The 71,609-nt window shown below is 41.7% G+C and overlaps 2 protein-coding genes and 1 non-coding gene across 5 annotated transcripts in view; 1 reads left to right on the top strand and 2 right to left on the bottom strand.

The window, feature by feature from the left end:
- The window catches only part of DUSP19 (dual specificity phosphatase 19), a 23,246-nt gene extending 22,682 nt beyond the window's left edge, over nucleotides 1-564 (bottom strand). Inside the window, exon 1 of one of the 2 annotated variants that reach the window (XM_060183901.1) lies at nucleotides 137-564. In XM_060183901.1, the coding sequence (XP_060039884.1) occupies nucleotides 137-359 (223 nt within the window). In that variant the 5' untranslated portion in view covers nucleotides 360-564. The remainder of the gene's footprint in view (nucleotides 1-136) is intronic. The other variant, XM_007532540.3, reaches the window with a different exon arrangement.
- Nucleotides 565-3,377: 2,813 nt separating this feature from the next.
- On the bottom strand, nucleotides 3,378-3,511 carry LOC132536279 (small nucleolar RNA SNORA44). The gene has a single exon (XR_009547925.1). It is a non-coding gene; the product is annotated as a small nucleolar RNA SNORA44 (small nucleolar RNA).
- A 28,047-nt stretch (nucleotides 3,512-31,558) lies between these two features.
- Nucleotides 31,559-71,078, top strand: LOC107523690 (nck-associated protein 1-like). 2 transcript variants are annotated; one of them, XM_060183903.1, is made up of 10 exons: nucleotides 31,559-31,884; nucleotides 42,750-42,767; nucleotides 43,837-43,947; nucleotides 63,235-63,327; nucleotides 63,499-63,555; nucleotides 65,480-65,622; nucleotides 66,017-66,107; nucleotides 68,142-68,279; nucleotides 69,339-69,387; nucleotides 70,864-71,078. In XM_060183903.1, the coding sequence occupies exons 1-10, from the start codon at nucleotides 31,777-31,779 to the stop codon at nucleotides 71,061-71,063; spliced, it is 1,008 nt and encodes a 335-aa protein (XP_060039886.1). In that variant the 5' UTR covers nucleotides 31,559-31,776; the 3' UTR covers nucleotides 71,064-71,078. The 2 variants fall into 2 exon arrangements, with proteins under 2 accessions (XP_060039886.1, XP_060039887.1); XM_060183904.1 differs by lacking the exon at nucleotides 42,750-42,767 and having other exon boundaries at nucleotides 31,577-31,884.
- The last annotated feature ends 531 nt before the right edge of the window (nucleotides 71,079-71,609 follow it).

The following is a 71,609-nucleotide window of genomic DNA, read 5'->3' as shown; positions in this document are numbered from 1 at the left end:
CACACCTAGCTGGCCAGTGGAAGTTCCATATCAAGGGGGTGGGGGTGGAAAATACACAGACTATCAAGCCCGAGCGGAAGGAGGAGTGGCCAAGAGAGAAGAGAATAGAATGAAAAGGACTCAGGGTCCTACTCACCCAGGAGCAGCCATGGCCTAACGACGCCAACCTGCAGATCCAAGCTAAGGTCCTGCACATAGCCACAGCCGCCCACACTGCTCGGCTCGACTTCTTCCACGTGAACTCGGGCATCCTTCCAGGTTTCTATGATCTTCTTTCCAGTTAGCGTTGTCACCCTGGTGCATTGCTTCCTGAGATTATTCCGAGAGAATGCTTTAATTTCCTGGTTAAGGGAGTGCATCGCATGAGCAGGAGTTCGGAACAAGCACAGGCAGATCAGCAGGCAGGGAGAACAGAAAAAACGGCTCGTCCTTTATAATAGCTCAGGTGACAAACTCAAGGCTGCCCACCTCTCCCGGGTGACGGCAGTAGCACAGCTACAATGTGAGCAATCTAGATGTTCAACTTGCTTTTTCTGGCTTTTTTCCCCCAGCTCTGCAATGTAAGGTAAAGTTTGATTGGCCATTGAGAAGCGGGCGCTGATTGGATGATGCTGTTTTCTCCTCCAGTCACCGCAAAGTCTGTTATTTTTACAGATTCAAAGGCTCGGCTGGTGACTTTTCATCCTGTTGCAGTCTTGGCCTTGTCATGTTATTCACGCAGAATGGTAAAATACAACAGTTAGTGGTAAAGACGACTGATAGTTCATTGCTCTTGAAAAGCAGTGTTTTTCTGGGTAGATTGAATTAGTGTCAGTTGTGACAGTGACCCAAATCACGTGGACTGATATGGGTATCGCTCTTACTCCCACTGTGTAAGTCTTCCTGCTTCAAACTGGTTTCCTTTTTTTAAAAATTATATATTTATTTATTATTAAATAGAAACAGAAATTGAGAGGGGAGGAGGAGGTAGAGAGGGGAAGAGACAGAAAAACTCCTGCAGCCCTACTGCACCACTCGTGAAGCTTTCCCCCTGCAGGTGGGGACCAGGGGCTTGAACCTGGATCCTTGCTCACTGCAGTGTGTGCTCTTAACCAAGTGCGCCGCCGCCTGGCTCCCAAACTATTTTTCTACCTGCCTGCTTTTTGGATAATCAAGAAGAGCTGTAGCACGTGTTAAGCGTTATTTCTTTCTTACTGTGCCTTTTATCTTTCTATTACTGCTAAGAAGGACATTTACTAGTTAAAAACTGTCTTGTATATTTGTGAGGTCAAATTTAAAATAAAACATGCAGATATATTTTCGTTTTTCTTTTGAATTATGTATCTAGGATGTTAATCTACAGGAGTTTAGAACATTTATTAAACCTACCTTCTACATTTTTTAAAGATTTTATTTATTTATTAATGAGAAAGATAGGAGGAGAGAGAGAAAGAATCAGACATCACTCTGGCACATCAGGACCTCATGCTTGAGAGTCCAATGCTTTATCCACTACGCCACCTCCCTGGCCACTACCTTCTACATTTTTACCACCAACAAAGATACTGTAGAAGCCTTTATACAGCAAATACTCTTATTTGGAGAATTTCAGAAAATGTGTAAGCACTCCCAATTTACAAAGTGACTTGATTATAGAACAATGATTCTAAGGCTGGGAAGATAGCATAATGTCTATGCAAAAGACTTTCATGCCTGAGGCTCTGAGGTTCAGTCCTCAGCAGAGATGAGCAGTGCTTGAGAGTCTAATACTTAATCCACTGAATTCTGTCTCTCACCCTCAATAAGAAAGAAAGAAAGAAAGAAAGAAAGAAAGAAAGAAAGAAAGAAAGAAAAGGAAAGGAGGAAGACCGGGGTGGTGGTGCACCTGGTTGAGCGCACATGTTACAATGCACAGTGTTCGAGCCCTCAGCCCCCACCTGCAAGGGAAAAGCTTTCCAAGTGGTGAAGCAGTGCTATATCTGTCACTCTCCTTCTCTATCTCTCCTTTCCCTCTTTATTTCTGACTGTCTCAATCCAATAAACAAAGATAGTAAAAAAAATGTTTATAAAAAATGGAGGGAGGGAGAAAGGGACAGAAGAAAGAAAGGAGAGAGATCTAGCAGATCCCTCTCCCCACTGTCACTGGCCGTCTCCATCAGGAACAGCATAGTGGACCCTCTGGTGGGCATCTACAGCACCTTGCCCTCAATGTGGGTCACCATTGGTAGGGACTGTCCCATTCTCCAAAGGTAGGTTGGGTCAACATACTCTGCCACTGGAGGAAGACGGGTCCTGCAATGAGGTTAACCTAGTATGTTCCTAGCTATGACCATGGAATGCAAGCTCAAACCTGTAGTGATGTGAAGGTTGCACAGGTGGCTGTGCTGAATATGGGCCCCAGATCAAATCAGTGGGGGTTTACAGTTAACAATATCTGTCTACTTTTCTCATATTTGGGAGCTACAATATCTGTATACTTTTCCCATATTTGGGAGCTACTACTCTTCCCTGATCCAGATTTCTAGTCCTATTTCCAACTCTGACACCATCTCCCCAGACAACGCTTTTGGCCCACCTGCATGTTAGCTGTCACACTCAGACAAAAATTACTAAAGTCACAGGCCCTTTGGAATATACCTAACATAAACCTACTAGCTTTTTCCAAAATGGAGACCCCAAATCTCATTGGATATAGTCTTACCTGATAATTAATTGATTTGTTCTGCTTTATATATTTTTTTAACTTTTTTAAAAGATCTTTTACTTTTTATTTGTTATTATTTTATTTTTTTATATTTATTGATTTTCCCTTTTTTGTTGCCCTTGTTGTTTTTCATTGTTGTTGTAGTTATTTGTTGTTGATGTTGTCATTGTTAGATAGGACAGAGAGAAATGAGGGGAAGACAAAGACAGACACCTGCAGACCTGCTTCACCGCCTGTGAAGTGACTTCCCTGCAGGTGGGGAGCCGGGGGGCTCGAACTGGGATCCTTACTCTGGTCCTTGCGGTTTGCACCACGTGCGCTTAACCCGCTGCACTACCGCCCGACTCCCAAAAATCTTTCATTTTTATCAACACCAGAGAAAGATGGGATGCTTGAGATCAACCTTCAAACCTCAAGACTATGGTCATTGTAGCCCCTGCCACTTTTTCTTGTCTCAGCTTGGTTCCTTCTGATTCTCCTTCTCTGTATTGCAGAGTACATCCTAGGAGCAGATGAAGATAATTTTACTGGTAACAGATCTTACTAAAAAGCAAAACTCCAGCAACTGATCTCTGTCACAATCTTCAGTATTGACACTGCCAGGAAATCTACTGAATAAGTTAAAATTTCTTACACTCATTCTAACCGAAACTGGTGAAAATTCAAGAAAAGGGCATCAAAGCCCATGTTCCTGAAATATAGGAAAGTTGAGTGGCAGCTACAGGAATTATGTTGACCTGTGCTGTCAAAGTCTCTCCAGGTTATTCTTGCATGCAGTTGGAGACCCCATATGCTTTATATATTAACTCTTTTTCGGCCACCAAGTTGCAGATGCTACCATGACACCACCTTGACTTCACTGGATGGATGACCTCACCGATGTGTCCTGGAACCCCAACTCCTCAGATCCCTGCCCCACTAGGGAGAGAGACAGGCTGGGAGTATGGATCCATCTGCCAACGCCCATGTCTAGCAGAGAAGCAATTACAGAAGCCAGATCTTCCACCTTCTGCACCCCATAATGACCCTGGGTCCATGCTCCCAGAGGGATAAAGAATAGGAAAGGTTCCTACGAGCGCCCGGCTCCCCACCTGCAAGGGGGTCCCTTCACAGGCAGTGAAGCAGGTCTGCAGGTGTCTTTCTCTCCCCCTCTCTGTCTTCCCCTCCTCTCTCTATTTCTCTCTGTCCTATCCAACAATGATGACATCAGTAACAACAATAATAACTACTACAACAATAAAAAACAACAAGAGCAACAAAAGGGAAAATAAATAAATATAAAAAAATTTTAAAAAAGAATAGGAAAGCTTCCAATGGAGGGGATGGGATATGGAGTTCTGGTGGTGAGAATTGTGTGGATTTGTACCACTCTTATTCTACGGTCTTGTTGACTATTATTAAATCAACTAAAAGAATAAAAAAGAAAGGAAAGAGAGAGAGAGAGAGAGAGAGGGAGAGTAAGACTCTGCTAGGAGCAATGGAATCATGCAGGCCCAAAGCCCCATCAGTTACCCTACAGCAACACTGTTTCAGGGAGGACTGTGTGATACTGACAGGGTGGATAAGGGGGAGAATGCACACTAGCTCGGAATTTAAAGCTCTATTAAATGGGAACAGATGCTTTGTCTCAGCAATTTACAAATATGTGATTCAATCTCCATGACAACTCAATGAAATAGATAATTTCTACGGATTGTTTTTTTTGAACCTCCCTCCCCCCCAACCCCAGACTCTTTCACTTTGGCGCAGTACACCAACTTCAGTCCAAGTTCTAGTTAGTATTTTCTTGTTTTTCAACTTGTGTTTTTTCTTGTTTTTCAACCTTGTTTTTCAACTTCTGTCTCTGAGTGAGATCATCCTACATTCATCCTTTTGTGGGAAACTGTCTTTATGGTAAGATGCAACCAGCTGCGCTAAACTGTAAGCTCCTTGAAGTCAGTGCTCTGCTGTTCCTTGGGTCTTCTCCATTTGCACTGCTAAGATCAGCTTTCTGATCAGACATGTTAGAATCAGAGAACTACAGAGTGGAGAGGAAGCTCAGGGTCCTCTAACCCACTAGTTCTCAAACTACCTGGGCGTCCTATTGAAGAGCAGATTCAGAATCTATAGATCTGGGGTGGAGTCTTGAAGGTCTGAGTTTCTGATATTAATGTGTTGGCACAAGTACTACACTTAAAGGCACAAAGGACCAGTCCATGGGTCAGTTTTCTTCAGTAAAATGTCTGAAAGCAAATCTGTTAGGCTTTATGAGCTCTGTAATTTTTTTCCAACTACCATTGTTCAAACTACCAATGTCACATGAAAGTGACCATAAACAATACATAAACACAAATGGCTACATGTCAATAAATTTTATTTGCAAAACCAGGCTGCAGCTGGATGACTTGCGAGCATACTTTGTTGAACACTGCTGTACTATTCCATCCATTGGGAAATGAACTGAGGACTTTTTTTTTTTTTAAGATTTTATTTATTAATGAGAAAGATAGGAGGAGAGAGAAAGAACCAGACATCACTCTGGCACATGTGCTGCCAGGGATGGAACTCAGGACCTCATGCTTGAGAGTCCAAAGCTTTATCACTGCGCCACCTCCTGGACCATGGCACAAACTGAGGACTTTAATGCATGTGTGATGCACCAAATGTCCGCCTCAGTGTAGGTTTTTGTTTGTCGGTTGGTTTTGCTTTGTTTTTGTCATCACTGAGGGACTGACAAAATAGCTCACTCAGTGCATCTAATTTTCCATGCATATGACCCCAGTTTGAGCCTGGCCCCCACAACATCAGAAGAAGCTTCAGTGCTGTGGTTTCTCTTCTACCCACCCCATCTCCCTATCTGAAAAAACTCATCCTGAAGTGGTGAAGCCTCAGTGAGTTAATTCTGCATGATACTGAGAACACGATCTAAAATAAATATAGAAAAACAGTCCAGGAGGTGGTTCAGTGAATGAAGTAGGAGATCCCAAATACAATCTCCTGCCATGCATGGTTATCTTTCTTTCTCTCCTCCTATCTTTCTCATTAATAAATAAAATATTTAAAAATAAAATAAGTGGGGAGGAGCCATCCTTGCATATATATTTCTTCAATGATCAGAGACCCGGTGCTTATAGATTGAATTTTGGGTGGAGGAGAGATAGCATAATGATTACACAGAGACTCTCATGCCTGAGTCTCTGAAGTCCCAGGTTCAATCCTCCGCCCCACCATAAGACAGAGCTGAGCAGTGCTCTGGTTAAAAAATAAAAAATAAATTTAGAGTGGGGGGGGTAGATAGCATAATGGTTATACCAAGAGACTCTCATGCCTGAGGCTCCAAAGTCCCAGGTTCAATCCCCTGCATCACCATAAACCAGAACTGAGCAGTGCTCTGGTCAAAAGAAAATGTGAAAAAAAAAAAATACAATTATAAGGATCCTACTATTTTTAAAGCACATACTACAAAAACCCTACTTGATATATTTCCAGAACATATGCTAAGTATTATTTCTTCAGGATCGGAAAAGACCTCATCTGTTTCGGTCAATGTGTGATCTTTAAAAGCTCCTCATTTTTGATAAAATAATAAAATTCCATCCAGTGTTGGTGGTGGAGGATCTGCAAGCTCAAGACATTAAAAATAAGATTTATTGACTTATTTATTTTGCCTCCAGGGTTATTGCTGCGGCTCTGTGCCTACACCATGAATCCACTGCTCCTGGAGGCTTTTTGTTTCCCTTTTGTTGTCCTTGTTGTTTTATCATTGTTGTGGTTATTATTGTTATGATTGATGCCATTGTTGGATAGGACAGAGAAATTGAGAGAGGAGGGGAAGACAAAGAGGGAGAGAAAGACAAACACCTACAGATCTGTCTCACCACCTATGAAGCCAAAGGTTCGAACTGGGGTCCTTGCGCTGGTCCTTGGACTCTGTGCCATGAGCACTTAACCCGCTGCACTACCGCCGGACCCCCAAGATTGATTTCTTCATATATATATTTGCTTTTGTTGCCCTTGTTGTTTTATTGTTGTAATTGTTGTTGATGTCGTCGTTGTTGGATAGAACAGAGAGAAATGGAGAGAGGAGGGGAAGACAGAGAGGGGGAGAGAAAGACAGACACCTGCAGACCTGCTTCACCGCCTGTGAAACAACTCCCCTCAGGTGGGGAGGCCGCTCGAACCAAAATCGTTAAGCCCCTCCTTGCGCTTTGAGCCACCTTCGCTTAACCCGCTGTGCCACCACCCAACTCCCTCCCAAGATTTATTTCTTTATGACAGAAACAGAGACACACACAGAGAGAGAAATACTAGGACCTCACTGTGACACCAAGGATTGAACTTGGGACGTGTGTGTGTGTGTGCACGCGCGCGCTGTGTGTATACATGTATAAAGAACTTTAAAAAAAATATATTTATTAATTCACTTTTATTGCCCTTGTTGTTTTATTGTTGTTATTGATGTCGTTGTTGTTGGATAGGACTGCGAGAAATAGAGACGAGGGGAAGATAGAGAGGGGGAGAGGCAGGCTTGCTTCACCGCCTGTGAAGGGACTCCCTTAGGGAGTCGAGGGCTCGAACCGGGATCCTTACTCCAGTCCTTGCACTTTGCGCCACCTGCACTTAACCCGCTGCGCTACCGCCCATCTCCCCCAGTCTTCATGTATAAATGGTTATTTACATCTTAGAGCAAAGATGACTCTGACTTGCAAGCTGTAGACTCATACAATATGTGCTCATCTCTATAGTAACCATTTCTAAGATAAATTTACTTTTGAACAATGGTCCCAAAATAGTCTATTACCCAATTTTGTAGATTTCCATTGTAATAAGGGCAACAAAAGGGATAATAAATAAATAAACAAATATATATATATACATATGATTCAAAAAAAGGTAATAGCCGTATAAAATATAGGATCAATTGTATTCTTATAGAGTGGAAATCTATCACCTGCTATAAAATTCAGGAGAGGGGTTAGTTTACTAGCAAGTTTACTATTGGCATTACTCTAGTATACTTCTACTTTCTTACTTTGGTGCCATACTCCAAACTCAGTCAATTTCTGCTTTGCGTTTCTACTTCTTTTTTTTTTTTACATGCATAACATTCCCCAGATTCCCATTTAGCAATACAACCCCCACTATTTCATTCATCATTTTTCATGGACCTGTATTCTCCCCACCCACCCACCCACCCACCCCAGAGTCTTTTACTTTGGTGTAATACTCCAATTCCATTTCAGGTTCGACTTGTGTTTTCTTTTCTGATCTTGTTTTTCAACTTCGGCCTGAGAGTGAGATCATCCTATATTCATCCTTCTGTTTCTGACTTATTTCACTCAACATGATTTTTTCAAGGTCCATCCAAGATCGGCTGAAAACGGTGAAGTCACCATTTTTTACAGCTGAGTAGTATTCCATTGTGTATATATACCACAACTTGGTAAGCCACTCATCTATTGTTGGACACCTGGGTTGCTTCCAGGTTTTGGCTATTACAAATTGTGCTGCCAAGAACATATGTGTACACAGATCTTTTTGGATGGATGTGTTGGGTTCCTTAGGATATATCCCCAGGAGGGGAATTGCAGGGTCATAGGGTAGGTCCATTTCTAGCCTTCTGAGAGTTCTCCAGACTGTTCTCCACAGAGGTTGGACCCATTGACATTCCCACCAGCAGTGCAGGAGGGTTCCTTTGACCCCACACCCTCTCCAGCATTTGCTGCTGTTACCTTTTCTGATGTGTGACATTCTCACAGGAGTGAAGTGATATCTCATTGTTGTCTTGATTTGCATTTCTCTGACAATCAGAGACTTGGAGCATTTTTTCATGTGTTTCTCGGCCTTTTGGATCTCTTCTGTGGTGAATATTCTGTCCAATTCCTCCCCCCATTTTTGGATGGGGTTATTTGTTGTCTTGTTGTTGAGTCTGGTAAGCTCTTTATATATGTTGGTTATTAAACTCTTATCTGATGTATGGCATGTAAAGATCTTCTCCCATTCTGTGAGGGGTCTCTTGATTTGGGTAGTGGTTTCTTTTGCTGTGAAGAAGCTTTTTAATTTGATGTAGTCCCATAGGTTTATACTTGCCTTAGTCTTCCTTGTAATTGGATTCGTTTCATTGAAAATGTCTTTAAAATTTATGCGGAAAAAAGTTCTGCCAATATTTTCCTCTAAGTATCTGATAGTTTCTGGTCTAACATCCAAGTCCTTGATCCACTTGGAATTTACTTTTGTATTTGGTGAAATACAGTGATTCAGCTTCATTCTTCTGCATGTTTCAACCCATTATTTCCAACACCATTTGTTGAAGAGACTCTGCTTTCCCCATGTAATAGTCTGGGCCCCTTTGTCAAAGATTAGATGTCCATACGTGTGGGGCCTCATTTCTGGGCTCTCAATTCTATTCCACTGGTCAGTGTGTCTGTTCATGTTCCAGTACCAAGCAGTTTTGATGACAATGGCCCTGTAATATAGTTTGAGATCTGGCAGTGTGATGCCTCCGGTTCTGTTCTTTTTTCTCAAGATTGTTTTGGCAATTCTAGGTCTTTTCTGGTTCCAGATAAACATTTGTAGCATTTGTTCTATTCTCCTAAAAAAATGTGCTTGGGATCTTGATGGGGATAGCATTAAATTTGTAGATGGCTCTGGGTAATATATTCATTTTGATGATGTTAATTCTTCCAACCCATGAGCATGGAATATCTTTCCACTTCTTTGTGTCTTTTTCAATTTCTTTGAGTAGTGACTCATAATTTTCAGTATACAAGTCTTTCACTTCTTTGGTTAGGTTTATTCCTAGATATTTTATTGTTTTTGTTGCTATAGAAAAAGGAACTGATTTCTGGATTTCAATTTCTTCTAACTTAGTGTTTGCATAGAGGAATGCCACTGACTTTTGAATGTTAATTTTATAGCCTGACACATTACTGTATTGCCTGATGATTTCCAAAAGCTTCTTGCTAGATTCCTTAGGTTTTTCCATGTATACTATCATGTCATCTACAAATAAGGAGAGTTTGACTTCTTCTCTTCCAATCTGTATTCCTTTAATTCCTTGCTCCTGCCTGATTGCTATGGCAAGAACTTCCAGCACTATGTTGAATAGTAATGGTGATAGTGGGCAGCCCTGTCTAGTACCTGATCTGAGGGGAAATGCTTCCAGTTTTTCACCATTGAGTATGATGTTGGCTGTAGGTTTGCTATATATAGACTCCACTATCTTCAGGAATTTTCCATCTATTCCTATTTTTTGTAGTGTTTTGATCATAAAGGGATGTTGTATTTTGTCAAAGGCTTTCTCTGCATCTATTGATATGACCATGTGGTTTTTGGTCTTGCTTTTGTTGATGTGGTGGATCACATTGATTGATTTACGTATATTAAACCAACCTTGCATGCCTGGGATAAACCCCACTTGGTCATGATGAACAATTTTTTTGATATACTGCTGTATCCGGTTGGCTAGAATTTTGTTCAATATTTTCGCATCTATGTTCATCAGAGATATTGGTCTGTAGTTTTCTTTTTTGGTTATGTCCCTGTCTGCTTTTGGTATCAGGGTGATGTTGGCTTCATAGAAGCTGGAAGGGAGTATTCCAGTGTCTTCAATCTTCTGGAAGACTTTTAAAAGTAGAGGTATTAGTTCTTCTTTGAAAGTTTTGTAGAATTCATTTGTAAAACCATCTGGTCCAGGACTTTTATTTTTGGGAAGATTTTTGATAACTGTTTCAATTTCATTAGCTGTGATGGGCCTGTTCATGTTATCCACTTCCTCTTTACTTAGTTTTGGAAGTTGGTAGGTATCTAGGAAATCATTCATTTCTTCCAGGTTCTCTAACTTGGTGGCATATAGTTGTTCATAGAAGCCTCGCATGATATGTTGAATTTCTGCGGTGTCTGTTGTGATATCTCCTCTTTCATTTACTATCCGATTTATTTGGGTCTTCTCCCTTTTTTGTTTTGTGAGTCTGGCTAAAGTTTTGTCGATTTTGTTTACTCTTTCGAAGAACCAACATTTGCTTTCATTGATCTTTTGTATGGTTTTCCTATTCTCAATGTTATTTATTTCTACCCTAACTTTAGTAATTTCTGTCCTTCTGGTTGCTTTAGGATTCCTTTGTTGTTCTTCTTCTAGGTCTTTAAGATGTGCAATCAGGCTGTTTATTTGTGCCTTTTCTTGTTTCCTAATGTGTGCTTGTATAGCTATGAACTTCCCTCTTAGGACTGCTTTAGCTGTGTCCCAAATATTTTGATAGCTTGTGTCTTCATTTTCATTGAACTCTCGAAACATTTTGATTTCTTCCTTGATTTCCTCTTTGACCCAGAAGTTGTTAAGAAGTGTACTGTTGAGCTTCCACATTTTGGCACTGTTACTAATCTTTTGTTGATTGTTAAGTGTTAGTTTAATTCCACTGTGGTCTGAGAAGATGCTTGGGATGATTTCAGTGCTCTTGAATAGGCTGATGCTGTCTTTGTGGCCTAACATATGGTCTATCCTTGAGAATGATCCATGTGGATTTGAGTAAAATGTGTATTCCAGTTTCTTGGGATGAATGACTCTGAAAATGTCCAATAGTTCTAGTTTATCTATCTCTTCATTTAGCTCCCTTATGTCTTTACTGATTTTCTTCCTGGATGATCTGTCAAGTTGAGAGAGTGGGGTGTTGAAGTCCCCTACTATGATTGTGTTACTGTTAATATATTGCTGTAGCTCTTTCAGTAGAAGTTTGATGTATTTAGATGGATTCTCATTGGGTGCATAGATATTAATAATTGTTAAGTCCTCTTGATTGACTGATCCTCTGAGCATTAAGTAGTGTCCATTCCTATCTTTTTTAATCTTATCTATTTTAAAGTCTATCATGTCAGATATGAGAATAGCTGTTCCTGACCTTTTTTGTGGGCCATTGGCTTGAATGATAGTTTTCCATCCTTTCACTTTAAGTCTGTGTTTGTCTTGTTGTGTTAGGTGAGTTTCCTGTAGACAACATATTGTTGGGTTGTGTTTTCTGATCCATCTTCCTACTCTGTGTCTTTTAATAGGTGAATTCAGGCCATTGACATTTATTGATATCAAAGATTGAAGATATTTTAACGCCATTCTTGTAGAGTTTTAGAGTGTTTTGATATATGTTCTATTTGTGGTGGTCTGGTTGTTTATAGGAAACCTTTCAGAACTTCTTTCAAGGCAGGCTTGGTGATGGTTGCTTCCTTCAACTGTTGCTTGTCTGAGAAGGTTTTGATGCTTCCATCTAGTCTGAATGACAATCTAGCAGGATATAGTATTCTTGGCTGAAAGCCTTTCTCATTGAGCACTCGATAGATATCTTGCCATTCTCTTCTGGCCTGTAGTGTTTGTATGGAGAAGTCTGCTGCTAATCTTATGGGTTTTCCTTTGTAGGTGACTCTTTGTTTTTCTCTTGCAGCCTTGAGAATCCTTTCTTTATCCTTATTCCTTTCCAATCTAAGTATGACATGTCTTGGTGTCTTTAGATCTGGGTTAATTCTGTTTGGGACCCTCTGGGCTTCTTGAATCTTTATGTCTTTGGTGTTGTCTAGACTAGAGAAATTTTCAGCTATTATGGCCTGGAGAACGCTTTCTTCCTCCCCTTCTCTTTCTTCCTCTGGTAAGCCAATAATGCGTATATTGTTTCTTTTGAAGTCATCCCATAGGACTCTGTTGTTGTTTTCAGCATCTCTTAATCTCTTTTTGAGATCTCTTACTTCTTTTTTAGTTGTCTCTAATTCATCTTCAATCTTGCTAATTCTGTCTTCAGCCTCATTGATTCTATTCTCTCTGCCCTCTACTGCTTTCTGGAGTTCATCTCTTTTGTTGCCCTGCTCTGATACTGTTTTAGCTTGTTCAGCTAGTTGCCTTCTTAGCTCAGCAATTTCAGCTTTCAGCTCTCTAATAACCATGAGATTATTAGAATTTTCTTCCATATTCTCATTTGTTGTTCCTGCATTTCTGATTACAATTTTTTCAAATTCTTTACTCACTCCTGTTATTATTTCCTTAGCTAATGTTTGGATGTTGAACTCGTTGTTTTGTGCTTCGCCCTCTGGAGGACTTTTAGCTGGACTCTTGTCCTGGTTCGAGTCTCCATTATTTTTTCTTGTTGTTTTAACCATTTTATATAAGTTAACAGTTTTTTCAATCCCTGAGTTGGAGTTCAGTGGTGTAAAAGCCTTTTTTTTTTTTTTCCCCTGTAGGCTATGGTAGCCTGAGGGCTTTTAAACTATCAATAGGCTTCTTGGCTTAATCAATGACTCCTGACCAAGAGATAAAGCAGGGTGTGGCAGAGATAATCCAGTGGTTATGCAAAGAGACTTTCACAGCCCTTCAGCTATGCCACCGAGGTATAGGTCTTCTCCTGAGTTTCCCGGTTAGATCTCTGTGCCCTGGTGTCCCTCCCTGTTGCTGCTCCAGATTCTGAGGGTAGTAGCAATGGAGACTCAGAGTTGTACTTGGTGAGTCTCTGGGGAGTCCCTTCCTCCCTTCAGCTGTCCCCTTGTTGGTGGAGCAGACTGGAGGTGGTGTCTCCACTGACAAACTGTTGAACTGTTAGCAGTCACTTAATCTCTACTTAGGCCCCTCTCTCCTCTCTGTCACCAGCCACGCGTGTTTGTACTCACGGGTGATTTACTGGGTTTCTGTGGTCATTCTAGTCCTGTCTTGTTTCGGTCCGGGTGGTCTCCTTTGGTATTCCTAGTTGATCCAGGAGAGGAGAGGAGAGGAGAGGATAGAAAGCGATCTGCTGCTCGTACTATTGGCATTACTCTAGGGCTGTAAAACCCTGACCATCACGGGGTTTTCTGAGAATTCACAGCCTCTTCCATCTTTTGGTGATCATTTCATGTGTCCCGCTCTTCTTCCTTCCTCAAATTCAGTCTTACTTCTTATGAATAGAGTGTGACTACAGAGTACCCGAAACAGATCTCCAACTGTGCTGTTTTATACAGAATGGCGCTGAGGAGCTGAAAAACTGGCTGAGTCCCCGGTAGACTTCTGAGACTAAATCTGCAATTTTTCTGCAATCAATCAGACACAGACTGACTGCAGCTTATGTGATGTGCAGACACCACAGGCTCTGTCTAAAGCATTGTGTATTTCATTCAGGAGGCAGGCAGGTCTATATCACATAGAGCAGTAAGAGAAGGGAGTGTATAGGCACACAATTCAAACACTAGTGCTGAACAGCAGTTTCCATAATTTCCCTCAGCACTAGACTATTTTGTCAAGGTTTTCCACTGTAAGTAATACAATGCAAAGTCAGTTTCCTGCTTTCTCATCTCCCTCCCACCCTCTGTTGGATATGTTAAAAGTCTGGCACCCAAAGAGTATCAGATAAGGAGAGAAGCTGAGTAAATGTGGGCTTTTGAGTTCTTGTAAAATAGTGACTACAAAGCCCAGTCTACCACTTTTTTGGAAATGTCACTATTGTTACTTATAATGCATTGAATAAAAAGAGAGATTTTTAAAAAGATTTTATTTATTTATTCATGAATATAGAAGGAGAGAGAGAGAAAGAACCAGACATCACTCGGATACATGTGCTGTCGGGGATTGAACTCTGGACCTCATGCTTGAGAATCCAATGCTTTATCCACTGTGCCACTTCCCGGACCACTGAGAGAGATTTTTTTAAAGAGATGTATATTTCAGTATGATGACCTAAAAAGTTTGTTATCTTTTTTTAGTATTTTATTTATTTATTTGATAGAGACAGAAAGAAATCCAAAGGGAAAGGGTAGGTAGAGAGGGAGAGAGAAAGAGAGACACCTGCAGCCCTCTCTGCTCCACTACTCATGAAGCTTTCCCCCTGCAGGTGGGGACAAGGGACTTGAACCTGGGTCTTTGCACATGGAGACATGTGTGCTCAAAAAAGCCTGCTACTGTCCCATCCCCTAGAAAGTTTATTTTTTTTAAATACTTTATTTATTCATTTATTAGATAGAGACAGATAAACTATGATGGAAGGGGGAGATAGAGAGGGTAAGAGCAATACAGACACCTGCAGCACTGCTTCACCACTTGTGAAGCTTCCTCCTGCAGGTGGGGGCCAGGGCCTTGAACCCAGGTCCTTGTGTATGGTAATGTGTGTATTCTCAGTTGAGTGTGGCACCACCCAGCTGCCTCAAAAACTTTATTTTTAAAATGTGTTTATCATGTTAGACCTGCCCACTCAGAGTGCAATTACTTGGGTAGGTGATCCTGTTATGACTTAGTTGGGTGAATGCAATACAGTTCTCAATGTTTATGAAGCTAGTGTCTACAGAACTCTATATAAGCCGTGTGTGGTGCGTGTGGTGTGTGGTGTGTGTGTGTGTGTATGTGTGTGTGGTGTGTGAGTGTGTGTGTGTGTGTGTGTGTGTGTGTGTGTGTGTGTGTGGTGTGTGTGTGGTGTGTGTGGTGTGTGTGTGTGTGGTGTGTGTGTGTGTGTGGTGTGTGTGTGTGTGTGTGGTGTGTGTGGTGTGTGTGTGTGTGTGTGTGTGTGGTGTGTGTGTGTGTGTGGTGTGTGTGTGTGGTGTGTGTGTGTGTGTGGTGTGTGTGGTGTGTGTGTGTGGTGTGTGTGTGGTGTGTGTGTGTGGTGTGGTGTGTGTGTGTGTGTGTGGTGTGTGTGTGGTGTGGTGTGTGTGTGTGTGTGTGTGTGGTGTGTGTGTGGTGTGTGTGTGTGGTGTGTGTGTGGTGTGTGTGGTGTGTGTGTGTGTGTGTGTGGTGTGTGTGTGTGTGGTGTGTGTGTGTGTGTGTGTGTGTGTGTGTGTGTGTGTGCCCATGGACTTTTGAGACTTGAACTGAAAATGTGTTGGTTTTTTGGGGAGAGAGGAGTCAGAGTTTCCTTAGATTAAAGGACGTCCATGACTGAGAAAGCTAATTAGAAACCTTAACTAGAACTCAACTTAATTTGGCTTATATGTCCCTGGGGAGATATGAGTAAAGATAAATTGTTTGTTTCATTCCTTTCTTCTGATTCAGTCCATGGGCTTTTAAGTTTATCTCATCTTCTCTTAAAGCAAGAAAATGAGATAGACTAACTGCTATTTCCAGAATCAGTTCCACAGCCAAGGTTCTCTCCTAAGGTTTAGCAGTCTATTTTATATCTTAGCAGTAGCATATTTTTTTAGCAAATATATTAAATAACAGAAGCTCTAGCTTTTAAAACTACTATATTAAATTTAACATAACTGATTTCTGTTTAAACTGACTTTTATAGTGCTTCCTATTCAATCCTAACTATTCTAGGATTTTTTATTTTTATTTTATTTTATTTTTTGCCTCCAGGGTTATTGCTGGGGCTCAGTGCCTACACCATGAATCCACTGCTCCTGGAGGCCATTCCCCCCCCCCTTTGTTGCCCTTGTTGTTGTGGCCTTGTTGTAGTTATTATTGTTGTTGTTGATGTCATTCGTTGTTGGATAGGACAGAGAGAAATGGAGAGAGGAGGGGAAGGCAGAGAGGGGGAGAGAAAGATAGACACTTGCAGACCTGCTTCACCACCTGTGAAGCGACTCCCCTGCAAGTCGGGAGCCAGGGGCTGGAACCAGAATCCTCACGCCTGTCCTTGTGCTTTGCACCACGTGCGCTTAACCCGCTGTGCTACCTCCTGACCCCTGGATTTTTTTTTTTAAATCTAATAAAGAGAGAGAGTCAGACACTAGAGTTTCATTCTGACAGATGCAGGAGTGATCAGGCTGTAAACTAGAAGACTCATGCATGCAAGCATTAAGTCTTCAGGCAAGACCATCTCCGGGGGTGTTGAAGTCAAAGTGTTCTTTAATTATTATTTGACACCAGGGGCTAGATGATGGCACACCTCGTTTAGCACACATGATACTATGCACAAGCCCCTGTACACACCTGCAGGGGAGGAGCTTCATGAGTAGGGAAGCAGGGCTGCTGGTGTCTCTTTGTCTCTCTCACTCTCTCTTTCCCCCTCCCCTCTTGATTTCTCTATGTCTTTATCCAACAAATAATACGTAAGGCATTTGAAAGACATGACACAAGAAAAAAAAACAAGTATTTATACATACATATGTCTTGGCTAAGAGTTGTCTCTAATATGCTCCTAATATTGTATTCTGTTACATGGAAGTCAGTGAATAATAACCTGATACTAGTTAGGAAATGTAGCTTTCTTCTATTTACAAAATGAAGGTCAGTCGTTCATTATGTAATTTCAAATATAGCACAAGTAAAGATCATTGGGAATGGGTGAAACATCAAAATGATTGTAGAAAATCTGAATGAATCCTGATCCTAAAGGTTTGTTGTGGAAAGAATTATCATTTGAATTAGAAATGATGAAACATACACAAGTAGAACCTGAACTGGAATTGGCGTATCGCACCAAAGTAAAAGACTCTGGGGTGGGTGGGTGGGGAGAATACAGGTCCATGAAGGATGACAGAGGACCTAGTGGGGGTTGTATTGTTATATGGGAAACTGGGGAATGTTATGCATGTACAAACTATTGTATTTACCGTTGAATGTAAAGCATTAATTCCCCAATAAAGAAGTAAAAAAAAAAAAAAAGAAATGATGAAACAAATAGCAAACTCTAACATAAAGCTAGCTATCTAGAGCAGCATATGTTTAAAATTGTAATCCAGAAAAGGGTTTGACGGTATCACTTTAGTTTGCAGAATTGGTTAAGTCCCACTAGCTTTTAATTTAAGTAGGGGCATGAAATTGAGCTTAAGAATCAGTAAACATTTAACTTATTGTAAACATTAGACTTCACTGAGGTTTTAATGGGAGGAAATCACTTTATAATGAGTATATAAAATATTTTTATATTTATGTTTTATAAGAAGAAAAAAACTAATGTCCTTAAGATTTGCATATAATCATCACTCAGATTTTTAATGGCTGTGGTGTGTTTCTTTTTATTTATTTATTTTCCCTTTTGTTGCCCTTGTTTTTTTATTGTTGTTGTAGTTACTATTGTTGTTGTTCTTGATGTCATCATTGCTGGATAGGACAGAGAGCAATGGAGAGAGGAGGGGAAGACAAAGAAGGGGAGAGAAAATACAGACACCTACAGACTTGCTTCACCGCCTGTGAATCGACTCCCCCACAGGTAGGGAGTGGGTGGCCGGAACCAGGAACCCTATGCTGATGAAAAAACTTTTTTATCTTCCTCAAACCAATGTGGCTGACGTTCATCAGTGTACATATCAGGTGACTGATAGTGTAAAGCAGGCTTCCTACCAGTTGTGATTTTTGCCAGGACTTCCTTGTCTGTTTAATAGGATTGATACAATGTACCTACTTCAGACATTTCTTAGAGGGTTGGGAGATTGCACAGAAGTAGGACAGATACAAGAGCTGCTAGTTTTGAACTCTAGCACCACCAGCTGCCCCAGCTGAGGTGTGCTCAAGTCAAAACAAAACAAAACAGGCAGGCGGTAGCGCAGCGGGTTAAGTGCACAAGGTGCAAAGTGCAAAGACCAGCGTAAAGATGCAGGGGAGTCGCTTTACAGGAGGTGAAGCAGGTCTGCAGGTGTCTGTCTATCTTTCACTGCCCGTCTCTGTCTTCCCCATCCTCTTTCCATTTCTCTCTGTCCTATCCAACAATGACGACATCAGTAACAACAACAATGAAACAACAAGGGCATCAAAAGAGAAAATAAATAAATAAAAATGTTTTGATGACGAAACAAGTGAACACACTTGATGCAGGGCATGGCACATTGTAAACAATCAGTAGATGTTTGTTGGTACCACTGTCTTGTCTGTTCCCCACAGCCCGGCTCAAAGGCTGAGCTGCTTCCCCTTCATCTTTTTCTTTTCTTTCTTTTTTTTTTTTTTTCCTGTCTAGACCTTTGCTTCTTATTTTGTGTGTTTTCTTATTTTTCAACTTCTTTTTAAAATTTTATTAGTGATTTAATAATGACACGGCAAGATTGTAGGACAAGAGGGGTACAATTCATACAATTCCCGCCACCAGAGTGTCATATCCCACCCCCTCCATTGGAAGCTTCCCTATTCTTTATCCCTCAAGAACCTTAGTTCCTTTGATTATCCTATCTCTGTACTAAACTCTACATCTTTTTTTTTCCTTACAGAATAAGCTATATAATTCCCATTAAAATAGAGAAACAGGGAGCCCTACTCCCTGGTCCCTCATATAATTTTGTTCAGTCTGGTTTTCTGATTTTTTTCATTTGGTTCCTAAAAGTTTGAGTTCTTCAACTTTGACTAGGCCCTATTTTCATTTTTCACATACTTTCTCTGCAAGTGACCTCCTCATTTTTCCTCATGATTCTAAATAACAGTCATATTCCAAAAATTCCAAATTTGTATCTCCATTTTAGGCTTCCTTTTGGAGGTCTAGTTCAGTGTACTTAATATCTTTGCTTTTTTTTTTTTTTTTAACTTCCAGGGTTATTGCTGGGGCTCAGTGCCTGCACTACCAATCCACTGCTCCTGGAGGCCATTCCCCCCCCCCCCCGCTTTGTTGCCCTTGCTGTCATCATTATTGTTGTTAACATTGCTGTTGTTGTTGTTGGATAGGACAGAGAGAAATTGAGAGAGGAGGGGAAGACAGAGAGGGGGAGAGAAAGAGAGACACCTGCAGACCTGCTTCAACGCCTGTGAAGCCACCCTCCTGCAGGTGGGGAGCCGGGGGCTCGAACCGGGATCCTCCTCTGAGTCCTTGAACTTTGCGCCATGTGCGCTTAACCCGCTGCGCTACCGCCCAACCCCCATCTTTGCATTTTTGTACAGATTGTTCACCACTGAAATGGATGAAATGTTAAAATGTAAAAGGGACTATTGTGTTCTTCTGGGAGCTGAGTATTGCCATAGATTTATCTTGTATTCTGAATGAGGTCTGTTGCTACCATTGATTTTTCCCAAATTTTCAAGTAGTGCTCTTTAAAAAAAAAAAAAAAAAAAAGGAGCGAGGTTTGGTGGTTGTGTACCTGGTAGCAAGCAAATGGCATCATGTGTAAGGACCCGGGTTCAAGCCTGTCATTCCCATCTGCAGAAGGAAAACTTCACAGATAGCAGAGGTACAGGTGTCTTTCTCCCTGTTTCTCTTTGTCGCTATCATAAGAGCAAAAAGAAAGAAAGAAACTAAGAAAGGAAGGGAGGGAGGGAGGGAGGAAGGAAGGAAGGAAATATTATTATATTTTTATAATAATAAAAAAAAAAGGGAAAAAAAACCAGCCTCCAGGAGCAGTGGATTTATAATGCAGGCACTGAGCCTCAGTGGTAACCCTGGAGGCAAAAAAAAGAAAAAGAAAAAAGAAACAATGGAAGAAAGGAAGGAAGGAAGAGGGGAAAAGGTTATCAGGAATGGTAGTTATCATGCAAGCACTGAGCTTCAACTCCAACTTTGAGGGGGAAAAAAAAGACTTAAGATTGGGGACAGTTGGTGACACACCCTGTTAAGCACACATGGTACTATGCACAAGGATATGTGTGCAAGGACCAGGATTTGAGCCCCTGCTCCCCACCTGAAGTGGGGACACTTCATGAGCTGTGAAGCAGCTCTGCAGGTGTCTCTCTCTCCCTCTCTATCTCCCCCACTCCCTCTCAATTAATTTCTCTCTGCCCTTTCAAGTGGAAAAAAAAAAAGGAAAAAGGCCACCAGAAGCAGTGGAACACTGAGCCCCAGTGACTGGAGGTAAAAAAGGAAAGAAAAAAAAAAAAGAAAAGAAAGATTTAAAATTAATCTAAAGGGTCGACCAACACCCATAAAAATTGATCTGTATGTATTTCATCATCGACTATGTAAGTAACAGTCAAAACACAGGCTGGCAAGGTGGCTCATCTGCGCGGTGCACTTGTTCTGCACAAACCACCACAGTGTGTGTTGAGGTTTCAGTAGTGTAGTGCTTATCACATTTGCTTCATACACATGTTTTTACAGCAACAACAACAGCAAGTTCTTTGTACTGTGAAAAGAACTGCTCTCCCAAAAAGAAAGTTCATCATTATAGAAGCACATTAAAGTTTTTCCACAGAGAAAAGTAAAATTGAGTCACTTACTTTTATTTTTAACCAGGGAGAGTGTGAACTCAGCCTCCATTACCACAAGTTATGCGGTTGAGTTGCCCACTTTTGTTATTATTATTATTGTTATTTTTTAAATTTTTAAATTTTTTCCTCCTCCAGGGTTATTGCTGGGCTCGGTGCCTGCACCATGAATCCACCGCTCCTGGAGGCCATTTTTTCCCCCTTTTGTTGCCCTTGTTGTAGCTTCGTTGTGGTTATTATTATTGCCCTTGTTGACACAATTCGTTGTTAGATAGGACAGAGAGAAATGGAGAGAGGAGGGGAAGACAGAGAAGGGGAGAGAAAGATAGACACCTGCAGACCTGCTTCACCGCCTGTGAAGTGACTCTCCTGAAGGTGGGGAGCCAGGGACTCGAATCGGGATCCTTATGCCGGTCCCTGCGCTTTGCGCCAAATGCGCTTAACCCACAGCGCCACCGCCCGACCCCTGAGTTGCCCACTTTTGAGGGAATTGCGGGGGTCATCTGCAGTGCAATGGATAAACCTTGACCTGGGAAAACGGCCTTGGTGATCATGGACTCTCCCCTGCCAGAAATATATGGGATTTAGCTTTTGAAAGATTCATTTGTTAATTTGTGTTGCCACCACTGGGATTTCACTACTCTGAGACAACATTTTCATATATATGAAGGGAGTGGGGAGGGAGGGAGAGTCAAAGAGACACACCCATGCAAAGAGAGAGAGAGAGATTATAACACTGACGCTTACCTCATGCAGAGGCACACACCCTTTTGGTGTGCTTGGATTTAAATTTGGGTCATAGAGAATGACACAGCAGATGCCTTCCCAGATGAGTTAACTCAGTGGCCTTCTATGAACGTTCATGAGAGAGACAGAAAGGCAGCAAAAACCTGTTCTGGTCTATGTGGTGCTGGGCATTAGACCTAGTAAGTCATGCACGTAAAATCAGAATTCTACCTCCAGAGGCAACTCCCCAGCCACCTCTCTGAGTGACTTTAAAAGAAAAGCTGATTTTCAATTTGCACAGCAGAAACAAATAAACTTGTGAAGTTCATTATCAAAGGTCTGGCAATCCAATTGGATGTGAATGGTCAAGATCGATGTATAATTATTTTGTCATTGATTTATTTTTGAAGTCATTACATCAGTTCTATTTCTGGACTGCCTTCTGATGACTAATAGAAACATCTTATGATTCACTTAAGTCTGGCTTGGCTTCTCCTTTGCAGTAATAATTTACAATTGACGACTAAGTCTGAATTTATTATTTCCTAATTACAATTTTTTTTCACTTAGAATTGTAGAGAGAGGGATGGATACAGCAGTAAAAAAATAAATAAATAAAATAAGTTTCTTCTGGTGCCATAGCACCTTCCATGTGGTCTTGGGGTTTAAATCTGGGCCATATGCATAGCAAGGCATAGGCTCTAACCAGTGGGCTGTCTCTCTGCTTCCTTAGTCTCTTTCTTGTTAAAAAAAATTATCGGGAGTCGGGCGGTAGAGCAGCGGGTTAAGCCCACGTGGCGCAAAGCACAAGGACCGGCGTGAGGATCCCCACCTGCAGGGGCATCCCTTCACAAGTGATGAAGCAGGTCTGCAGGTGTCTGTCTTTCTCTCCCCATCTCTGTCTTCCCCTCTTCTCTCCATTTCTCTCTGTCCTATCTAACAACGACGGCGTCAATAACAACAACAATAATGACTACAACAACAATAAAAAGACAAGGGCAACAAAAGGGAAATAAATAAATTAAGTTAAAAAAAATTATTATGGGGAGTTGGGCGGTAGCACAGCGGGTTAAGTGCACATGGTGCAAAGCACAAGGACCAGCTGAAGGATCCCGGTTCCAGCCCCAGCTCCCCACCTGCCTGGGAGTCGCTTCACAGGCGGTGAAGCAGGTCTGTAGGTGTCTTTCTCTCCCCCTCTCTGTCTTGCCCTCCTCTCTCCATTTCTCTCTGTCCTATCCAACAACAAAGACATCAATGATAGCTACAACAATAAAACAACAAGGGCAACAAAAGGGAATATAAATATTTTTCAAAAATTAGATTATCTTTATTTATTGGCTAGAGATAGTCAGAAATTGGAAGGGAAGGGGAAGATATAGAGGAAGACTAAGAGACGCGTGTGGCGTTACTTTCCCACTCAAAAATACCCCACCGGGGGAGAACTGGGGGCTTGAACTGTGGGCTCTGTGTAGTCTTAAATTTTTTTTCTGTGTAAAGCTGAGGAATGGATTTACTGTGCATGGGTGAGTGAGTGTTGAGTGTCTTCTGGGCTCAAGTTTTTCATTCTCTACCCATCTGAAGGGAGTTAGAAAGAGGTAAGACGGGAGTCTGGCGGTAGCACAGCAGGTTTAAGCACACGTGGCGCGAAACTCAACAGTTGTTAAGGGCTCCCCACCTGCAGGTCACTTCACAGGCGCTGAAGCAGGTCTGCAGAAGTCTTTCTCTCCCCCTCTCTGTCTTCCCCTCTCTCCATTTCTCTCTGTCTTACCTAACAACGATAGCATCAATAACAACAATAATAACTACAACAACAATAAAAAACAACAAGGGCAACAAAAGGGAAAATAAATAAATATTTATATAAAAAAAGAAAGAGGTAAGAGAGAGCAACAGAGCAGACAGATAATGTGGTACTGTTCCAACACCCACAGAAGCCCCCTGGTTGCCCACTGCACACTGTGTGAGGCCGGACCTCTGAGGCTTTATTTATGGTGTGGCACTCTCACGATGCTGGATGAACTACTTGGTGCGTCTTCTTATTCACGTATGCCTTGTCTTTCCCATAATAAAACTCACTTTTTTTTTCTTTAACCAGAGTACTGTTCAGCTCTGGCTTATGGTGGTGCAGGGCATTGAACCTGAGACTTTGAAGCCAGCCTCAGGCATGAAAGTCTCTTTGCATAACCACTATGCTGTCTACCCCTGCCTCCCTTTTTTTTTTTTTTCTTACACTCAGTTTTGTCACAATGTGGCAGTTTATTTAAAAAAAAAAAAAAAAAAGGTTTGGTGGTGGTGGAAGAGAAACAAAATTTACTAGAACTTGTAAATAAGGTTCACTCTTCTATCTTTTGATCTCACCTAATAGGACATCAAATTATTGTCACCACTTGCCAATTTTTGGAAGAAATACTGTATGCAATTGGCCAAGAGATATTCTGGATTTATCAAATAAAAGATCATTGTTGTCTCAAAGATGACCTTTATTATAACTGTTAAAGTAAATGCAAAAAACTTGAGGATAAATTAGAACCCATTAACAACCTAGGCCTTGTTCCTTCTTCCCTTTCTTCCTTCCTTCCTTCTTTCCTTGCTCTCTTTCTTTCTTTCTTTCTTTCACTCTTTTTATCGCCATATCTGGGTTATCCTGGGGCTCAGAGCCAGTACTACCAGCAGCCTTTTTGTTTGTTTCTATTTTATTTGGCCAGGCAGAGAGAAATTGAGAGGGGAGAGGAGATAGAGGGCAAGAGAGACACCTGCAGACCTGCTTCACTGCAAGTGTTCCCCGTGGAGGCGGGACTGAGCAGGGTCCTAGTGCGTGGTGATAGGTGAACTTAACTGGGTGCGCCACCTCTTGACCCATGTCTATTTTCTTTCTAACTCAAGGCTGGACTCCATACTGGGAGAAAGTTTAAGCTCATCAGACAAAGAAGGGAGTATAAAAACTGGAAAGGGGCAAGAGACTGATTCACTTAAAGATGGCTATTTGGCCAATGCCAGGCCACATCATCACCTGGGGTCCTAGTCAGGGGATCCTTGAATTCCCCCATAGATAATGTGGGTCTAGACATTTTTGTTTTTTGCCTCCAGGGTTATCGCTGGGGCTCAGTGCCTACACTGTGAATCCACTGCTCCTGGAAGCCATTTTCCCCATTTTTGTTGTCCTTGTTGTTATTGTTATTATTGTTATTGCTGTTGGATAGGACAGAGAGAAATTGAGAGAGGAGAGGAAGACAGAAAGAGGGAGAGAAAGACAGACACCTGCAGATCTGCTTCATCTGCTTGTGCCCCCTCCCCCCTTGCAGGTGGGGAGCCAGGGGCTTGAAGCAGGATTGTTATACTTGTCCTTGCACTTTGTACCATGTGCACTTAACCCTCTGTGCTACTTCCCAGCCCCTGGCCTAGACCCTTAAGGGACCCCTATCTTTGCCATCACTGGTCACTTCCATCGGGATTGTTCTCATTAGCCCTTTTGTGGGCTTCTCTAGGATCTTGCCCTCACTACAAATTAGCAATGGTAAAGACTGCCCTACTCTCCAGAGGAAAGCTGGGTCAATCTACTCTGCCTCTTGAGAAGAACTGATCCTATGTGTGCAGCCTAGAATGTTCCCAGCTATGACCTTGGACTGTGACTTCAGACTGACAGGATTCAGAGTTTATGCTGACTTGAATGCTGATTATTAATATACATGAGTCCCAGGTCAAATTGATGTGGTACAGTTAATGTATACATATATATATTTCAGGTTTGGGAGCCACTCTCTGTCCCAGCCCAGCTCTCAAGTTCCACTCTCATCTCTAACACCATTCTCCCAGACAGTATTTCTTGTCCACTTTAATTTTAGCACTTAAGCTCATGCCGAGATTACTGAAGTCCTGGGCTTCTAGGAATATACCTCAAATAGGCATCCTAGTGTCTTCCCAGCCTAGGGTCCTTATTTTCATCGGCTCTAATCCTACTCTGATCCCTGTTTATTAACCATTTTGTCCTGCTTTATGTCTTACTGCTTTTCAGACACCAAGTTCCCGATGCTACTGCAATCTCATCTTGACCTCCCATGGCAGATGACATCACCAACATGTCCCTGAACCTCACCTCTCCAGAGAGCCTTACTGTCCTAGGGAAAGACAGAAACAGGCTGGAGGTATGGATTGACTGGTCAATGTCCATGTCCAGTGGAGAAGCGATTGCAGAAGTCAGACCTCCTTTTGCACCCCGAGAAGAACTTTGGTCCAGATTCCCAGATGGGGAAATGTTAGGGGAAGATGACCAGATGGGCTCGGAACCCCAGATTCACTGGGACCTGTGACTAGGAACATTTGTGTTTGGCCCATGACTGAGAGAGAAGAGAATTTCTAGAGCACCCGAGGGAGTGTTTCATACCCTGTTTCCCTGACATGAGAGGGAAGAGTAAGAGGAAGGAGAACAAATTACATCCTTGCTTAGGTGGAGAAAGTACTTAGCTGTGAAGTGGCACAGAGAAAGTAGCAGCAGTTTCTTCAGATTCTTGAAAGGCTACATACTATTGGCCAGAATATTAGCCTAGGCAGCAAAGGAGGCTGGGAGACGTAGTCTTTATTTACAAAGAAACAAAGACACCAGGTATTGAAGAGCAATAATAACCATCGCAGTCAGTAACTATTTCAAATTAGCTTTACTATCCTCAAATATCAAAACAGCACTTGTTTGTTTTTTTTAAAAAAATGTGGAGGCCGGCCAGTAGCGCAGCAGGTTAAGCACACCTAGCACGAAACGCCAGGACCGGCTTAAGGATCCTGGTTCAAGCCCCCAAGTTCACTTCACAAGTGGTGAAGCAGGTCTTCAGGTGTCTATCTTTCTCCCTCTGTCTGTCTTCCCCTCTTCTCTCGATTTCTCTCTATCAAACAACAACAATAACAACAACAAATGCAATAAAATGGGAAAAATGGCCTCCAGGAGCAGTGGATTTGTAGTGCAGGCACTGAGCCCCAGCAATAACTCTGGAGGCAAATACATATATATGTATATATATATCTATATATATATATATACATATATATCAGATTTATTTAATTGTAATTTATATAGTAAAATCCACACATATTTTGGCATACTGGTTTATACCAGTTAACTTTACTTGTACTTTTCCAAGACTACTGTAGTTATGAATCTGTCATCTACTTTCTACATTTCTTTGAAGGTTTATAATAATTTTACTGTGTTCTCAATATGTTTGGGGGACAAACAACAAAAATAGTTTATTTGGATGTGAGGGAGATCTGACTGCGACATCTGTCACCCCATTGATCGCCAGGGTTGATTCGGCTCATCTGGCAGGTGTCCCCTTCCTCCCTCACCGCTCCAGGTGCGTCTCTCCCAAAGCTGTGCGCTGGGTCAAAGAGGGCGGCCTTCCCTGAATAGAGACGGACCAGTCTTCGGTAGAGGGTATACAGCTGCGCTCCCCTGCTAGAACCTCCAAACAAGCTCTCAAAAATAGTTTATTTAATCTTTTAGTACCAGAGGAACTGTGGAGGACATACGTTATATCAAGGTAATAAAATCTTCAATCATATAAGAGCAAGAGACCTGCTCATTTAACAGTGGCCTTTTTGGTCAACACCAATACACTCCAAAATCTGGAGCCCTAGTCAGGGAATCCTTAGATTCCCACATCAACAATATGGGTCTAGACCTCTGATAGACCCCTCTCTCCACCATCACTGGTCACTGCCATCAGGAACATCACCATAAGCCCTTTTGAGGGCCTCTCTAGGACCTTGTTCTCACTACAACGTAGCAATGGTAGGGACTGTCCCAGTTTCCCAATGGAGGGTGGTTTATTTTGTCCTGCCACCGGAGGAAGACGGGTCCTGAAATGAGTGCAGCCTAGACTGTTCCCAGTTGCGACCAGGGACTGCAAGCTCAGACTGACAGGGACTAGGAGGTCACGCAGGCTCCTGTGCTAAATAGAAATAGATACAGGCCCCAGTTCTGATCAATGGGGCAAACAGTTTATTGTATTTATATACTTTCTTCAAGTTTTGTAGATATTCTCTGCCCTAATTCAGCTTTCTTTTTTAAAATTAATTTATTTATTATTGGACAGAGACAGAGAAAATTGGAAGGGGAAGGGGAGGGAGAGAGGGAGAGAGACAGAGAGACACCTGCAGACCTGCTTCACTGACTGTGAAGCTTTCCCCCCAGAGGTGGGGACCAGGGGCTTGAACCTGGGTCCTTGTACACTGTAACGTGTGCCACCACCTGCTCCCCCATTCCAGCTTTCTAGCCCTATTTTCAACACTGACACCATCTCCCCAGACAATATTTTTAGTCCACCTGCATGTTAGTTATCAAGCTCAGGCCAAAATTACTAAAGTCATGCTTCCCTTGGAGCATTCTTAAAATAGACATCCTAGCTTCTTTCCACACTAATAGACCTAATTTCCTCTGGTCTGCTCCTACTTTCTGATTTTTGTTTATTAAACATTTTGTCTTGCTCTATATCTTTCTGCCTTTCATCCACCAAGTTGCTGATGATACTATGATTCCATCCTAATCTCCTTGTATAGATAACCTCACCAAATGTGTCTCAGAGCCTCATCTCTCCAGAGTCCAAGGGAAAGAGAAACTGGCTGGGGGTATGGATTGACCTGCCAACACCTATGTCCAGCAGAGAAGCAATTACAGAAGCCATAGCTCCCACCTTCTGCACCCCGAAAAGAATTTTGGCCAGTGCTTTCAGAGGGGGGGAAATGTCAGGAGAAAGTGATCAGAGGGCTCTGAACCCCAACTCCATCGGGACTTGGAGAGAGGAGGTAAAAAGGAAGAACATTTGCAAGTAGTAATAGCTGTAGATGTGACTTAGAAAGGAAGAGAAGGCAGGAGGACCATAGAAAAAAAAGGGCAGGGTGGTGGTGCCCCTGGTTGAGCGCATATGTTACAGTGCGCAAGGACCCAGGTTTGAGCCCCCAGTCCCCACCTGCAGGGAGAAAGCTTCACAAGTGGTGAAGCAGGGCTGCAGGTGTCTCTCTGTCTCTCAACCTCTCTATCCCTCCCTTTCCTCTCGATTTCTGACTGTCTCTATCTAATAAATAAATAAAGATAATAGAAAAAAAGAAAAAAAAAGGCAAATATATAAAAATACAGACAATTATAGAAATAATAGTCAACTCCTATCTGTGACTACTGCAATTTCTAATGGAGGGAATGGGGACACAGAACTCTGGTGGTGGGAACAGTGTAGAATTATACCCCTGTTATCTCATAATTTTGTAAATCAACTATTAAATCATTAATAAAAACTTTAATTATGATTTTTTATTTTTTAAAGTTTTTAAAAATATTTATTCCCTCTCATTGCCCTTGTTGTTTTAATGTTGTTGTCATTATTGCTGTTGCTGGATAGGACAGAGAGAAATGGAGAGAGGAGGGGAAGACAGAGAGGTGGAGAGAAAGATAGATACCTGCAGACTTGCTTCACCGCCTGTGAAGTGACTCCCCTGTAGGTGGGGAGCCGGGACAGTCCTTGTGCTTTGTGCCACATGCGCTTAACCCACTGCGCTACTGCCTGACTCCCTTTTTTTTTGTTTAAACCAGAGCACTACTCAGCTCTGGCTTATGGTGGTGTACGGGATTGAACCTGGGACTTTGGAATCTCAGGCATGAAAGTCTCTTTGCAGAACCATTATGCTATTTACCCCTGCCCAAGTTTTATTTTTTACTTTTTATTATGAGGTAGCTAAAGGACCAGCTGTCACTGTGGCACATTTCGTACTAGGCATTAGACTCGGGGCCTCATCCATGCAAGTTCAGTACTTTCGCTGCTGTTCATTCTGAGCTGTTCCAGTCATGCATTTTAAAACTCAGTTTGCTGATCATTTAACAATTTTGTTTCTCTAGAAAACTATAGCATGAAAAACTCCAAGTAGGATTGATTTCTCGTAATAATTTGTAGAATGTTTCATATGATATGCTATATTTTTTATTGGTGATTTAATCATCATGGCTTACAAGATTCTAAGACTGCAGGGTTATAGTTCCACACTGTGCATAGGGGGAAGGGGGAGGCAGAGATCGCGGTGGAGGGTCCCTTGTAACTATTTCTGTTAAACTATAACTATATGGTATGTCACTATAACTATATGGTATGTCACTTAGTTTCTGGCAAACATCCTTCCTACGGGAATTAGAAACTTATCTCGAGGGCTTCTGTTGTTTCAAGGCTTAGCTTCTATCAAGCAGAGAAATGGCTTCTGGCAGGATAGCATACAGATTTCTGGTGGCGGGGATTGGGTGGAGTCATGCCCCTCTTATCCTATGGCTATTGTCAGTGTTTCCTTTTTTATAAATTTAAAAAAAAAGATAATATTTTGGGGGCATATTCCATGATACCTCCACCGTCAAAATTCTGTGACCCCAATCTTAGCAATAACTGTCATAATTCTTACAAAACTAGGTCAATCCCTATGACTTGTGTTAGGGCAGTCTGTGTTCTTCAATACTCGATTGTTTACATGAGAGAAGCTACCCAGTATTAGTCTATCACCTTCTTAATCACTTCACTGAGCACAATCACCATCAGCTTCATTGGTTCTAAAGGACCCAGTATCACCTTTCCAAAATGTAGGGTAGTTCTCCCTTGAGTCCCCTAATTTCTTCATCAAGTCTTTTGTAGTTGGGTATGGGAAACAGTGCAAAACACACTCTGTCTATGCCTTAAAATAAGGGCTGATACATGGAGAGTCATTAGCAAATCAAAAGTTTGACATATATATATTCATATAAGCCAGCAATCAAACAAAGACAGTCTTCAGAGATTTTATATATGTTACTGGACATGGGATCAACCTGTCCTCTTCCCCTTTGGCGATAAAGAATTGGGTCACAATCTAACCATGTTCAAGAAAAGGGGATGGGATCAGATATTAGGAGGGAAAAAAAAAGAAAAAAAAAAGGAAAAAAAACACATTTTAAAAAAAATTTTGTACCGGAGCACTGCTCAGCTCTAGCTTATGATGGTGTGAGGGATTGAACTTGTGACTCTGGAGCCTCAGGCATGAGAGTCTCTTTGCATAACATTTATTTATTTACTTATTTATGTATTTATTTTTTGCCCCTCAACAGACTACTAGTGTCTTCTGTTAGTGTCTTCTCCGGATGGGTGCTCGTCCTTGACAAATTGCGGATGCTGACTATCTCAGGAACTGGAGTCTCACTGGCTCCCGGAGGAAGGGAAGCCAGGCGGGGCGGAGGGGGGGGAGGCTGGGGGCCATCCGCTGAGCACAGCATCTGCTATGTTCAGAGGGGAGCGTCTGTCAACTTGTGGGAGGAAAAGAAAAAAAAAGAAAGAGAAAAAAACAAAAGCGCTTGGAGCCACCAGCCCACTCTCCGGAGAAACTCTCCTGAACACTCCCCTGCACTCTCCTCCCTTCTCCTCCCCTCTTTTCCCCTCCTCCACTGGTCCCTGTCCCAGGGGTTTCAGCTGGTTTCTTTTTTTTTTTTTTCTGTCCATTAAAAAAAAAAATTGGGAGTCGGGCTATAGCGCAGCGGGTTAAGCGCAGGTGGCGCAAAGCACAAGGACCAGCGTAAGGATCCCGGTTCGAGCCCCAGCTCCCCACCTGCAGGGGAGTCGCTTCACAGGCGGTGAAGCAGGTCTGCAGGTGTCTATCTTTCTCTCCTCCTCTCTGTCTTCCCCTCCTCTCTCCATTTCTCTCTGTCCTATCCAACAACGACGACAACAACAATAATAACTACAACAATAAAACAACAAGGGCAACAAAAGGGAATAAATAAATAAAATAAATATTAAAAAATTTGCTGGATAAGATCAGCCAGAAAAAGAGAGGGAAAGGGGGGTGACAGACAGACATCTGCAACACTGCTTCACCACCTGCAAGGCTTTGCCCCCTGCAGGTGGGGACGCGGTGAAGGGGGGGGGCTCGAACCCGGGTCCTTGCGCATTTGTAACAGGTGCGGCCAACCAGGTGCGCCACCCCCCCCCATCCCCAGCTGGTTCCTTCAGGGAGGAACACGGACAGGCAACTTCGGGGAGCTCCAAGGAGCGGGGTGTGGGATGGGCCGAGACGGAGCTTCCCCCCGCGTGGGGGTGTAGGGTCGCCGGCGCAGTTCCGCAGCCGGCCTCCGGGGGGCGCCCGCGCGGCCGGTCAGGTGACCGTGTGCGGAGAGCCGCCGCCACACCTCGCGGAGGAGCCCGGGGCGGAGCGCGCCGGCGGCGGGGGGCGGAAGGGCGGCGGGCGGCGGGCGCAGGCCGCGGAGGGGCAGCAGCGAGGCTCGTCCTGTCGCCCGCGCGGGCTGGGGGCCATGGGCGCGCTCGCCTGAGGCGGAGGTCGCGGCCGGCCGGGCGGGCGGGGAGGCGGCGCGGGCGGGGAGGCGGCGCGGCGGCCGCGGGCCCAGGGCGCCACCATGTCGCGCTCGGTGCTGCAGCCCAGCCAGCAGAAGCTGGCGGAGAAGCTCACGATCCTCAACGACCGCGGCGTCGGCATGCTCACGCGGCTCTACAACATCAAGAAGGTGCGCACGGGCCTGCGGGCGAGGCCGCGGCGGGGGCGGCGGGGGCGGCGGGGGCGGCGGGGGCGGCGGGCGGGGGCGGCGGAGGCCCGGGCGGCGCCCCGACCTGGAAGCCCCGCGCTCGTGCGTCTCGCTCGGCTCCGGGCGACCGGGCTGCGCGGCCTAACGCGGCCGGGCCGGGGGCGCAGGAGCCGGCGAGCTGCGGGGCCTCGGGGCGGCGGAGGGACGAGAGGCGGGTGTCGCTCGCGGCCGCCCAGCCCAGGGCCGACATGGAGGTGCAGGAAGGCGGTGGTGGTTCTGGTGGTTCTGGTGGTGGTTGTTTTTCCCTTCCCACCTTTTGAATTTTCCTTTTCTTATTTTCTTTCTTCTTCTTCTTCTTTTTTCGGCGTGCGAGTGTGCGCACGTAGAAGGGACATGGCGAATCCGGGGGAACCTCGCACCCTCCTCTTTCTCCCCCCTTCCCTCTTCGACTCGAACACTTTCCTTTGGAAATAGCCCAGCTTTTTTTTTTTTTTTTTTTAATAGAATAAAAGGAAGAAAGGAAGAAAAGGACAGGGGAGGGAGGACGTGTTGGAAGGATTGCATTTGTGAAGGGGGAAGTGAAGGTGGAACCCGATTTTCTTCTGAAAGACTTCTGGGCTGTTGAGTCACTGGAACAGGAATAACAACCTCCTCTCCCTCCCTCCCTCCCTCCCTCTCCTGTCTCTCCCTCTCTCCTGTCTCTCCCTCTCTCTCTCTCTCCTGTCTCTCCCTCTATCTTGTCTCTCCCTCTCTCCTGTCTCTCCCTCTCTCCTGTCTCTCTCTCTCTCCTGTCTCTCCCTTTCTCTCCTGTGTCTCCCTTTCTCTCTCTCTCTCCTGTCTCTCCCTCTCTCCTGTCTCTCTCTCTCTCCTGTCTCTCTCTCTCTCTCCTGTCTCTCCCTTTCTCTCCTGTGTCTCCCTTTCTCTCTCTCTCTCCTGTCTCTCCCTCTCTCTCTCCTGTCTCTCCCTCCCTCTCTCCTGTCTCTCCCTCTCTCCTGTCTCTCCCTCTCTCTCTCTCCTGTCTCCCTCTCTCCTGTCTCTCCCTCTCTCTCTCTCTCTCTCCTGTCTCTCCCTCTATCTTGTCTCTCCCTCTCTCCTGTCTCTCCCTCTCTCCTGTCTCTCTCTCCTGTCTCTCCCTCTCTCTCTCTCTCCTGTCTCTCCCTCTATCTTGTCTCTCCCTCTCTCCTGTCTCTCCCTCTCTCCTGTCTCTCTCTCTCTCCTGTCTCTCCCTCTCTCTCTCTCTCCTGTCTCTCCCTCTATCTTGTCTCTCCCTCTCTCCTGTCTCTCCCTCTCTCCTGTCTCTCTCTCTCTCCTGTCTCTCCCTTTCTCTCCTGTGTCTCCCTTTCTCTCTCTCTCTCCTGTCTCTCCCTCTCTCCTGTCTCTCCCTCCCTCTCGCCTCTCCCTCTCTCCTGTCTCTCCCTCTCTCCTGTCTCTCTCTCTCTCCTGTCTCTCTCTCTCTCTCCTGTCTCTCCCTTTCTCTCCTGTGTCTCCCTTTCTCTCTCTCTCTCCTGTCTCTCCCTCTCTCTCTCCTGTCTCTCCCTCCCTCTCTCCTGTCTCTCCCTCTCTCCTGTCTCTCCCTCCCTCTCTCTCCCCAGTCCCTCCCTCCCTCCCTCCCTCTCCTGTGTCTCTCTCCTGTCTCTCTCTCTCTCTCTCTCCTGTCTCCTGTCTGTCTCTCCCTCTTCTCCTCCTCTTCTTCCCCCTATTCCCCCTCCTCCTCCCTCCCCCTATTTCCCTCAAGGTGTCTGCTTAGTAGCACTCAGACACCGATTCTTAAAAGCTCGGCGTAAGCACAAAATAAATAAAACGGGGACTGGGTGGGTGGGGCTGGTGGCGCACCTGGCTGAGCGCTCACATTGCAGTGCTGCGCCAGGACTCCGGTTCGAGTCGCCACCTGCAGGGGGAAAGCTTCACGAGCGGTGAAGCAGGGCTGCAGGTGACTCTCTGTCTCTCTTCCTCTCTATCTCCCCATCTCTCTCAGTTTCTGGCTGTCTCTCCAACAAATAAAGCTCATTTAAAATTAAATAGATAAAGGAAACGAAATAAAATAGCGCAGAGACATTGCTGTGGCCGCAGATTCCGGCGGTGAGAACCGCCCCAGGCTGCAGCAGCTGGAGGAGTTAAGACTTAAAAAGCAGATGTAAAAACGAGACGTTTCTCTTACGCTCTAAGACAACCGATACTCTTTTTAACGCAAAGAAAAGTTTTTTTTTTTAAAGTGTTTTTGTTGATCTAATAGTGATTTACAGTGGGTACGACTTGAGAAGGATAGTTTCACACTTATTATATGCGTGTGTATTTGTACATAACACGCTGCACCCATCACTGAATTTTATTTATTTTTTCTTTCTTTCTTTCTTTTTTTTTTTTTTAACTAGAGCACTGCTCAGCTCTGGTTTATGAGCACCGCTCAGCTCTGGTGGTGCGGTGGATTGAACCTGGGACTTGTGGGCATGAGAGTCGCTTTGCATAACAATTACTGAGTTTTCAATAATTTCAAACAGAGAAAATGAACGAGATTTTATATAATTTAGAACCTTCAGAATTGCCAGTGTGTGTCTGATGTCATATTTCTTCATGATCGCATTTGTTGGCTTTTTAATATATCTTGAATTTCCCCCTTTAATCATAGTAATATCACTATTATAGTTGTAAATTAGTCCTGCTGAAATTTTTTTTTTTTAAATTCATAGCATGGGGCTTACTTGTAAAATTAACTTACTTCTACAGTTTTATGTAAACACTGTAACTCTAAAGGAGATTCTTCTGTGACAGTAGTGAGGAATTTTAGATTAGGACAGCTATGATCCAGTTGCTCACCTGAATGCAAGAACTGATTGGTTCTAAAGCCAGGGTAACCTGGAGAATAATTGCAACATGCCTATTGGATTTGTTACATTTTATGTGGCCGGAAGCTCAGTGCCATTACAAAGAAGCCTTTTATAGTTATCAAAGAGCTTTGGCTATATATTTATGGAGTTTGCTAATAGTTCACGTTTAGTTAGTATTACTTACAGTTTGCGTTGACCTAAACTATTTATGTCAGTTTGTTCTCCTTAACAAACCTGGGAATTGGTTTGTATATGAACTTCGTTAAAATAAAAAAGCCTAGGAAGTCAGACTTTTTAGTAAAAGTTACTAGACTTGTGGTATTGCGGTTAAAGGAAATGGTTACGATGGTTTGCAGAAGAGGAAGTGAGAGTAAAATCAAAAGTGATTTGGGTATTTCAGCAAAGAGCCTTTTTTTAAAAAAAAAAAATTCAGTATATATTCGTGTGATGCAGATAGCATCAGACTGCACATTCAACTTTCACAAGTTAAATAATACTAAATTTTAAGAATTTATACTGCAATTCTAGTTCACTGTCATTCCTCAAAATCGTATTTTCCCCCCTGCTTCCTGTTTTTAGAGACTTCAGGCTCTCGGATTGCCGAGTGATGCAATTTAAAATAAGCAGAACGTGACAATGATTTCCAAGTGTTAAAATTGAAATGCTGTATTTCTGTACCTAGCGGTTTGTAGTCTGCTGATGTTTTGTCTATCTTGTATGATTGTGAATTCCTCTGGCAGGATTGTCACTGACTTTAAAATTATATCTGGTACTTAGGGTCTTGAATGGTTCTTGGTACCTTCAGTTAAGCCTTAATGAAATAATAAACATTTCATTTTAAAATATATTTTATTTATGTATTAGATAGCAGCAGAGAGAAATCAAGAGTGAAGTGGGAGATAGCGATACCTGGGTCACTGTTTTCACCACATACAAGGTTTCCCTCCAGCAGGTGGGGACCAGGGCCTTGAACCTGTGTACTTGAGTATTGTAACATGTCTGCCCCACTGCGTGAGCCACCTCTCGTGCAGTAAACGTGCTTTTATAAAGTGTGCAAATGAGAGAGACAGATGGGGGAGCTGATGTGTATGTAAATGTCTCTTTGCTTTAATGCTTGGAGTTTGGGTTGCCCTCCCTGTGCATTTTTGAATACAAATGCATCAGACTTTTAGCCCTTTCTGTCTGTATGGAGTTGTCTGTAAGACTGGCATAGCTTCTCAGCTGGCTAGGGTTTGAAACATTTGTTCAAAAATCTTGCCAAAAAAAGTGGGTAAGATCATCTGTTCACCATGCAGTTTTTTTTTTTTAAATAAGGTTCCTGCAATCTGCATTTTTGACAATGTAAAGTACATAACCTTTTCAATCTAAATCTCTTACAGTCTTCAAAAAACATGCCTGCCAGTGCGATCACATTTTATTAATGCATGAACACAGTCGATTGTCAGAGCTGATTAATTTGCTCTACTTCAATGGGAAAAGAAACCTGCATTGGGAGTATTTTAGTGAGCATACATAATGAATAATATTTTGGTGACATAGTTGGGTTTTTTTAAATTTCTTTATTGGGGAATTAAAGTTTTACATTCGACAGTAAATACAATAGTTTGTACATGCATAACATTTCCTAGTTTTCCATATAACAATACAACTCCCACTAGGTCCTCTGTTGGTGATGTAATTGTAATAGCTTAATAATTTTTTTTTTTTGCTTAATAAGTTATTATAATCAAGAACAATGTGTTAAATCACACATTTATATAGCACGGTGACTGAATTGAACTTTTTTTTCCCTCAGTCAAAAATTCTGGAAATCTTGCCATTCATAGGTTATGGAATTAGTTTTTTTTAGGGTGGGGAGTGTCCTCTCTGGGGCTTCCCGGCTCCCAGCTGACTCTTTCAGATAGAGGCAGAGGGAAAGAAACCGCCACACTGAACCCCCGCAGTAGAGTGGGGGCCAAGCTCAAATCTGGGCCACACGCCGAGGGCCCAGCAGCGTCCTTGTGAACAATTTGGCTGGCTGGTCCTTGGCAATAGAAAAATTTTTTAAAAGATTTTAAAGAATTATTTATTTACTCCCTTTTGTTGCCCTTGTTTTATTGTTGTAGTTACTATTGATGTCTTCGTTGTTGGATAGGACAGAGAAATGGAGAGAGGAGGGGAAGACAGAGGGGGAGAGAAAGACAGACACCTGCAGACCTGCTTCACCGCCTGGGAAGCGACTCCCCTGCAGGTGGGGAGCCGGGGTTCAAACCGGGATCCTTATGCCGGTCCCTACGCTTTGTGCCACCTGCGCTTAACCCGCTGCGCTACCGCCGGAGCCCCTGGCAATAGAAATTTTAACAACCTCTGCAGGGAGGGAGTCAAAGCCGAGCCCTTGTGCTCACCACGTGTACCACCGCCTGCCCCCCACCCCCGGGGTGATTTTTTTCCTTTAAACTTTTCTTTATGGGGGCGGGGTTAATGGTTTCCAGTGGACAGTAAATGCGTGCGCGACAGTTCTCCCTTTTCTGCGGAACGCGCTTAACCCCCCTCCCAGATCCTTCTCCACCGTCATGCTCCAGGACCTGAACACCTGTGCCTCTAGAGTCCTTTCTTTATTTTGCTGTTTAGTGATTCGTAACGTTTTCCCGACCGCTTTCTGGGATGGTAGGCGGGAAGCCGGTGGGAGAGCAGAGCCCTGCCTGGAGGCGGGCGGGCGGCCTATGTTTCAGTCTGTCACTGCGGCTCTGGGTACTGTAACTCTGGGTAGGTGACAGGACTTGTGAGTGAGCTCTTCCCCTCATCTGGGAAATTCACTACGAAAGAAACACAGAAGTCTATTGGGGTTCTTACTATATTATCTTTTTTAAAAATTTCATTGTAAAGTAGTTTAGTGGAATTAACGGTTCATTAAAATAAGTGACTGAGTTGAACTTAATTTTCTGAAATATAAGGACGGTGATGTCACAGAATTGTTGGTGAACATCAGAGAGAGACCACCAGCATCACTACTTCACCACACCTTCTCCCCTGCAGGTGGGGGACGGCGGGCTTGAACCCAGTTCCTTATGTACTGTATCACACACGCTCAACTGAGTATAGCAGTACCTGGCCGCAGTCTATTTATGTATTTATTTATTTTTAATTTCTTTATTTGGGGATTACTGGTTTACAATTTACAGCAAAATACAATAGTTTGTACATGCATAACATTTCCACATAACAGTGCGACCCCCACTAGGTCCTCCTCTGCCACCGTGTTCCAGGACCTTGAGCCACACCCCCCAGCCCACCCCAAGGTCTTTCACTTTGGTGCAATACACCAACTCCAGGCCAGGTTCCGCAGAATCTTTTTTTTTTTAATCTTTTTTTAAAATTATTTATTTATTTATTTATTTATTCCTTTTGTTGCCCTTGTTGTTTTGTTGTTGTAGTTATTATTGATGTCATCGTTGTTGGATAGGACAGAGAGAAATGGAGAGAGGAGGGGAAGACAGAGAGGGAGAGAGAAAGACAGACACCTGCAGACCTGCTTCACCGCCTGTGAAGTGACTCCCCTGCAGTTGGGGAGCCGGGGGCTCGAACCGGGATCCTTATGCTGGTCCTTGTGCTTAGCGCCACCTGCGCTTAACCCGCTGCGCTACAGCCCGACTCCCCCGCAGAATCTTTTGAAACTGTTTTTTTTGTTTGTTTGTTTGTTTTCTTAGTTGTGAGTTGTTCTTTTAGTTCCAAGCATTACAGGTTTTCTTTATAAAACATTATGTATTTTGTATGAGAGAGAAGACAGGCAGAGAGACATGGACACAAATACCAGAGAATAGCTCTGGCATAAGCAGTGCTGGGATCCCACGCAGAATCTCATACCAACAGGGCCTGCGTGGCCTGCCGAGCTACCTTCACTAGCCACATTCTTTTCTTTCCACACTCCAAATAATATATTTTATTTTTTAAAAAAGATTTTATTTATTCATTCATGAAGAATGATAGGAGAAGAGAGAGAGAGAGAAAGAACCAGACACTACTCTGGCACATATGTTGCTGGGGATTGAACTCAGGACTTCACACTGGAAAGTCCAATGTATTATCCACTGTGCCACCTCCCGGACCACAATATCTTTATTTTTCTACCTTGAATACAAGTATAAATTCATTTGTCGCCCTAGCACATTTTCTGTTTGTGTATACTCCAGCACTATACCCTTTTGTATCCTTTTTTTTTTTCTAGTACAATACCTTTAATGTGCCAGTTACAAAAAGAATAGAACAGCTAGTTGCAAAACATTCTTTTCATTCGCTCTTTTATTGAATGTCATCCCCAGTACAAGGCAAACAAATTGAATAAAGAGGCCGTCTCCAGTGCCAAGGAATCTCTGTCTTAAGTGAGGGTGGTGCATAGATAGTTCATGAGAATACACTGTTAGCTGTGTTAATAATGTGGGAGTCTGGAGAAGGTTCCAATTTGGGAGATGTGACAAGAAGAGACAGGCATTTGTACTCAGACTTAAAGTATAAATAGAGGCCGCAGCCTGGCAGTAACAGTTATTAGAAGTCCAAAACTTTTATTCTGGACACTATGCAAAAATACAAACATTCAAAGTTTTAAGATGGCTCAGTACTGTCTAGTGTGCTTCTTCTTCTTTTTTTGAAGATTTTATTTATTTATTTATTTATATTTTAAAGATATTTATTTATTCATGAGAAAGATAGGAGAGAAAGAACCAGACATCACTCTGGCACATGTGCTGCCGGGGATTGAACTCAGGACCTCGTGCTTGAGAGTCTGATGCTTTATCCACTGCGCCACCTCCCGGACCACTGTTCTTCTTTTTTTCTGCTTTTCTCTTTTTTTCTAATGTTCTTTTTGCTAGTATATGACCTCTATAAACACCTGTCTGTTTTACGTATTTATGTTCTGTAGTAAAGAGAGGTAGAGTCTAGATAAAGCTGTGATGCAATTTTTTTTTTTTTAATTCTGGGAAAGTTATTTAACGTTTCTGGATTGTAGTTGACTTATAAGTCAAAGAGACTAGTGGTTCTTAGAGAAGGACATACGATACAGTTATTTTAAAAGGTTTATGAAAATAATGCAGACTTACTAAGAAAAAGTTCTTAAAATGTTTCTGATTTGAAGAAACATGAAAATAAGTAATTCCTTAATAATTGGTTTCTTTCTCTGATAATTATTCATTGTAGTGGTTTAGTTTTGGGGGATAGAATTGAATTTCTGAAATGTTAGTCTGCACATAGACACTACTAGCAAGACCATTAACAGAGTCATTAATTGCACTAATTTCCTGTTATGTCATAAATTATGTTTTTGTTTTCCATAGCCGCTGTAGGGTTATGGAATCTTCACGCTTTTAGACATTCTGGTTCTTCCATAGTTTGTATCACCAATTATAAAGTTGAGAATAAAACGAGATAATTCACATTCTGTGTTTGGTACAAAAGTAAGAAACAAATAAATGTTGACTTGTTATTAGTTTTGTTTCTGGGCTTCAAAACACATCAAGATCTAGATGGAAATACTTCCTTCTTTTTCTTTTCTTTCTTTGCCTCCAGGGTTATTGCTGGGGCTCAGTGCCTGCACCATGAATCCACTGCTCCTGGAGGCCATTTTTCCCATTTTTTTTGTTGCCCTTGTTGTTGTGTTTGTTGTAGTTGTTATTGTTGTCATAGCTGTTGTTGGATAGGACAGAGAAATGGAGAGAGGAAGGTACAACAGAGAGAGGGAGAGAAAGACAGACACCTGCAGACCTGCTTCACTGCCTGTGAAGTGACCCCATGCAGGTGGGGAGCTGGGGGCTGGAACCAGGGTCCCTACGCTGGCCCCTGCACTTTGCGCTACATGTGCTCAACCCGCCGCGCTACCACCCAGCTCCCAGAAATACTTCTTAAGTATTTCTCTTCACTACCTGATATTTTAGTTTCACAACTATTTAGTGCTAATACAAACTAACCGGTGTATTTCAAACTAAATTCTTCTGTAGTCCTTTGAATAGCAACATCCTTCTAACAGTAAACACTGAAACATTGCAACAGGATAGCAGAGCAGCGGTGATGGATTGTTGTGAATTGAATAGTTACTATTCTCTTTAAAAGATTTTATTTATTTGTCCATGAAGAAGATAGCGGGAGAGAGAGAAAGAATCAGACATCACTCTGGTACATGTACCGCTGGGGATTGAACTCAGGACCTCACACTTGAGAGTCCAATGCTTTATCTACTGTGCCACCTCCCAAACCACAATAGTTATTTTTTAATGGCCTTTTATTTTGATTATTTATTGAATAGAGACAGAAATGGAAGGGGAACTAGAGAGGGAGAGAGAGAGAGAGACCTGCAGCACTGTTTCACTGTACTTGCAAGTGGGGACTTAAACCTGAGTCATTGAGTGCTGTAGCATGCAATCTCTACTGGCCCTTATTTTTATATTTGGGGGGTAGAGAGAGAAAGATGCCATAATATTGCTCCACCATCTCTGGAGCTTCCTCTGGTATCATGGTGCTCCCATGTGGTGTTTGGTTTGAACCTGGGGCTCTGTACATGGTGAGGCTTGTGCCCGGCCTAGTGGGTTATCTCCTCTGAAATTCCTCAAGTTCATCATCTCCCCATGTTTCTGATTGCTAGTCCTGGGACTTTTGCTTAGGTGATTAGAATGAGAGCCATTATTAACAGTAGTTGATATTTTTAGAGCACTTATGTGCTGTTCTTCTTGCTAGCTATTGTACACGGTTTATTTATCTTCTAATTCCCATAATAACACTCAGAGGTAAGTATTGACTTACTACTTACACATGAAGAAGCTGAGGCTAGGTGGTGCTGTGTTGATGGTTCCATGTAACTAAATGTGAGATTGAAACAGTTTTACTCCAGTGCTAGTGTTCTTCACTTTCATGGCATACAACCTCCATATCTGTGTTAGTTGTGGCTAATAGAGCAGTGTGGAAAAAAGCAAATACTTGTCAAGGAAAGGAAGGTTATATAATCACTTACCTTTCCATTGAAATGGAATCCCCCCTTTTTTATTTCAGCCTACTAAGGAAAATTGCTCTTATATACACAGATTATCTTTACTTATTAATGTTAGAATGGATAGCAGACTTTTAAATAATTAGAATATTGATAAGACATAGCAAAAATTGTACAAAATTTGGAATCATTTTAGGACTGTACTTCCTTATACATATTTATGTTACTTTATTTTAATTGTATCATTGATGTAGTAATATGTTAAGTTAAAGCTCTTTACATTTGGATAAATTCTTAGTTGTATCGGTCTTAGTTATATCATCTGGGGAGCAATAATCATGGGATGGTTAATTTTAGATAGCATTTTAAGCAACTGCTAGTTCAAATGTTTTCATACTGTTACATACTGTAATGTCAAAGTACACTTTTTGTGGTAGCTTTCGGTCAATCTGGTTAAAGATCAAAGTTCTAGATTTCTGAAAATCAGTTTTGTTTTACATAATGATGCTTGGGAATTAAGAGAATTCCTACTCCATTCCTGTTTCCATTTGGGAAATGTAGGAATGTTTGCTTTTTTTTTTTTTTCTACTAGACTTGAAAGGAGATTAGGTGAGACCTGAAAAATAGTTTCAATCTGAGTTGAATTGCAGTAGTCACCCAATAACGATTTTTTTTTTTTATTCTTGGCTACCGTTTCTTTTTAAGGTATGTAAAATTTCACTGATGGTTTGCTCCTATTTTTATAGATGCATGTAGTATTTTATTTTTCCTCCTTTTTTTTTTTGTATTATTTTAAGTTTCTTAGAAAGAGCACCAAGCAACTGACATGACTGTACACCCACACAGTAGTATTTAAGTATATCTGGTTAATAAATTCTATAGTATATGTAGTAGATTGTATACTAAGACTCGGTACTTAGAATACCTTTAAAAATGTAGCACCATCTAGTTCTAATCTTGTTTTGTTATTCATAGTCTGAAGTACCTAACTTCTACTGGAACGTATGTCATAGCTTGACAATCATTGTTTACACGTAATTTTCTCTCTCTTTATTACAATGCTTCCCCAGCAAGGACAAGTTTGGAAGGTTTGCAAAGCTTTTCACCTTCCCTCTGCCCGCTTGCCCGCTTTCAGATCAGTTTCATGTTTCATAACTTCTCTCTCTGCAATCCACAACATAGTCATAGTAAACAGTGATAGACATCAGATTTTGTAGCTTTGTGTACCATCACACATCGTAGAGAGATACAACTTTTCAAAGGACACATCTTTATAAAAATTATTATACAAAGAAGTTCCATAGGAATGAATGATATAGTCTCAGTAATTCCCAAAGAACTCAACTTTCATACTAGCAAGTTGTTAATTAAATGAACAGTGAACAGTATTGAAAATAATATTCTGTATTGTTGGTAGTTCAGGTCAAGTTCTTTCTAATTTTTTTATACTTGTATAATGCTTTACAGTTTAAGATAAATAATGTTATGCTGATGATGTGGTCAAGATGTAAACATTTCCATTTGTTCTGTGCTTATGAGATAAAGAACAGATGTAGATTCATTGTTTCAGTTGCTGCTTGTCTGCTGGATAGCGCTGTTGTGATTCGGATGTTCATAGGGGCAGGCAACACACGCTAATAAACTAGAGAACGTTTTAGCAGCTTCTGGTTCTTTTGAACTGGGACTTTTGCATTAAAATGTTCAAAGTAAATAAAAACATTTGAGAAGACATGTAAACATCAACTTAAGTTTATAACACGTAGAAAAAAACATTCACAATACTCTTATTGAATATCTAATTTTGTTATATTTTATTAGCTTCAGATGAATACAATTCTACCTCAATCCCCAATTTTTTTTCTTTTTTCTTTTTCTTTCTTTTAGGTTTGAGCTTTTTCCTTCACTGCTGTTCTGCGCTAACTGCTTTAAAACTTTCCATGCATTTTTTTTTCAGTAGAAGAACATCTCTGTACTGTCTCCCATTGCATATTTCAGCTGTGACAATCCTTGCACCTTGCCTATTCATTTTATCACCTGCTCACCAAAAAAAAAAAAAAAAAGTCAATAAATAGTTGATTTCTGATCACAGACTTGCTATGTCCACTTGGTTCTAGAGGACGGATACATTTCATTTTCAAAACTGCTGTTGTCTTGTAGGCATGTGGAGACCCCAAGGCGAAACCATCCTACCTGATTGACAAAAACCTGGAGTCTGCTGTGAAGTTCATAGTCAGGAAGTTCCCTGCTGTAGAAACCCGCAACAACAATGTAAGTCTTCTAAGTTTCTGCACTACCGGGTATTAGTCACTTGTAAGAAAAGTAATGGCCTCAGTGTAACGCTCGAAGCGATTTTCTTATTTATCTAGTTCTTTATATTTTGATATACAAATTGCATACAGTTTTTAAGGATTTTTAAAGGTGATAATCATCTTTGAAAGTAGAAAAAGTGACCTTTTTTTTTTTTTTAAAACTACACTGCTGTTATAGAAAAATCTAAGATTTTAATTTATTTTGAATTTTTATCCTTTATTTAACTTGATTTTTCAGAATTATATGATTTCATGGTAAAACTTCATATTTACCATGTATAAGATATTAATTCCTTATATATTTTCCCCGTCAACTTGTACCAGAGAGTAAGGTAATAATAGACTTGTATATATCCTAAATATTATGTAAGTGGATGAATAATCTTTTTTTTTTTTAAATAATTTATTTCTTTATTGGGGAATTAATGTTTTACATTCAACAGTAAATACAATAGTTTGTACATGCATAACATTCCCCAGATTCCCATTTAACAATACAACCCCCACTATGTCATTCATCATCTTTCATGGACCTGTATTCTCCCTGCCCACCCACCCACCCACCCCAGAGACTTTTACTTTGGTGCGAGACGCCAATTCCATTTCAGGTTCGACTTGTGTTTTCTTTTCTCATCTTGTTTTTCAACTTTTCTTACAGCCATACACGTAGCTTTATTTTCAATTTAGTAAATGTCTTTATGGAACTTCATTTTGGTTTTAGTAATAAGCTATTTCTTATATGAAAACATATAATAAATTATATTTATATAATTATTTTTCTAGTTTTGTCACAACTTAGAAACCATTTCTGAAAATTAAATGATATGGTAAGGTGATAGTAAGCTTTATTAAATCATTTTCAGTGGGGCAGCATATTGAAAGTGAAGAATATTCACAACCTCTCTGATATTCTTGCTTATCTTTTGGTAGTTCTTTAGAATAACTTCTGTGAATAAGTAATTTTAGAAAATTAGAGTTATTTTTCACCTATGGCCTTGTGCATTTAGTTGTACTCTTTTTGCGTGACTTCTCTTATTTCTTTTATATTTTTTGTTTGATGTTTTCATTTTTTTTTTAAGTTTTTAAAGACATTTTTTCTAATATTATTTGTTTATTCCCTTTTGTTGCCCTTGTTGTATTATTGTTATATTTATTATTGTTGTTATTGATGTCGTCCTTGTTGGATAGGACAGAGAGAAATGGAGAGAGGAGGGGAAGACAGTGGGGGGAGAGAAAGACAGACACCTGCAGACCTGCTTCACCGCCTGTGGAGCGACACCCCTGCAGGTGGGGAGCTGGGGTCCGGAACTGGAATCCTTATGCTGGTCCTTGTGCTTTGTGCCACCTGCTTTTAACCCGCTGCGCTACCACCCGACTCCCGATGTTCTCATGTTTTTTTTTTCTTGCCATTTCTCTTACTTTATGTTCAAAATTAGTCTTGAAATTTCCTCTCACATATGATTTCTCTACTTCTAAGGAACTCTGTATAAAAACATTTTATCTCCAATAAAGAAATTAAAATCAGTGTCTAGCAGAATATAAAATACATATTTGTATTATATAAATAAATAATGATGACAACAAAAGGTATTTTATCATCTTTTGGTTTACTGAAAATACGTATATTAAAGATTTGGCTTTAACCTGTTGACGCTTTTTGCTAAAAAACCTTTTGATATAGAACCTTGTGATATGAATTCTTCAGAAACTTGTGTATGTGTACATTTCCAAGTGAGAATATGCATAGTTTCTGAGTAAGCAATCTTAGGAAACTATCAAGATCTGGTAAAATATATATTTAATATTTCATAACTATAATTTTTTTGTTAAAGGGAAAATTAGTTTTTGCTGCTGATACACTAGGTAGATTTTATAGTGATGCTCTTACATTTTTAAAAGTTTTACTTCCCTGTTCAACCTTGTAGCACAAAATAATTTTTAAATTATAGTTTTGTTGAAATGTAATTTACATCCCTTTTAAGTTGTGTTATTCAGTGGTGGTTTTAGTAAATTTACAGAATTAGTGCATTTTGTCTCACAGTCAATTATAGGACATTCTTGTCACCCATCCAGAATAAACTCAGGACTCAATAGCAATCTTTCTTGCTAGTGTAGCAGTCCAGGTTCTGCTGTTTTTATTCGTTGACTTGTTTATTTATCCTTAATTTGTTTATATATTTTTACTGCTCAGATCTGTTTTATATTGGTACAAGGTTGGGGGGGGGGGGAGGGGGTGACTGAACCTAGGACTTTGAAGCTTCAGGCATGAGAATCTGTTTGCATAGCCATGATGCTATCTGTAATCTATATGCCTGTTCTGGAGAACTCATATAAATTGTGAATTGTATAGCATGATTTTTGTGACTTGCTTCATTTAGAATAAGGATTTCAAGACTTACCCAAGTCTGTCAGTATTGTGTGTTTATTTCTTGCCAGATAATATTATATTTTATGTGGATATACATTTGTTTATGGATGTATTGATGGATGTTTGAGTTGTTTCTCCTTGTTTGAAGCCCTTGTGAATGATGTTGCTATGAACATTTGTGTAAAAGTTGTTATGTGAACACATTTTCATTTCTCTTGAAAAAAAAAACACCACTTATCTGTAAGTGTAATTATTGGGTTATGTGTGAATTCTATATTTAACCTATAAAATCAGTTGGACAGCATTGTTGAATGTTATTACTTGCAGAATGTACTATTTGTTGCCATGTCTTGAATTTTGTTATATGCTTTTACAGTTGTTTAATGCTCTTCTCCTTCTCCTTCTCCTTCTTCTTCTTCCTTAACATGCCAAATTACTATGTACTAGATATTTTTAAAAATATTTTTTATTTATTATCTATTTACTTGATAAAGACAGCTAGAAATCAAGAGGAAAAGGGGAGATACAGAGGAGAGAGACAGAGACACCTGTAGCCCTGCTTCACCACTCGTGAAGCTTTCCATCTGCAGGTGGGGACCAGGGGCTTGAACCTTGGGTCCTTGCGCACTGTAATGTGTGTGTACTTAACTAGATGCGCCACCGCCTGGCCCCCATGTACTAGATACTGATGAATTTCAGTTTTGATTTGGACCTGTTAAAATCCTTGTGATAAGTGTTTTTTTTTTTTTTTAAGGGATATTCAGTTAGGAGGTGAGAATTAGTTATTTTTTAAAAATATATTTATTTATTCCCTTTTGTTGCCCTTGTTTTATTGTTGTAGTTATTATTGATGTCATTATTGCTGGATAGGACAGAGAGATGGAGAGAGGAGGGGAAGACAGAGGGGGAGAGAAAGTTAGACACCTGCAGACCTGCTTCACCACTTGTGAAGTGACTCCTCTGCAGGTGGGGAGCCGGGGGCTCGAACTGGGATCCTTAAGCCGGTCCCTGCGCCACGTGCGCTTAACCCTCTGCACTACCGCTGGACTCCCGAGAAATAGTTATTTTTAATTTCATAGAAGTTAGTGGAGATTTCAGGATTGGGAGTGACAGAGATAGCTGAGGTGATAAGAGATTGCAGGCTATTTGGCTATTAAACATTGTGTAGAAATGATAGATTTGTTTTTATTTAAGAAAAATATTTCCAAGCCAAGAGATCATTTACCTATATCAGGGGTACGGAACCTTTTATCTGTCATTTAGATACTTATAAGATCATCCATAGCCTATCCAAACTCATCAACTTAAAAATGAGCACTTAATGTTGCTATGTTAAATGTTCCTAGACTTACTGGACTTGTCATCCTTATGATTGCCTTGGCAGGGCCAGGCCAAGTGAGTTCACAGGTCATCTGTGGCCAGTGGGCTGGACCTAGCCCATCTCTGAGCCTCAACATGACATCTTTAATTATTTGAGAAGAGTAATTATCAAACGATTTTATAATTTCCACACAGGTTTCTTTGCCTACCATGGCGTTGAGTCTGTGTGATTCCACTGCTACTAGCAGACTTTTTTTTTTTTCTTTTTTTTTAACTTTAGAGTTAGGGAAAGAGAAGCAGAAACACTCCACACTGCTCTGCCACTCCATGAGCTTTCCTCACTGTGCTGTGCATGTTACTCACGTGTGCTGCCCGGCTCGCCAATGCAATTCCATGCTCTTTTTTTTTTTATTATTATCTTTATTTATTGGATAGAGACAACCAGAAATCAAAAGGGAAGGGGGAGACAGAGAGAGAGAGAGAGAGAGAGAGAGAGAGAGAGAGACACCTGCAGCCCCGCTTCACCATTCGTAAAGCTTTCCCCCTGCAGGTGGGGACCAGAGGCTCGAACCCAGGTCCTTGTGCACTGTAATACATGCACTTAACCAGGTGTGCCACCACCCAGCCCCAGCTCCATGCTCTTGGTGAAGTGTAGTTGTATATGTTTTATTAACAAAACATATATATTATGAGAGAACAAGAATGAGGATAGGGAGTCGGGCTGTAGCGCAGCGGGTTATGCGCAGGTGGCGCAAAGCACAAGGACCGGCATAAGGATCCCGGTTCGAACCCCGGCTCCCCACCTGCAGGGGAGTCGCTTCACAGGCGGTGAAGCAGGTCTGCAGGTGTCTGTCTTTCTCTCCCCCTCTCTGTCTTCCCCTCCCTCTCTCCATTTCTCTCTGTCCTATCCAACAATGACGACAACAACAATAATAACTACAACAATAAAACAAGGGCAACAAAAGGGAATAAATAAATGAAAATAAAATATTAAAAAAAAAATTAAAAAAAAAAAAGAATGAGGATAGTCCCAAAGCACTGATCAGCTCTGGCATGTTACGGCACCAGAATTGAACTTGTGTTCTCCAGGACCTCTGATGTGGAGGTTCTGTGCTCATACAGGCCAGGCAAGATCCCTGGCTCCCAAGGGCTCCTTGGGAGTATTTAGAGGGAATTCTGTTATTTCCCTTGATGGGGAAAAATAAAGAGTAGGAACTTCGTATCTTGCTAACAACTCAAATTTATTTTACTCTTATTCTAAAAGGCATTTTAAGCAAATGTCCAGGTGTATGTTAAAAGCTTTTCTCCTGGGGGTCAGGTGGTAGCACAGCGGGTTAAGTGCACATGGCGTGAAGCTCAAGGACCGGCGTAAGGATCCCAGCTGGAGCCTCCGGCTCCCCACCTGTTGGAGGGTTGCTTCACAAGTGGTGAAGCAGGTCTGCAGGTGTCTTTCTTTCTCAATCTCCCTTTCCCCTCTCAATCTCTTCCTGTCCTATCAAAAAAGTTTTTTTTTTCCCCGTAAAGTTTTTGTCTAATTTTTTTTTAACTTAATGTTCTCTGCCCCCCAAGTTTTCTTTCCTTTTATTTATAAATGGAAATATTGACAAGACCATAGGATAAGAGGGGTGCAGTTCCACACAATTCCCACCACCAGAACTCCGTATCCCATCCCCTCCGCTGATAGCTTTCCTATTCTTTTTTCCTCTGGGGGTATGGACCCAGGGTCATTATGGGCTGCAGAAGGCGGGAGGTCTGGCTTCTGTAATTGCTTCCCTGCTGCACATGGGTGTTGGCAGGTTGACCCATACTCCTACTCTGTCTCTCTCTTTCCTTAGTGGGGCAGGGATCTGGGGAGGTGGGGCTCCAGGACACATTGTGGGGTTGTCTGCCCAGGACACAGATCAGCTCTGGTTTATGTTGGCACAGGGCATTGATCCTGGGACTTTGGAGCCTCAGGCATGAGAGCCTCGTTGCATAAACATTATGCTAGCTATCTATCCCTACCCTCTAAGTTTCATTTATTCAAGTATTATCTTAGATCTGTGTCAGGGCCCAATTTTATTAACACAGTCACATGTGCGGCCACTACCTGGTCCTCCGAAATCCACTTTCTTACAAGCACAAATGAATTTTGTGTGTGAGGTGAGATGGATTTAGGGAGACACTTGACACACATACTGAGATCACAGGAATTAGAAGGAAAAGGTATGGAAAGAGACTTGTAAGCAAAGAGACTAGTTGCTTAAATCTAGTATTATTATTCATGTAGAGAACAAAGGACAAGGCCGCTGCTCAGCTCTAGTTATGGTGGTGCTGGGGATTGAACCTGGAATCTTAGAGCCTTGGGCATAAAAGTGTTTTTTTTACATAACCATTATCCTGTTCCCCTAACCCACTAGCTAGTTTCCAAGAGTATTGTCATCTCACTGTGCTTTCCATTATGGAGTTAGTGTTATGTTTGCTACGATAGACTTTGGAGTAAGTATCTCAGAATTTGAGTTCTGTTCTTTCCACAATTTAGCTGAATAATTCTTGCCTCCCACTTGTCCCCCACCCCAGCCATTTTTCTTTCTATCTTTTTTTCATTCCCTTTCCATTTTATTTGACAGGGCAGAAAGAAAATGAGAGGGGAAGGAGGGGGAGAGAGGGAGAGGGAGAGGGAGGGAGAGAGAGAGAGAGAGAGAGAGAGAGAGAGAGGGAGAGACACAGACCTGTAGACCTGCTTCACCCCTGCAGCATCCCCCTTGCAAGTGGGAGGCAGGGCCTGGAACCCAGGTCCTAGGCAGGGTAATGCGTGCGCTCAACCATGCATGCTACCACCCAGCCTCCAAGAACAATACATTTTGTATCTCAGTGAAGTGGATCCTTCTAAAATTATTCCACAACTAAGATTGTTTTATAGGTGTGTCATGAGTGTATGGAATTACATTACAAATTTTACCTACTTTCTGGAGTCCTGTGATGCTCTGATTCTTAGCTCCCTTCCGGGCTATAGCATAAGCATGATGCATAGCTTTTCATCTAAATGTAAACCTCTTTCTTGTCGCCAGCTTGTTGATTTTCACACTAACTTTGGGAATTACCTGAAATTGTGCACAGAACTTGTGGATGAGTGTATTTTTTTCAGTTCCTGTCATGTTCTTAATGCGGCTCCTAGGATTTCAAAGCATAGCTGTTTTAAAAATCATAGTGTTTAATGAATCTTGCTCACTATATGTTCTAGTTAAACTAGACTGCAAACTTAACCTCTTCAGCTCAGTTGCTGTTTCCTTGCAAATGAGTGTTAGACTGGGACTTTTTTTTTTTTGTCTCCAGGGTTATCACTGGGGCTGGGTGCCTATACTACCTATTCACTGCTCCTGGTGGCCATTTTTTCCATTTTATTTTTTTGTCTCCAGGGTTATAATTGGGATTCGGTGCCAGCACTATGAATTCACTGCTCCTGGAGGCTATTTTTCCCATTTTTGTTGCCCTTGTTGTGGTTTTTGTTGCTGTTGTTGGATAGGACAGAGAGAAGTCGAGAGAGGAGGGGAAGACAGAGAGTAGGAGAGAAAGACAGACACCTGCACACCTGCTTCACCGCCTGTGAAGCGACCCCCCTGCAGGTGGGGAGCCAGGGGCTCGAACCAGCATCCTTGCGCCAGTCCTTGCGCTTTGCGCCACGTGCGCTTAACCCGCTGCACTACCGCCCGACCCCCTAGACTGGGACTTTACAACATACTCCCCGAGTGCATGTATTTCTGGCATTTTTTATTTTATATTGTCTTCATTTTTGCTGAGTTTGTGTTAGTTTTTCTTAGCTGTCTTTCAGTTGGTAGCCAGTGCCTTTGGCTGTAGTGGTGAGTGACTCAGATGCCCTTCATAATGACAGAGGTCGTTGCTGATGCCAGGAGGCGGCATAGCTGGTTGAGTACACAGCTTACGGTGCACAGGGACCAAGTTCATTTATTTTTATTTTTATTTTTTGCCTCCAGGGTGATCGCTGGGGCTCAGTGCCTGCACTATGAATCCACTGCTCCTGGAGGCCATTTTTCCCATTTTGTTGCCCTTGTTGTTGTTGTCATCTTTATTGTTGTTATTGGTGGATAGGACAGAGAGAAATGGAGAGAGATGGGGAAGACAGAGAGGGGGAGAGAAAGACACTTGCAGACCTGCTTCACCGCATGTGGAGCGACTCCCCTACAGGTAGGGAGCTGGAGGCTCGAACCAGGATCCTTAGGCCGATTCTTGTGCTTCACACCACGTGTATTTAACCCACTGCGCTACCGCCTGGCCCCCAGGAACCAAGTTCAAGCTCCTGGTCCTCACCTGCAGGGTAGGAAGCTTCACGAGTGGTGAAATGAATGGTATTGCAGGTGTCTCTCTCTCCCTCTCAATTTCTCTCTGTCTCTGTTTAAGTACATGAATAAAGGGAGTCAGCAATACCTAATCACATCCTGATTATTACTTTTTAAAGATTTGTCTATTTTGATGGGAGAGAGAGACACCAGAGCCCTGCTCAGCTTTCATTTATGGTTATGCTGGGGCTTGAATCTGGGACCTCCAGTAGACCGTGAATGTCTGGTGAGCTAAGGGCTATACCAGCGCCTGTACCCACCCGCTGGTCTGGTTTTTTTGGTCATTTCTTTGAAGGAGCCTTCAGTCTTTTAGCCTGTTATCCTTTCAAGTATTTTAAGCTTGGTATCATACTTTTTTTTTCATGCCAGATGAAATAAAATATGATTGTTTATTTGGGTCTTAGATTTTAACAATTTGGGAGCAAGAACTGTTAACCTAATTCATGTCCTTTTTTTTTTTAAATTAACTAATTAGTTAGTAAATAATTAATATTTCTATTTTACCATAACCTTGCTCAATTCTGGCCTATGGTGGTGCTAGGGATTAAACCTGGGAATTTGGGGCCTCAGGCATGAAAGTTTGGTGCGTAACCACTATACTACCTCCCTGCCACGCTCTCCCCCCCCACCCCCGCGTCTTTTAATCTGATGACAAAAGCAGGGAAGAAGGAAAGTTTTGGAGAAAGAATTAAGATTGGCTGTAGATGACATTTCTAAGTATTCAACTTTTCGTCAAGATACCCTTTGTTACGTCGAGAGGAGAAAAAGGGAAAAGTGATCTTTGCTCAGTTCTTCCAGAAGGGCACGCCTAGCTAGAAACTAGTTCTTGCAATAACTGTTTTTTTCCCTTTCCTCTATCTCTCTTTTTCTTTTTCTTTTTTTTAAAAGAAATTTCATTTTTTAAAATTATTTAAAAGAGACATTAACAAAACCATAGGATAAGAGGGGCACAACTCCACACAGTTCCCACCCTCAGATCTCCATATCCCATCCCCTCCCCTGATAGCTTTCCCATTCTCTGTCCCTCTGGGAATATGGACCCAAGGTCATTGTGGGATGCAGAAGGTGGAAGGTCTGGCTTCTGTAATTGCTTCCCTGCTGAACATGGGCGTTGACAGGTCGATCCATACTCCCAGGCTGTCTGTCTCTTTGCCTAATGGGGAAGGGCTCTGGGGAATCAGAGCTCCAGGACACATTGGTGGGGTTGTCTGTCCAGGAAAGTCTGGTCAGCATCATGCTAGCATCTGGAACCTGGTGGCTGAAAAGAGAGTTAACATACAAAGCCAAACAAATTGTTGAGCAATCATGGACCTAAAGGCTGGAATAGTGCAGATGAAGTGTTGGGGGGGAGTGTCTTCCATTTTGTAGATAGCTAGTAGGCATATTTTAGTTATATTCCAAAGGACCTGTAGCTATACTAGTTTTGTTTTTTTTTTTTTTTTCCCCTGAGCCTGAAATCTGATATGTAGGTGGATCCAAGTTATTGTCTGGGGATGTGATGTTATGGCTGGAAAGGGACAGAAAGCTGTATCAGGGAAGAGAGTAGCTCCCTAATATGGGGAAGGGGTATAAATATTGTTAACTGTAAACCCCATGGATTTGATGTGATCTGGGGCCCATATTCAGCTTAGGAGCCTATGTGACCTCTGCATCCCTGTAGATCTGAGCTCACAGTCTGTGGTCATGAGTAGGAACATTCCAAGCTGCTCCAATATCGACCCATCTTCCTCAGGTGTAGCATAGAGTATGCTGTCCAGCCTCTCTTCGGAGGATGGAACATTCTCTACCGTTATTGATCCAAGTTGAGGGCAATGTCCTATGTGGGACCTACAAAGGGGTCTATTTTGTTTTTCCTGATAGAGATGACCTGTAACAATGGAGAGAGGGATTTATTTGCGGTCTAGGCCCATCATGTCTGTTTGGGAATCTCGGGACTCCCCAAAAAGGGCCCCAGCTTGATGGGGTGGCCTGATAGTGACTAAAGAGTCATCATTAAAGTATGCCAGTCTCTTGCCCTTATTCAGCTTTGCAGTCCTTGCTTTGCTAAGGTTAGCTTTGGAGTGAGAGAACTGTAATAGGAAGTAAGTGAGGAGGGTATCTAAGTCTAGTTAGACACTATTTCATTAGGAACTTTATACTGACTCACTGCAGACTATTGTGTACTTTTGCTTTCAGGTATATATTTTGCCCTAGTTTATGGATACGTGTGAACATATGCTCTATCTCATTGGACCTGGTCTATATCTAGGTTTTGGGACTTTGTTAGGAAGTGAACCACCTAGAATGGGATTAGAGAAGCCTATGAAAGGAAAGGTCTCACCGAGTAATGAGGCTAAGGGGTTGACATTCCACGCCTGACATCTCTGGACACAGTCTGAAGTTAAGCATGCTGAGGTGGTACTTGTTGCGTTCATTAGGTTGGGATCAGCGGATGCAATATCATTTGGTATAAATTGAGAGAAGCATGCAGGAAGTGGGCCCCACCCTAGAGGTTCCAGGACTGGGGGAATATAGGCTCTATAATGGAAATGTGAGGTTCCTGCTGTCTTAGGGTTCAAGAAGATAATAGATAGTTATTGTTATCATCCCATTATTTGGTAATTGGGTTAACTTTGGAAAATCCCTTTGTTAGGATTTGCTGTATAATACCCAACATCACCATAATTTACCTTTGACATTATTTGTGTATAGCTGTGCCACTGGTTACTTCTGTTCTTCCTGGTCTAGGCTTTTGAGAGAGTCAGCATATCAAAGACTCAGCCTATGTATTAAAAAGACTCAGTCTGTGCTTTCAAAACTTTGAGACATACAATCAATTTTTTCCCTCTCATATTAATTAAATAGTGGTTTATATGACTACAAATTAATAGGAGTGTACATAAACACCATTCCCACCAACAAAAGACTGTGTCCCATCCTACCCGGTGCCCTACTCCAGTCTTTGTTTTTTCTTTCTAAAGCTAAAAGTTAAGATGAAGCTTTAAGCACAAGATAGACTAATTTTAGCCAGCCTTAACATCCCTTTTCACATACGTCTGTTCTTGCTTCTGTTAAGTTACTTGCCAAAATCCAAAATAAAAAACAGCAAAAGAAAGTATAATAGAATAATTAACAGATGTCTCAAGTGCTTGTTCTTTTTCCTAATATTTAGCTTGACTTAAAACTATTTTAATATATACGCAAATGGTCTTTAGCCAAGGATATATAGCTAGTAAGTATACTGAAAATCCCCACTCTCGGCTGTAGAATAGACTAAGTGTGGGGAACTATAGGTAATTGCATTTTTAAATTTTATTTTATTAGTGATTTAAAATTGATTTACAAAATTAGGAGATAACAGTAGTATAATTCCATGCCGCTCCCACCCCCAGAATTCTATGTCCCATTCCTTCCATGGGAAACTGCTGTAGTTCTTCCAAGGTCACAGATATGGGTTGACTGTTATTTCTATAACTACTTGTATATATATTTGCCCGTTTTTAATTTTTTTTTTTTGTCTCCAGGGTTATCACTGGGACTCAGTACCAGCACTACAAACCTCCCTTTTTTTTTTTTTCCCCTTCCTTTATTTCTTTGTTTTGTTTGTTTTCTTTTCATTGTATAGGACAGAGAGAAATTGAGAGGGAGGAGCAGGATAGGGAGGGAAAGAGAGACACCTGCAGACCTGTTTTATCCCTCGTGAAGCCTTCTGGGAGCTGCAGGTGGGTAGCATGGGCTCAAGCCTGGGTCCTGTGCATAGTACTAGGTGTGCTTGACCAGGTACACCACCACCCTGGCCCCTGAACTTGCCCCCCCCTTTTCCCTATGGTCCTGCCTCCTCTTCCTCTTCCTCTAGGTCACACCTACACCTGTTGCCACTTGTGCATGCCCTTCCTTCCTTCTGTCTTCTCTCTCCAGGTCCCCATGAAATTGGAGTTCAGAGCCCTCTGGTCATCTTCCCCTAACATTTCTCCCTCTCTGAGAGTCTGGACCGAGATTCTCTTGGGGAGCAGAAGGTGGGAGGTCTGGCTTCTGTCGTTGCTTCTCCACTGGACATGAATGTTGCCACGTGGATCCACACCCCCAGCCTGTTTCTGTCTGTCCCTAGTGGGGCAGGGCTCTGGGGAGGGGAGGTTCCGGGACACACTGGTGAGGGCGTCTGCCCAGGACAGTCAGGTTGGCCTCGTGGTAGCATCTGCAGGTTCCTCAGACTTGAGCCCCTGTCTTCATGGCCTGGGATGGACTGGGATGGAGTAGAGTTGGAGAAAGGAGAAAAAAGGAAAAAAAGAAAAAAAAAAAAAAGCCTCACAGATACCCTTCAGTTTTTTTTAGTCCTCCTGTACATGTACACCTCTCCCCCCCCCCCCCCTCTCTCTGAAGTTTTCTTGAATGTGGTAGGTGCCAGACTTGAATCTGGGCATATAGCAGGCCCCTATATTCTTTCACTAGAGAGATGTCTAATTCTTTCTCAAGCCCATCTTTAGGTATTAGCCTGTATGTGTTGCCATAGCCCCCTCCATTTATTTGTTTAGTTTGGGTAGGACTGGGGCCTTGGGCAGTGAAACCGTTCTGGGCCGCTTTGTTTTTTCTTTTCATTTCCATAAGGAGAGAAAGAGACATCACAGCACTGAAGCTTTCTTTGCCACCATAGTACTTGCCTTGTAGTGCTGGAGCTCGAACCTGAGTCATAGCCATGGCAATGCAGACACTCTACCTAACACGCTACCTCTCATTTTTTACATTTAAAGCATTTACTGAGTGCCTCTGTGACCCTAGACCTCTTCTGGGAGGGAGTATCCAGCGTGGCACACATCACATCACTGCCCTTACGGACCTTACGTCCTGTTAGGTAGAGATATTTGAAAGAACAGGAGCATAACACCAGGTGAAGGTGAGTTCTGAGAAGGACAGCAGGGTAGATAGTGGGGTGATGGTGACTTACAGATGAGCAGGGGAGGCTTCACTGAGGAGGAAGCATTAGTGCAGACGTTTTTGTTAAAAAAGATGGGTTGTGAGGGCTAGGCAGTAGCAGCAGCGAGTTAAGTTTGAGCCTCTGGCTCCCCTCCTGTCTCGATTTCTCTCAGTTCTATCCAACAGCAATAACAATAACAACAACAAGGACAACAAAAATGCAAAAAAAATGGCCTCCAGGAGCAGTGGATTCGTACTGCAGGCACTGAGCCCCAGCGACAACCCTGAAGGGGAAAAGAAAGAAGACTGATTGCAGGGGCACGTGTGGAGGCAGAGACAGAGAGATTGATTGGGGGCGGGGGAGTGGTGCACCCAGTGGAGTGCACGTGTTATAATGTGGGAGGACCAGGGTCGAGCGCCCAGTGCCCGCCTGCATGCCCAAAGCTTCCTGAGTGTGAGTGGTGAAGCAGTGCTGCAGGTACCCTGCCTCTCTCCTGCCCTCAGTCTTCTTCCCTCTTGATCTCTCTATTCTGGAAATAATATCTTTAAAATAAAATAAAATAAAAGTGTTATTCGGTTGTTTATTTTTGTGTGTGAAAGCTAACACCGAAACACTGCTTAACTCTGATTTCTGGTGGCGCTAAGGATTGAACTAAGTCCACACCTACGCAGACCCTATGCCCCTAACACCTTGAATTTCCTCCCCAGTCTGAAGATATTTTTTTTTAAATTAAGATAGAGATTTTTTAAATACTTATTTATTTTCCCTTTTGTTGCCCTTGTTGTTTTTCATTGTTGTTTTAGTTATTGTTATTGATGTCATTGTTGTTAGATAGGACAGAGAGAAATAGAGAGAGATGGGGAAGACAGAGGGGGAGAGTAAGAGAGACATCTGCAGACCTGCTTCACCGCCTGTGAAAGGACCCCCCTGCAGGTGGAGTGCTGGGGGTTCGAACCGGGATCTTTACGCCAGTCCTTGTGCTTTGTGCCATGTGCGCTAAAGCCACTTTGCTACTACCTGACTCCCAGAGATTTTAAAGATATGAAAAAGTGAGGTGAGTTGAAGCAAGAGCATTTGGTGCTGATAAACAGTTCCAAATATGCCTGACATCTTCAGGGAACAGGGAGTAGAGGTTCTGGGTGGACAGAATGATTGTGAGGTGTGGGGAGATAGGAAGGACTTCCCCGCCTGAGACGCCAAAGTCCTGGGTTCAGGTGTGCCCCCTCCCATTAAGTCCATTAAGTCAGCTGTGCACTGCTCTGGTGCAGGGGGAAGAAAGCTTGCACATGTGCTTGTGGGGTCTGAGTGCTTGTAAGGTAGGGATATCAGGGCATTCTAGACGGCCCTAAGTGCTCTGGCCAAGCCTGTGACTGAGTTGAGCTGTCGTTGAAGGAGACTCGTGCAGGAGTGAAGCCATATACCATTAATCGTTGTATTTGATTGGTTAGGTGAAAGCAGGCAGACTAGGTGATTTGCAGTCACTGGGATGAGAACTGATACTGACGTAGACCAGGGTGGTTAGATGAAAAACATTTGTAGTTTAGATTATTTTGAAGGTTGAGCCACAAGGAGTTTCTATTCTTGGTATCCTTGGTATTCATATTTTGAAGCTAGAGTCTATAATATTTGCTCAGACATTGGATGTGAGATGTCTGAGACAATGAGAAATTAAGACCCTGGGATTTTGGACGTGAAAAAAAAAACATCAGAATTTATTGGGGATAAGGAAATGAGAAATAAGTTTGGTATGGGTGTAACAGAAGGAATGATATTCAGAAGTTCACTATTAAATCTGTTGTGTTTAATAGCTTTTCTTGAAATCTGCACGGAGATGTTGAATGATCTATATTACATGTAAATGAAGAGTTCAAGCTGGCACTAAGCTGAGTGAATATGAAGAAGAAATATCAGGTGTTTGAGGAGGGGCAGAATCATCATGGAGGAGAGCGGACGTGTTAACTGGCAGTGGAGAGGAAGTCATGCAGATTCTTAGTTTTTTGGTTAATGATATTCAGGTTGAAATCAAGTCAGCACATGCATGCCTGTTTGCTGCTTTGAGAGAAAGACAACTAGAGTGTTGCTCTGGCAGATGTGATGCTGAGGCTTGAACTTGAAACCTCATATTTGAGAATCCAACACTTTATTCACTGAGACTCCTGCAGCACTACTCCACTGTTGGTGAAGCTTGCTATCTGCAGGGGGAGGACTGGGGGCTTGAACCTGGCTCTTGGTGTGCTGTGATAGGTGTTCTCTGCTGGGTGTGCCACCACCTGGCTCCGCATCTGCATACTTTCTTCTATTGTGGATTTTATCAGACAGTTATAATAGAGGGGGAGAGGGGGAAGGAGTAACAATGCTGGTGAACTGTATTTACTTTTAGGATGGATCTGAAAGGAAATAGGATATGAAAGAATAAGCAGCAGTAAAAAAGGTTGAATGGATTGGAGGTTCCTCTTGAGTTCAAAGAATTGATGAGTAGATATTAAAACTGTTACAGATATTAAGTAGGAGTTATATTCCCTTTGATGCCATTTAACTTTGCCTTCAAATCTCTCAAGAATGATAAATAAAAATTGTGTAGTCACCAAGACAGTTTAGTCATAACTGTGTGTCCATAATCTCTTGTCAGTATGTGATCATATGGCAAAATTAGTATCTGGGTGCTCTTTCAGTTCAGTGTCCTTGCTTAGTTTCTTGTTCACCATACCCTAACTTTTAGGAACTCTGACTTATTGTGGCCTTCTTAATACAAAAGTAATACTCCCCATTAAACTACACTTTTTTTCTTTCACTGAAGCACTGCTCAGCTTTGGCTTATGGTGGTGCAGGGGATTGAACCTGTGATCTTAGAGCCTCAGGCATGAGAGTTGTTTTGCGTAACCATCACGCTATCTCCCATGCTTATTTAGTATCAGGGTCAGCATTTTATTGAGTTTTGTCCCCAGCCCTTTTCATAATGATTGATAATATAGGTTGGTGTATTTGTTTACTGAGTGAATAATATCACTCTAACCCTTCATTTATCCAGACGTAACTTTTCATATCACTTGTCTCTTTGAATCACATCTGAAATCAAGGAAAGAAGCAGTTCCCTCCTAAGTATCTTTCTGACAAAAATGAAAGCACATGTCCACGTAAAGGACTGTTTATAGCAGCATTCATAATTCATGGTAGCTCAGAACCACAAGCAGTACAAATACTCATTCACTGATGAATAAAGAAGCAAAATCCATTTAATCAGCAGTGAAAGGAGCAAGCTACTGAGACGTTAGCATGAGTGGGCTCCAGAAACATTGGGCTAAGTGAAATAGCTAGGCACGAAAGGTACGTATTATATGATTCTCTCTTAGAGGAAATGTTTATAAAAAGCAAATTAATTGAGACAGAAAGCATATATAGTTGTTGAAAGTTGGGTGTGAGAGTATAGTTAACTGTAAATAAACACAAAGGAACTTCCGAATAATGAAATACTCGGGCATTGTTGCATGACTATAAATTAGCTAGACTTACTTATTTGTTCACTTAGGATGAGTGGATTTTGTGACATATAAAGTGTACCTCAGTAAAGCTGAAAAAAAAACAAACCATCATTTTGAGCAATCAAAAATAGTTTCTGGGATCGGGAGTTAGCGCTGCGGGTTAAGCGCACGTGGTGCAAAGCACAAGGACCGGCGTGCGGATCCCGGTTCCAGTCCCCCGGCTCCCCACCTGCAGAGGAGTCGCTTCACAGGCAGTGAAGGAGATCTGCAGGTGTGTCTTTTTCTCCCCCTCTGTCTACCCCTCCTCTCTCCATTTCTCTCTGTACTATCCAACAACAACATCATCAACAATAATAACTACAACAACAATAAAACAAGGGCAACAAAAGGGGTTGCAAAAAAGTTTCTTAGGATAAATGAGTTTATTCAGAGAGAAACTGGCTCTTACTAAGCTCAAGCTTGTTGAGTTTATATAGACAAATTAAACAAGTATGTTTTCTAACACATTGTAAGTAGAAGGTACTTACTGACAGGTAAATTGATATTTTTTAAGAAGTCCATCCTAAGTGTGTCCCCTTGCCATAGCATAGTATGACTAGAGAGTACAGTGATGGCATCTAATTAGTAAAAACGCTTGATTTGTTTTAATGTACCCAGTTTATGGGCAAAAAAAAAAAGCTGTCAATTAAAAAAGACATTAGAACCAAGTGCAGAGGGCCAGCTTCATTTATATTGGCCAGTACCCCAGTGTCATACTTGTGATGGACACAGAGTGGTATCTGTTGGGGCACTCGACCATCTCCACCCACTTTGTTCTTCCTCTGTCTCTCCACCTTTGTGATGTGTTTTAAACAAAGCAGTGTTGCACCCGGCTAACCACACTGTACTACTACATGTAACTCGTGATCTCATAGCACTAATGATAAATTTGCTCTGTCAGTGTGCTTTAATTTGACCAATTGTGTCCTGAAGGCAGTTTTTCCTGAAACAAGTTCATTTGATTAGAAAGTGGAATAGAGATCACTTTAGTCTATATTGCTAAATTTCATATCTTTGCTTCAGTTATGTAGATAACACCTCATTTCTTTTCTCTTTTTAATAATTATTTATTCCCTTTTGTTGCCCCCTTTTTATTGTAGTTATTGTTGTTGGATAGGACAGAGAGAAATGGAGAGAGGAGGGGAAGACACGGGGAGAGAAAGATAAGACACCTGCAGACCTGCTTCACCATTTGTGTGGGGAGGGAGAGGGAGATAGGAAGAGACAGAGAGACACCTGCAATCCTGTTTCACCATTCATGAAGTACCTCCCTGCAGGTGGGGACCAGGGCTTGAACTATGGTAATGCATGCACTTAACCAGGTGCGCCACCACCTGACTCCTAACAATATACTGTTCAGAATAAAATACTCATAGATGAAACAAAGACAGACAGTTATTATATTGCTCTATACATCTTAACTTTCCTGACATTTAGGGAGAGTAAGGAGATACTTTATTGTAGACATATCTACCTTAAATCAATTTTTTAAATTTTAATAATCATTATTTTATTATTATTATTTTAAACCATAGCACTACTCAACTCTGGCTTCTGGTAGTGCCATGGGCTAAGCCTGGGTCCTCTCACAGTGCCAGGCATTAAAGATTTTTTACGTAACTATTGTGCAGGTTACAAGGTTGTAGGGTTGCAGGTCATAGCTTCACAGCACACACCCCACCACCACCCAGCTCTCCCTGTAGCCTATTCCAGGACTGCACTATTTGGATATGCCGACCCATGTGCTTGCTGTTTTAAATAGCCTTTTTATAGTTTTATTTTATTTTATTTTTTGCGGGGGGAGGGAGTTCCCTTGATGTTATATTCTTATGAAATGGAGCATTAGACATACTGGATGGGGGCCGGGCGGTGGCGCACCGGGTTAAGTGCACATAATATGAAGCTCAAGGATCTGGGTTTGAGCCCCCGGCTCCCCACCTTCAGGAGGGTTGCGTCACAAGAGGTGAAGCAGGTCTGCAGATGTCTCTCTGTCTCTCCTCCTCTCTCCATTTCTGTCCTATCCAATTAAAAAAAAAAAAAAAAGGCAGCCAGGAGCCGCGGCCCCAGCCATAACCCTGGAGGCAGAACAAGCAAACAAGAGTGTGCTGGATTCTTTCAGGAAATACACGAAAATGTTCAAAAGGAAGCGCAGGACTTCTGTAAATGTAGTCACAGTTGATTTTGAAGCAGTATCTGTCTTTTGCTTTCACATTTTCCTCTCTCGTGTGTTGACCGGTGTGTTAACTCGAGTTCTGCTTCTTCTTCATTTCTTTTCCATTACAGTTTTTGCTTTTGTTCAATATATTATTGTGTTTTGTGAACCTGGTCAGGGCACCGTTACTGTATTTTATGTTTGTATCTACATTTTATTTTGCATGCGTAACGTGGCTTTGCCTGGATGTTCTTTTTTGGTAAGTTCCAAACTTATAAAGCATATTGTTTTCCGTAGTGTAAGTTAAACTATTTCTCATTTTCTTTCTTCCCACTTCTAGTAGTGTGACCATGCTCATGAGTTTGATTTTTTTTTTTGGAAGAGTTTGATGGTTATTTTTCCCTACCATCTCTCAGTTTTCTTCAGTAGTGGGATAGCTTGGTACTAATCTGCTTTGCCTTGTTTTTTAGCCTCACACTGTCAGTTGCTGATCACTATTAGCTATTGCTGTCTCAAGTACTTTTTTTTTAAAAGCCCTAATTACCTATAAACATTGTTCCTAAAGCTTCTGCTTCCATATAGCAATCATAAGAGAAGATATTTTGTAGAGAAATTGCTTTTGTTTTCTGTGAACAATGTGTTGTAATTTTGTCTTCACAGCAACAGCTAGCACAACTGCAGAAAGAAAAATCAGAGATTCTGAAAAATCTGGCATTATATTACTTCACATTTGTAGATGTGATGGAATTTAAGGTACGTGTTTTGATATGAAATTTAGTATTTCAGAGATGGATTTGTTAATTACTGTTTGTAGATAGTACAATTAGAATTCCTTTGAACTCAGTTTTAAAACACACCCTCTTTTGTATATTCTCTGAATTTAATTTTTATAGATGAATTATTAAAATGATACTTTATTTCCAGGATCATGTTTGTGAGTTGCTGAATACTATTGATGTTTGCCAAGTCTTCTTTGATATTGTAAGTGTCATTTTCATAAAGATTTTCAATTTCCCTATGTGTTCCCAGTAGTACTAAATGTGCCAGATGCTTTTGCGAGACGTTTATATAACTTGCACATAGTGTTCTAGCATTAGAAAATGGCCTTTTTTTTTTTTTTAGCTGGTTTTAAAGTAAAGAGTTTAAATACAGATAGTTCACTCAAGCCCTAGAACACAGGACTTGAATACATGAACATTTGTGAGAGGTAGTTGGTGCTCTGAGTCTTTCTATTATGCATATATATAAAATAGTCTTTTAAAAATAGGAGAAGTGGGGGGCCAGGCAGTAGCATAGCATGTTAAGCACACATGATGCAAAGCGCAGGGACCGGCATAAGGGTCTTGATTCGAGCCCCCGGCTCCCCACCTGCAGGGGAGTCACTTCACAAGTGGTGAAGCAGGTCTGCAGGTGTCTGTCCTTCTCTCTCCCTCTCTATCTTCCTCATCTCTCTCCATTTCTCTCTGTCCTATCCAACGATGACATCAATAACAACAATAATAACCACAACAATAAACAACAAGGTCAACAAAGGGGAAAAAATAGCCTCTAGGAGTAGTGGGTTCGTAGTACAGGCACCAAGCCCCAGTGATAACCCTGGAGGCAAAAAAAAAAATATGCTAAGTACTTAAAAATATTTTTCTGTTTGTCTGTTTACACACACACACACACACACACACACACACACACACACACACACACACACACACACACACACACAGACTGTAGAGACCAGGTGGGGACTGGGGCTTTGAACTCTAGTTCTTGTGCATATCAATATGTGTGCTCTACCAGGTGAACCAGCACCTGGTCCCTTGAAAGTTTTATATCTTTAAAGGTGTAAATTTTATGAGAGAAGGGGGTGGCTGGGAAGAGAAAGAGATAAGAAAGAGACTAGAGCACTGATCAGTTATGGCATATATGATGCTGATGCTGGTGGTAGAAACTGGCCTTTCAGACTTGTAAGTTCTATGCACTGTCTCTGGGCTATCTCCCCAGCTGTATTCTCTCTTTAATGTTTTATTTACTTTAATGAGAGAGATACACAGAGAGGGACCAGAGCAGTGCTCAACTGGCTTATAGTGGTGCTGGAGATTAAACCTGGGACTTTAGAGCTTCAGGCATGGAAGTCATTTGAATAAGCATCATACTATCTCCCTAGCCCTAGATTTTCTACTTAGTTATTTGTCAGTTTATATGTATTGGAGAATTGCCGTTGCGTTTAACAGTTCAGTAGGCCCACTTAAAAACTAAGCAGATAATGCTTTTTCTCTCTAATGGGTATACTCGATAGAACTTTCCTTAGACAATTATAAATACAAGAATTTGAAGTGCAAAAGCATCTTCACTGACTTAATGGGAATTACTTCCTTATGAATATTCCACAGACTTAGTTTCCTGCCCCCCTAACCCCCAGTAGAGAGAGCGAGAGAGGAAAGACCACAATACTGAAACTTTCAGTGCAGTTAGGGGCCAGGCTCAAACCTGGGTCATGTGCTGTGTACTGTTTGTTATACTGGTTTGGGTTAGACTTTTAAACTTTGCTAGTTCGAATCGTGTAGTTATAAACTCATTCATTGAATTGTGCCATACATATAGCTGTTACTGTACTCCAAAACTTAATCATGTTTTTGGTGGAAGGAAAAAAGTAGAATTTTAGGCATAGGGATAAAAATCAATAGGAAATTCTTATCTTTCATGAAGATATGTGTGTGTGTTTATGTTTTAAAAAATATATATATATTATATACATAATATATATATATATATATATATTCTTTACTTGCACACCTAGTTTTCAAAACTAAGCTGGAGGAGGGAAACTAAAGAAAATAAAAGCTTTTCAACCTTCTGAGCAAAAGTTTGTGAAATAAGAAAGGATTAACAATCTTTTTTTCCCCCCTAGACTGTAAACTTTGATTTAACAAAGAACTACTTAGATTTGATCATAACCTACACAACACTAATGATACTGCTGTCCCGAATTGAAGAGAGGAAGGCAATCATTGGACTATACAACTATGCGCATGAAATGACCCATGGAGCAAGGTAGATGTCAGTGCAATTGTAGAGATGTTTGTGAGGGAAGCTAGCTCCTTGGTGAGCACTTGGGCTCAACAGAGACCTCAGCTCAGTCCCTGGCACCACCATGTCCCAGTTGGGTGGTGCTCTTTTCTTTACTTTCCTCCCTCTCCCTCTCCCTCTCCCTCTCCCTCTCCCTCTGCCCCTGCCCCTGCCCCTGCCCCTGCCCCTGCCCCTGCCCCTGCCCCTGCCCCTGCCCCTGCCTCTCCCTCTCCCTCTCCCTCTCCCTCTCCCTCTCCCTCTCCCTCTCCCTCTCCCTCTCCCTCTCCCTCTCCCTCTCTCAACTCTTCTCTGCCTTGTGTGTGTCTGAAATTCTCAATCTGATAATTTACCTATTCAAATTGTATCTGCCTGTTTTAAGTGACCGAGAATACCCACGCCTTGGCCAGATGATTGTGGATTATGAAAACCCTTTAAAGAAGATGATGGAAGAATTTGTACCCCATAGCAAGGTGAGAGCTGGTTGGTGGAAGGCCGAATGTCACCTCCTATCTCTGAGTTGGGTAATAAGTCTCCTGTCCCTGAATGGCTTTTCCTACTCTCTCTTTTTTTTTTTCTTTCTTTCTTTTTCTCAGGACCCATCTGGCTTTTCTGAGTTTTTATGCCTCATTTTTATCAGCTACTTCATAACTTTTTAAAGCTATTTATAGTTATTGAAATATACTAGCTATTATAACTACTCGAGGAGAGAATTGTTCATTTGGATTGGACCAGTTATTTTCTAATCTAGATTATTTTTCTTGATGGTTAACGCTCGCTATCTATGAGTTGCAGTAGAAAGACTCATCAGTGGATTTGCTAACATTAGTTTAATTTAGAAATACATTGAGGATCATTTGGTACGTCTCAGGTACGGCTCCTGGCGCCCAGTGTTCTACCGGCTTGGGGTGTGGCCTCGTGGCTATGGAGGAAGTGCTGTGGGCTCTGGAGACTGCGCACAGTAAATCGCCAGAATGACTAACACAAAGGGAAAGAGGACAGGAACCCGCTGTATGTTCTCTAGGCCGATTAGAAAACATGGAGTTGTTCCTTTGGCCACATGTATGCGGATCTATAAGAAAGATGATACTGTAGATATAAAGGGCATGGGCATTGTTCAAAAAGGAGTGCCCCACAAACGTCATCATGGCAAAACTGGAGGAGTCTACAGTGTTACCCAGCATGCTTTTGGTATTGTTGTAAGCAAACAAGTCGAGGACAAGATTCTTGCCAAGAGAATTCATGTTCATAGTGAGCATATTAAGCACTCTAAGAGCAGAGACAGCTTCTTGAAACGTGTGGAGGAAAATGATCAGAAAAAAAGGAAGCCAAAGAGAAGGGAAATTGGGTTCAACTGCAGCGCTAGCCTGCCTCCCCCCCCCCCCCCCCCCCAGAGGAGCACACTTTGTGAGAACCAATGGAAAGGAAGCAGAGCTGCTGGAGTCCATTCCCTATGAATTCATGGCATGAGCAATATAAAAACTTAATAAAACATCAGAACTAAAAAAAAAAAAAAAAAAAAAAAGAAATATATTGAGGATCATTTGGTGAAGTAAAGTAAAAATATAGATTCCTAGGTCCTTCCAAATATTAGGGTTTTTTATACTTCAGGTAAATATTCTGGATTCTACACAAACTCCCTTGGCAAATTATGTACTATCAGATTAAATAATCACTGTGTTTGGAATATCTAGTAAGCAGGGACAAGCAAAGAGAATAAAGTAAGTAGGAAATAGAGAAGATGAAACATTAATACCTTGATAATGAAAATATAATTAACAGACCAAATGGCAAATAGAGGTTTAGCAATTCACTATGTTTATTAGATTTTATTTTATTTTTTTAGGAATAAGTATGATGTTACTTGTTAATCTTTTTTTATATTTTTTAAATTTATTTTATTCTCTTTTGTTGCCCTTGTTTTATTGTTGTTGTTGGATAGGACAGAGAGAAATGGAGAGAGGGGGAGAGAAAGATAGACACCTGCAGACCTGCTTCACCGCCTGTGAAGCGATCCCCCTGCAGGTGGGGGCTCGAACCAGGATCCTTACGCCGGTCCTTGGCTTTGCACCACGTGCACTTAACACGCTGTGCTACCACCCTACTCTCTGGTTATATATAATCTTAAGGATTTTTTTTTCTTTTTTTTTTTCCTTTCAGTGAGAACTATCAGAGTAAAAATGACACAGCGAGGACTCACACTGGGCTCCCTATCCCTTTTAAAATGAAGCTCCAAAGATTGTCCAATATTTTGACCTCTAGAAAGTAACATGATTTCCTCAACTGACCTTTTTCCTGGAGACAGAGCCTATCATATCAAACTACCATAAAATAAAATAAATGAAATGAAATTGATTTGGGAAACAGCCCATTTCATATCATAGAAAATGTGATTTGAGTCTGTTTCACGATCACATCATTAGATCACATCATAGCAACTGTAGTTGGAATTTAAGTTGAGAAGGGGAAGGCATTCTTACTCATATATTTTCTTCTGTGTTTTACAGTCTCTTTCAGATGCACTAATTTCTCTTCAGATGGTGTATCCTCGAAGGAATCTATCAGCTGACCAGTGGAGGAATGCCCAGTTACTGAGTCTGATCAGTGCGCCCAGTACTATGCTCAATCCTGCTCAGTCTGACACTGTATGGTTTGATTTTTACATTTTTGAATGAAAGTCAAGTAGATACTTTAAAAATTAATAGGTAACAAGTGCTGTTGTGGTTTTTCTTCTATTTATTATCACATTATCAGAAATTTATTGTGAAAGTCTAGTTAAAGCTTTAACTTTTGGGGGGGGCCAGGTGGTGGCGCACCTGGTTAAGTGCGCACTTTACAGTGTGCAAGGATCCGGGTTCAAGCCCCTGGTCCCCACCTGTAGGGGGAAGGCTTCACGAGTAGTGAAACAGGGCTGCAGGTGTCTCTCTGTCTCTCTTCTGCACTATATCCCCTCCCCCTCACAATTTCTGTCTCTATTCAAAATAAATAAAGATTTCAAAAAAAAAACAACTTTAAATTTTTAATTTTCTAGATTCTGTTGCTAAATTAATATACTTAGTGTTATCTTTTTAAATTCAAAGTTTCATTTTCATGGGAAAAAATTTGGAAGGTGAAGAAAATTATTAAGAAAAAACCACAAATCACTCTAGAACTTACTAACTAGAAAAAATGAATTTTATAGTCTGTTATATTTCTTTTCAATTTTTTTCCTATTATGTTAGGTATACATAGAATACACACACACATAGTGATTTAATTGTGACAGTGAATATCTATGAATATAAATCTTTTTTAACTTGACTAGAATTGTATTCTTTTCAATATAGCAAACTGTGAAACAGACAAGTATTTATTCAGCTTTTCAAATTTGCTATGGTGTGTTTAAGTCAAGAATTGGGGGGACTGGATGATGGAGACAGGTTGCACAATACAGTGCACAAGGACCCAGGTTCAAACCCCTGGTTCCCACCTGTGGGGGTGGGGGTGGGGGGTGGGAGGTTTCAGATAAAGTGGTGAAACAGGGCTGCAGGTGTCTCTCTCTTCCCTTCTCTGTCTCCCCCTTCCCTCTCAACCTCTCTCTATCTCTATTCAAAGTAAATAATACATTTTTAAAAATTAGATACTGAAAATTATCAAAAATAAGAGGAGAGCAACTCAATGCATATTTTAGTATCTTTTAATCATAAATAACTTTTTTTTTTAAGATGCCTTGTGAATATCTCTCTTTGGATGCAATGGAAAAATGGATTATCTGTAAGTAAAATGCGTTAGTTTTGTTCTACCCCTCAGGTTTTAAGTTAAAAGTCATTGCTAAAAGCCATCTACATGCATTCAGTCCTCTTACCGACTGTGGTGACAGGTAGTCTGTCTTCTAGATGTGGAATTAGAGCCTACTCCTCGTGGGTGACAAATGACAGACACTCGTGACCTACATTATATTTCCTCAAGAAAACCTTCAAAGCTCAACTTTAAAAGAAATTCTACTTATTTTATCAGAGAAAAGAGATTGTATGATAGTATTTTGTTAGTAGGGCTAGGTGGCATGGTTTCTCTTGAGTGAGTAGGCTTTAAGTTTCTACACAGGCATTTTATTTCTTAGAAATAGAAACTGTGCTACAGAAAACTGGGATAGGAAAATATTTTTACTAGTTTAAATCATTTCTTCATCTAGAGATGATGCAGAACAATTAGCTTGTATTTAGAGGCCCTGCTCTATGAAAATCACTTTTATATATTTCAGGGATTTCAGGGAAGTGGGGATAACTTTCTGCATGAGAGAGTCCACAATCTGGGCCTTGTCAGCTTGCTTGCATAGTGGCCCCTTTAAATGAAGGCTGAAGTTAGCATAAAAAGAGAAATGACAGGTTATATGTTAACGACTAAGACAGGAGTCTTGTGGAAGTGACTTCTGAAATTGGAGGGACATTTCATAGAAGATTGAATTGGTTTGTCACTGTCCTAGTACAATTCCTCATCTATATTAGTCACTGAATAACCCAGTGAAATTTTCTCAGATAAAGCTTTATGGTCTAGTGTAAGGGCACGTTACCAAACAGACATTTGTGTAGTCTTTTTACATAGTAAAAGGTATCTGAATTTTTACAGTAGACAGCAGCAAATTAGATTGAAAGAATATTGGAGCTTAAGGGTTAATAGTTGAGCCTAAGTCTAGTGCCAATACTTTAGAATAGTGTTACAATTAGGAAAGTCGTAGAATCTTCATTTTTTTCAAATATAAAAGCTTACTACCAGTTCTTGTCCATGGATAGGACAGTGACTTGAGATCATATGTACATACATGTGTGACTTACTTGCCAAGTTGCTGAGAAAGTTTGAGATGCCACTCACTATGCCTCCTGCCGACATGGAACAGTAGAGCAGCTCGCTCTGCCAGTTATTTCATCAGCTGTGATGATTACTGTACTGTGCGCTCATGAGTCATTTTGAAATCGTCTTTCACTCATTTGTTAAAAATGGCTTCCTTCGCAACTCTGAGGTGAAGCTATTATTGTTTGGTCAATGTATAAATAGAAGCTTAATTTTTTGAAATACATAGGTATAGGAAAATTGTTGCAGCCAACCTTGTATGTATAAGCATCATTATTTGTCACCTGACAGCCTTAATTATTGTGTCTCTGTATTTTTTTTTTAAAGTTTCTCTCCTGCAACTGAATGAATCTGGCTTTGAGATACTTACTAATTCGCATATACTTTTCTTTCTATTCAAAGTTGGCTTCATTTTGTGCCATGGCATTCTAAATACTGACGCAACAGCTCTGAACCTTTGGAAGCTAGCTCTTCAGAGTAGCTCTTGCCTCTCTCTCTTTCGTGATGAAGTTTTCCACATCCATAAAGCTGCAGAAGATTTGTTTGTAAACATCCGAGGGTATGGAACTTTTGGTTATTTTATCTTCTTTTGGGGAAGATGAGTTGGTAGGCTTTCTGAAGTTTCAGGGCTAGAAGAAGGCCATATTGTGCAAGAAAACAGGCCAGTACCATTTTACCAGTTCCAGCAAGTTGTTTTGGAACATTTGTCCTTCTAGAGTGGTGATCTTATCTTTTATAGGTAATGCCACAGGTTAAAATCAGAGACTTCTGAGGACCTGCTTCACCACTCATGAAGCTTAACCCCCTTCAGGTGGAGAGCAGGGGTTTGAACCCAGGTCCTCGTGCCCATGTACTTGATACCATTAACATGTGTGCTAACCATCTATCTGTGTATCTTGGAGAGTTTAAAGGAATCTTCGCCTTTTTCCCCTAGAGATTTATTGAGATAAAATATCAAGGTAGAGCAATGCATGAATTTTGAATGTACAACTCATTAACATTGCATATAGTTCGTGTTTTTGACATCACCTAGATGGAGATACAGACTTTCTGTTTAGCACTATTGCTGCTGACCCCTTCCCCCTTCAAATGACTTCTGTTCTGATGGATGTCACCATAGGAAATTCAAATATTTTCAGGCAGATAGT

The sequence above is a fragment of the Erinaceus europaeus genome, unplaced genomic scaffold (assembly GCF_950295315.1).
Source record: "Erinaceus europaeus unplaced genomic scaffold, mEriEur2.1 scaffold_341, whole genome shotgun sequence".
Taxonomy (NCBI): domain Eukaryota; kingdom Metazoa; phylum Chordata; class Mammalia; order Eulipotyphla; family Erinaceidae; genus Erinaceus; species Erinaceus europaeus.
This window is presented reverse-complemented; position numbering and strand designations above follow the sequence as displayed.

Coding starts and splice junctions, on each gene's coding strand:
- LOC107523690 (XM_060183903.1), top strand. CDS start 31,777: ATGTCGCGCTCGGTGCTGCAGCCCAGCCAGCAGAAGCTGGCGGAGAAG. Junction 43,948..63,234: donor TAGAAACCCGCAACAACAAT/GTAAGTCTTCTA, acceptor TTGTCTTCACAG/CAACAGCTAGCACAACTGCA. Junction 69,388..70,863: donor AATGGAAAAATGGATTATCT/GTAAGTAAAATG, acceptor TTCTATTCAAAG/TTGGCTTCATTTTGTGCCAT.